The sequence below is a fragment of the Cydia pomonella genome, chromosome 26 (assembly GCF_033807575.1).
Source record: "Cydia pomonella isolate Wapato2018A chromosome 26, ilCydPomo1, whole genome shotgun sequence".
Classification (NCBI taxonomy): domain Eukaryota; kingdom Metazoa; phylum Arthropoda; class Insecta; order Lepidoptera; family Tortricidae; genus Cydia; species Cydia pomonella.
This window is the reverse complement of record NC_084728.1, coordinates 9043790-9115878: the sequence shown is the minus strand read 5'-3', so window position 1 is coordinate 9115878 and position 72089 is coordinate 9043790. Positions and strand designations below refer to the sequence as shown.

Here is a 72089-nt window from a genome sequence, read left to right as displayed (position 1 = left end):
TCCTCATCTCCCACTCACTTCGAACACTCGCTTGTGGTTCAATTATGAAATCTTTCGCTTGCTCGTGTGTTAATATTAACACGAGGAATTAAACAGCAACTTTGCCCCCTTGTAAAACAAAGAACTATTATAAATTGAAACAACATATTTAATTTACAATATACATAATGGATATGTACCTACAGTGGTGTTACTATAGGTATAACTACCGTAAATCTAAAATAGGCCCTTGAGGCATTGTACCAAAGATGCTGGCGGCATTTCTCGTTCTATTGCAATGCTGATACGTTGTGCGAGGAAGCCGCGAGCTCTTGGGTCACCAGGTACAGATTTCTGCAAAAAACTTGCTCTCCCTGGGACCCCATGGTCCTAGAGTTTCAACGCCGAATAGTACAAAATGGTACTATCTACCGAGTCTCTTATATTAATTACGTTTCAAAATTTCGGCGCTTTCCGCCGCTCCATCCGCTTTTACATTGGCCCGTTGGAGGTGTATTGGTGCCAGTGTGCCAAATGAAATAGATGTCATAATTATAGGTACTAAAGAAAAAGTTAACAAAGTATCTTCAGCTTTTTTTTATACTACGTCGGTGGCAAACAAGCATTTTATTTATTTATTTATTTAATCTTTATTGCACAAAAGAAAACAATCTTATAGTACAAAAGGCGGACTTAATGCCACGAGGCATTCTCTACCAGTTAACCTTAAGGCTAAGCAGAGAGATTGAGAGCGGTGCTACAATTACAATAGCAAAACAAATCAAGCAAAAATACATAAAATAACATATACATACAAACATAATACACACATACATATATAAATAAATATTCGGCCTGCCTGATGGTAAGCAGTATCCGTAGCCTATGTACGCCTGCAACTCCAGAGGAGTTACATGCGCGTTGCCGACCCTAACCCCCTCCTACCCTCGTTGAGCTCTGGCAACCCCTTCGCTAAGCTATCGAGGTTACCGCCTTTAGGCTACCCCATCACAATTTCTCGACTATATGGCAACTTAGAAAGACGAAGGCGTCTTTGACCAACTCTAACTATTATTTCATTAATTTAATTAAATAACTATTATTTTGTATCCTCAGAGTGAGCAGCTGATCGACGCTGTATACGCCATCCCGTGGGAGCATATGGACACGAAGAACAGGAGAACTGTGTTGTTTTTCCTGCACAGGATTCAGACCCCAGTCAGTCTGAAGGCCGCCAAGGTCGTACCTGTGGGAGTCAACACTATGTCTGCAGTAAGCATATTTATTTATATTTAAATATCTTCTTCTTTCCATCCTGTTACCCCGTGCTGGGGCGTAAGGCTCTAACTATTTTCTTCCACTGGCTCCGGTCCTGGGCTGCTTGGGTAAACTCCTTCTACCCCATCTCCAATACATCCAAATCTTGCTCCACGGAATGGCGTCAAGTAAATTAAGGGCGACCATGTATGTAAGTATGTATGTATGTATGTATGTATAAACTCTTTATCGTACAAAATACAAAATATAAATATGGCACAGGATAAGCAGTACAAAGGCGAACTTATCCCTTTAAGGGATTTCTTCCAGTTAACCTTTGAGTAGATGAGAGTTGATGAAGAATGGTAGACAAATATAGCACTGAGTACAATAGACTAGAGGAAAGTCAATAAAATTATAAAAAAGGGCGAAAATAAATAAAATTAAATAAAAAAATAGAAGTAATAGTATATCAAATATATAATAATACCTATATTATATACAATAATTATATATTTATAGTCACAAATAAGTTAAATCAGGTCAGATAGCCACGGCTTCTTTAACTGCCCCTTAAGCGATGCTACGGACCGCGATTGCCTTAAGAGGCCTTATTCCTACAGACGAGCGTATTTTGTAAAATGCTTCCTTTTTCATTCAAGATTACGACGTAACTATTAGTATTTATTCAAAAACTGATAACGTACTTAAATAATCGTTTCCTAAACTAGGGGCTTCAACAGTTCAAATTTTCATTTTCTCTTTTAAACCTCTTTTTTAATGAACGTTTTTGGGAGTCTTTTTCAAATTTTGCAGTGAGATGTGGCGTTTCGGTTCTCAATTTTGCTATAAACAAGAATCATTTGGTACATGAATGACTACAATTTGATTCAACATATCTCGTACGAGGGGCTGGAATGATTAACAATCGAAGATTCATTTGAAAAAACTGATAAAATACCTTCCGAGTTTTCTTCATTTTTTTGGCGAAAACAGGGTTTTATTATATCTACAACTCATTCCAAAGCTGAACCGCTCGTACCGCAAAATATTTACCATGCGCACGAGATTTGTGTTGAGGTGTTGCTAGTGCAAGATTGACACTCGATCGAAGGCGATGGCCACTACCGTCTGCCATAAATCTTAAATTTTCCGGGTATATACTGTAGGACAGCGAGCTGCAGTAAAACACTCAAGACACTTTAACAACTTTTATTCACTTAATATCAACCATTGAAAACTGTTAACGGTACATGGATATCAATTAACTTGCAGATACTGTCTTAGTAATCGAACGTCGGTTCACGTCAACGCATACTGCCTCATTGTGAGAACCCCGCCGGCCGACGTTGGTGGACGGTGCATAAAACTATGGCGCCACTGTGACAGTATGTGTTGGCGGGGACTTAAATCTTCATAACAGTTTAACTTCTTAATTCTAAATTATGAACATTATAACGTTACCATATTCATGACAAATCATAATTTAATTAAAATAGTATTTACGTACGGAATTCAGTGTTGGACATCAATGAATTATATCATAAAATGTCCATAATTCTAACAATTCGGCCATCCGCAACATGTACACGTCCCGTGTACAAGCACAAAATCATTACTGTAAGGATCTCATACTACAAAAAGTTAATATCCCGACTTTACTCCAGCCTGATTTTAAGCCACCACAATATGTAAAATTTACATAACACGTATCGCTTCTATCTAAAAATCATAAATAGGTACATTAGAACAAAAGACATCTGAACTTATAAATGCGGTACAAGTCTCTTCTATCTTGAAACCGCAGCAAACTTATCTAACCAAGAAATCAGTGGTACAAGTCGCTACTACCTTGAAACCACCTCAATCATGGCGCAGTCCAAGTCTCGTCTACCTTGAGCCTGCCCCTACTGACTCTATATAATACTTTTAAATGCGGTACAAGTCGCTTCTATCTTGAAACCGCAACAAACTTATCTAACCACAAAATCAGTGGTACAAGTCGCTACTACCTTGAAACCACCTCAATCATGGCGCAGTCCAAGTCTCGTCTACCTTGAGCCTGCCACATACTTTACAACTAGTGACGGTTCAAGTCGCTTCTACCTTGAGCCCGCCACATATATTACAACCAATGACAGTTCAAGTCGCTTCTACCTTGAGCCTGTCAGTCTCTTTATTTGATATCATAACACATTTATAACCATCTTACGACAAGGCATAACAACATGATTTCATACAAAGTCAACCACTAGATCATACTTTTAGCTACAGATCATTACATTCAAGTTATTACTTAAATGACAAGTCAACGCCTGGATACAACAGCACACAAAATAAGAGTTCACACAGAACATGTTATAAAAATAGAAATGACAAATTTAGGAAACACCTAATACGATCAGAGATACAATAGAACTGAAACACATTTGATAAGCAAAACAAAGGTATTACTCACCAGTATTATTTTGTTATTAATCTATGTCAACATTATTATACATTATTATTGTATGTCTGGAACTTGCTACGTGAAATACGATTCGTTATCTTAAGTTGTCCGCTTAGACACACCAAAGATACAATTTATATAAGTTTAACAGTTCTAACAAATCTAGAAACATTGAAACTTATATCACTGTAAGCCAACGAAAATGTGTGTTTGAGTTCTTCAGGCCCGAAATGAACTCATTGTCTTTTATTTTTTAAATTTTTTTTTTTATAATACCATACCGACAAGTCGCCATATTTCCCATAACTGTCATACATGCTACATACGCTGATCTCGATTCCGTTACCATAATATTAATACTTTCTATCTCCGAATCAGGGCTTTGTATAGTGCAACTTAACCAGTCAGGGTACACATATTATAACGTTACTACTACTATGTATATGTGACGTTATCAGTCAAAAGGTACCACATTGTCGGTTTTCGATTAGGTTGATTTAATATTGAAGTTTCATGGAAATAGCGTTTTAATGACAACCGAAAATAAGCAGCAGTTTGGTTGGAAACGCCACATATACTAACTTTGTGGGAATACCGCTAGGTGATGGATTTCTGCTAAACGCGCAGCCATTCTAAGTTTACTTCCTCAATCAGTAGCTGCTCAGCTCTGTAGCCGTACTTAAAAAGATCCACCGCCCAGCGACTCTCGGTACTACGTCGCGTTTGAAAAGGTCTCCCCCAGAGAATTGAAAACTTACACAACCAGTAAATATTCTCAATTCTTTGTAACTAATATTTGGAGCCCATAAGACTTTATGCATGTCTGTACGACAACTGCAAAGTTTCTCACAAAACGTCAAATAAACTACAAAACCCTACAAACTGCCTAATACAGTGTGAATTGTGAGGTTAAGGTAAATCATGTACCCCCTAAACTGCCTATATTTCACAAGCACCCTCTAAGTTAATTCAAATCCAAGATATTCTACACTTCTATTGGAAAAGTAACAGAGTGTTTAACTGTCAGTACCGTTTTTATGATAATTTTAAAACCGATCCTAAATAAGATTGTTATAAATCGGCATTAACATATTACGCATATAAGCTAATTACTATCAATTTATGGTGACATAACATTGACAAGGCACTACCCCTGTTTATATGATTTGCCAAACACTTAGACCTTACGCAGGAAAGTCAAGCACGCGTTAGTGCCCAAACTCAAATTTATCGTTGGGCATCGCCAAATTCCCTCTCGATTAATTACTTATTAATTTCAGTAGAGTCCTATAATTTGTACCACGCCTATAATCATTACCAGTCTTCCTAACGAACGCTATATAAGTCACAGGGAGATGTCGAAAGCTGGATTACATCACAATCTACCAAAAATTGTAGATTAACTATGGAAGGTTTGCGTAGATAGGTAAATCTAGTACCATATGGTAGTTTAATGGTCAAGTAAATGTATCGTTAACTAAATATTCTGCAACAAAGGTTCGCGACGGCTGGACTACATTAACGCACATAAATTTATTTAGCTTATTATTACCAGGCTTGGCCTCTTTTGCGCTCTGCGCCTCTTCAGACCTGGTCAGCGACGATCCTTTACCTCAGTTGCTATAGATAAATATAATTATATATCCATGTGTATATACTGCTCGCGCCTTGGTTAAAACGCTTAATACCATCGAAGTTAAACTTATCCCGTATACTTTGGTTTGTGTTATAATCAATAGTCAACCCATCAAATCTCGTAATAGACGCATAAATTTACTGAATCCTACTATCTACATAATTTTCGAACTACTAGTCAGAAATAACTCCTATCTGGATATCTCTAATTACTGTTTATTATTCCTTTGTACCACGACATTGGTAGTTGTATAAGTAATTCTACCTTGATCGATGTCTCTACGCGCTACCGAAGTCAAGAAAACACTCGCAAGCCATTTTTATTAACGAATATTATTAAATAATTATTGATAAATATTAATGCTCGCTTAAGCATATTAGGTAGCTATGTTAGTATATTGTATCCAAAGTTCGCTACTTTAGATCAGACACTCCTACATACATACTCGGTTATGATGGTTTGCTAGTACTGTCAATGTTATTAATGTTATTTTTCTGACAATTTTCGGTGGGGTGCCCATGACGCATACATGTACTACATTTTATTACAGGTTTAGGACACTGGGATTTATAATGACCGTCTTGTAAACAGTTAAAGCACTTTATCGGTTTATCACTACTATTAGCTGTGCTCTTATTACCTAAATCTGATTTAATTTCGGTCTTAGCGCTGACCTTTTGATTAACATACGAACTATTCTTGGCGCTCTTTAAGAAAGGTAATAACTGATCCGGACTATCGAAACGAGCCGCTTCAGCTCCTAGGCGGACACTACGGTCATCTATTGGGAGCGTGCACGACTGTCACGCAACCTAGTGTCCGCAAGTCTAGGGGAAAACGTCAATTCACTACATCTTATAAAACTACTCCAAAACTAAAAACTACTGAACGGATTTTCATACGAATTTCATCTATCAATAGAGTGATTCTTGAGGAAGGCTTAAGTATATAACTTGTTAAGGTTTTGTGTAAATTGTTTGAAAGATAACGATGTTGTTGGAAAAAATCACGCTGGCTAGGAGCTTTAATCGAAAACGCTGCCTAATCCGTTTGAGCTATATCTAACAACACAATGTATGGTGGGGTTGTTTCTCATTCATAGGTCTACAAAAAAGTCCGCGATGTTAAATGTCTATCTTTTAAGGATAACTTACTATACATATTCGTAACTTCTAGAAAAAGATCACGTAATATGTGGCATTTGCAAAGCTATTTACATGGATACATTATTAACAATTATTAAAATAAATACGTTAGTTATATTAAGCATTTCATACAGATTACCTTGGTCCCTTACACCATACAATTTAAATGAATATTTCAGGAGTAATCGTAACTCGAAGTTTCATTTCGAGCCATATAATTGTACGAAATGTTAAAGACTCTATCCGCAGTTAGTTCAAATTTTTACCACCTTATGCGCTGGGATCGCTTTCTTACCCCCACCATGCACTTCGCACGGTCCCAATCCCGAACACTAAACAATCAACGGCTTTCTTGCCAGTAATACCGCAACGGTTTAGCAACATTATCTTATCATAAAAATATTGTTCTAACGAATCACTAAACCTAGCACGTTTGGCAAGCATTGTCGTAAGTAATTGTCCATGATTATCATTGCTAGAAAATTCTGGCCAGGAAAACATAACAGTTGAGAGGCCAGCGTACCATTTTTGAGCTAGACCTTTAAGTTTTGGTAACGCAAAGTGAACGGTTTGACGATCGTTCCAGTTATATATAACTGCGCATTCGTTCACTTTGTGTATCCACATCGCGATCGTTTGTTCCTTACAAGATGGATCAAATTCCGGTATTGTGTTTTGATTTGACAATTTTCCATTAGAACCCTTATCACTAATGGTACGCAAAGCCTCAACCAGCTGTAACATGGTAACATTATTACTGGGAACAGAGTGGGTATTCAGAGACTCACGTACAAGTCCATGATCGTGTCGCCTTCCCTGTGGTGAGGCCGTCACGGTTGCAGCCCTGCTGTGAGACCGTCGTCTCTCACTGCGCCGCCGCTGACCGCACGAGCGAGACCTGCTTGGACGACCGCGCCCCCGATGGCTGCTCCGCCTGCTGCGCGCCCGGCGCCTGTCGCTGCGAGACCGACGTCTGCTAGCGCGCTCCCGTGCCCGCTGACTGCTCCGGCTGCGCGGCTACCGCGTGCCGCCACGTGGACTTCGCGATCGGTTGCTCCGACTGCGCCTGCGACGACCACCTCGTCCGTCAGCGTGCCTGGTCCTGCTGCGTGACCGGTGCTGACTAGAAGGTGGCGTCGTCAGTACATGCGACCTTCTCTGATCGCCCTCCATTTCCTGAAATGTAAATTTCTAACGCAAATCTCTGTCTTCAAATTAACGCAAATATGAGGGTAGAATGAAGCAATCATCAAAAGATACTGCATGATATTAAACTTAAACAGCATGACCTGGTACTTTTATTTATACTTTCCCCAAATATATGCACCCCATCAAAATATGATTTTGTAACTCAAAACATCAGCTTAGCATAAATAATATCATTAGTGTACAGTCAGGCAGTAATAGAAAGTATTTAGCAAAGTACCATCGATATCATTTTAATACATAGGTATTTACAGTAACCGCAACTTCAGTAATCATCTCCAAATACACCATTTCTATTTTTAATGAACCTTGACGTTTGATACGTATTTAATTTGTTGTATCAGTATTTAATATTAACCAAAATGAATATAACGAAATATGAAGAAAAAAACACCTTCCACCTTCAGCACCTTTACCAAACACCTTCGAATACTTAATATCCTATGTGCACAGTAAGCAATGCTATTATTTATTATTATATTACATTTTATCTCTTTTGTTTATCATAGCCGTAGCAGTTTTGTGCATTTAAGCCCGTATTAAGCATTTACCTTGGCTACTAATTTAATAGCTTCCTTACGCATGAACACCACTGAACACAATTTACGAAAACGAGCAATAATAGTAAAATCAGATCGATACTTACGTTTTTATTATTTGTTCAAACCACTGGTTCGATTCAAGGAGTTGATACTTACAATTCCTTTACATCCCTTACTTCTGAATTTGTAGGACAGCGAGCTGCAGTAAAACACTCAAGACACTTTAACAACTTTTATTCACTTAATATCAACCATTGAAAACTGTTAACGGTACATGGATATCAATTAACTTGCAGATACTGTCTTAGTAATCGAACGTCGGTTCACGTCAACGCATACTGCCTCATTGTGAGAACCCCGCCGGCCGACGTTGGTGGACGGTGCATAAAACTATGGCGCCACTGTGACAGTATGTGTTGGCGGGGACTTAAATCTTCATAACAGTTTAACTTCTTAATTCTAAATTATGAACATTATAACGTTACCATATTCATGACAAATCATAATTTAATTAAAATAGTATTTACGTACGGAATTCAGTGTTGGACATCAATGAATTATATCATAAAATGTCCATAATTCTAACAATACACCGTGTTTTTATTGAATTGCGTTAACTCCGGGGTTTCGGTAAGTACGTTTAAGGAAACTAAATGGCATAGTTAATTTTCAAAAAAAAAAATTTTTTTTGTTTTTTTTTACTATTTTTATTTTTATAAAAAGTAACTAAATGTTGCATATAGCGTTGTTGTAACACGGGCATTACATTGAACTCAACCAAACAATTGAAAACTGTGATATATCAATGTCATTTCTAACATCGATCGTCCGAGATAGTACGTACGTTAGTAGCAAATGTATGAACTCGCACTAAACACTAATCAATAAGTAAACAGGCCCTAAGGCAAGTGTACACGCTCGTAAGGGCCTTATAATATAAAAAAAATATTATTGATTATCTCCTAAATGGAGTTAATTAGAATATCGGTGTCTTTGAGAAAGTTACTTAATTAAAGCTCAGGAATGCACCCTCGAAATTAACGCAAATAAAAAAAAACACGGTGTATATTTATGAAGTGTATGTTTTTGTTTGCCTTCGCCATGTTGCGGGTTTTCAGTGGTACTAATTTATTTTACCGGCAAGGAGACTCTGACAACAGGTGTTGAAATTCATCGAATGTCACTGATGTAAAAGAGTAGGAAAGATTTCTCAATGGGTTGTCGTTGAGATTCAAGATGGTGAAGACGTCTCGAGAAAATATTTTTTTGTTTTGCTCATTTATGTTGTTCAAAGTGTAGTATTGATAGCTTATTATGCAGTGAACTATCGTGGAAGTGTGCAGCTAATGAAAAACTGATCTTGAAACGCGTTTAACCATGTTTTAATCAACATCCGGCAATCCATCGTGGCTTTTAGTAAAGTCCAGCTATCTCTTTACTAAAACAACTACCGAACAACGTCATGCTCTACGAGCACACTTAAAACTTACAATGCAACTTGACATTCGCAAAATCATCATAGATTTGATGGAAGCCATATTTTAAAAGAAGAAGAAGATTTCTCAATTATGAACGATTTTAATTCATTTTTAATACTATAAAACATTTACCTTAGGCTGGCTATAAATGCGCTGGTGGCCTAGCGGTAAGAGCGTGCGACTTGCAATCCGGAGGTCGCGGGTTCAAACCCCGGCTCGTACCAATGAGTTTTTCGGAACTTATGTACGAAATATCATTTGATATTTACCAGTCGCTTTTCGGTGAAGGAAAACATCGTGAGGAAACCGGACTAATCCCAACAAGGTCTAGTTTACCCTCTGGGTTGGAAGGGCAGATGGCAGTCGCTTTCGTAAAAATTAGTGCCTACGCCAAATCTTGGGATTAGTTGTCAAGCGGACCCCAGGCTCCCATGAGCCGTGGAAAAATGCCGGGACAACGCGAGGAAGAAGAAGAAGAAGAAGAAAACATTAACCTTAGGACCCGGGTATGTCTTTAAACTACATCAAAAAGAGAGGCGCTGGGCGCTGCGGATGTCATCTCGCTTTGTGTGGTAGGGCACAGCACAGCGGATGTCATTCCAGATCTAGAGCAGAGCCCAACTGGGGAAGTACCTCCACCTTACATAAAACCGCAGCCAAATAACACTACACCCTACTATTTCTTGACTTTCAATAAACAATTTAGGTTAACGTATTGTTATTTATGGAATGAGCAGTTAAATATCAGAATGGAAATTGTACAACAAATCCATTTCAACCAAATTTTAATCAATTATCGTAAAAAAATGAAAAAAAAAACGTAGAAAACGTACTACGAACTTAAAATGCTCTAGTGCAAAAACGTATCATTTTCTGCACTCAACATAGAACAACAACATCCCACTTTTAGAGCATGAGAAATTAAAGCTAATAATAATAATAACTCTATCAACTCCGTTGCTATCGCTGGTGTGATCGGCCTTCGCATGGATCAGTTTCGCCCCCCGCTGATAGTAAGATTCCTACTGATCTGGAGATCGATACGATAACAATTCGACTCGCTGGCTCCACAGAAAACCAGCGCCGTTGACAACGCTTAGTAGTGCCAACTGCAATGATGAGTGGAGACCATTTCAGCCTCACATCCTTATCTGTTCTGAATTATTCAACTTTCACTGTTTCTTTTTTAATTCTTGTTGTTGTTAATGTATTATCTTCTTTGTAATAATTGATGTGTTGTCTGAATAAAATATTATTCTATTCTATATTATTCAATTTATTGTGATTGGTGCGCAACTCACGCAAGATTTTTCACTTCATTTCGTATGCACCAAATCAATGTGAGCGATCCTCAAGATGGTATCCAAATTAGATCAGGTTTAATTCGTATATTTTTGTTTCAGATACTGAAGACCACGTTCTCGTACTACATGATGCTGAAGGCTTTAGCTGGGGAGCGATAAATCTGATGGGACTGAGCGAAATTCAATAACAATAAAATAAAATAAATAAATAAATATTATAGGACATTATTACACAAATTGACTAAGTCCCACAGTAAGCTCAATAAGGCTTGTGTTGAGGGTACTTAGACAACGATATATACACGGTGCTCACGAGGAACCCGAAAGATTTTAACCACACACTTCTGAGGCCAAAAGAAAGAAAAAATGTTATACGAGTTTCAGTAAATTTCGCCAAATTTTTTTTTTTTTCATTTTGAACGTATTTGTACATAAAAAGTTAATGTTATGGTGAAACTGGCACTGAAAATAATTTTTTGCGATTTTTTTTTTGTAAATACTAGTTCTTGCAAAGGTCGAAATCCAGAAAAGTTTATATGACATTTTAGTCTCTAAATGTGATCAGTAATACACTGTCAAAATCTTTCGGTTTCCTCATGTAGCACCGTGTATAATATATATAAATATTTATAAACACTTAAATACATAGAAAACACTCATGACTCAGGAACAAATATCCATGCTCACCACACGAATAAATGCCCTTACCAGGATTTGAACCCGGGACCATCGGCTTCGTAGGCAGAGTCACTACCCACTAGGCCAGACTAGTCATCAACAAAACAATTCAATAAAAAAAATTCAAACCATGCCATTGTGTTATACAATTTCATAATCCTGTGTTAGTCAAACGGATAATGGCTCCTCTATACGATGGCCCAGCGCTGGACCAGCGAAATCGCCTTACGATGGTTATGGCTCCTCTACACGATGGCCCAGCACTGGAGTAGTGAGATGGCCTCGCGATGGTTGAGAGCACGCACTATGGAATGGGCCACGCCATAGATTAGTGTATATTATTACTGTAAGTATGTACCATCGCTGGCCCACTACCTTTGAAATGAAAAATCGACACCGTGGCTATCCCATCGCCATCCCGCTGCGCCATAAACCATCCAACACTACTACCCTCTCTACGAGCTGGCTTATCTTAGTAGGCCAGTATGATGGCCCATCGTGTAGAGGAGCCATAGTATACTAGGGGCTCTGTGAGCTATAGACCTCGCAATAAGCTTAAAAAAAATGTACTTCGTTATTTTGGCTACTGTAGCGGGCCGATACGACTCACCTAAGTCACCTATGAATGACTCATGTTAGACCACCACCTTACAGAAAGCCGCAGCCAAATAACACTAGACCCTACGCATACCTTGACCTACCAATACCTCCCTCCAATCAACCGTCCAATATAAAATATACATCTCTATCTTATATAAGTAATCTAACCAGTGGCGGATTTGCCCCAAGGACCTGGGGGCGTACCGCGAAAACAGAAATTCGCAAATTGCGAGGATCTTTCTCTTTGACTCTCACTAAGACGTAATTAGAGTGACAGAGAAAAATGCCCGCAATTGACGAACTTCGATTTTCGCGGTTATAGCCCAGTAGGCCCGGGCATAGGGTGGTCTGATTAGGGACGGCACTGGCGGCAGTCTAATGATGGGTGCTGGGATAGGGGCGGCTAGTACTTACGACAGGGCCTGGAGCATGTTGTGGGGTGAACTGACAGAACGGGATAGTATTATTTGTCCTTGTCACAGTCACATTTTCTTATTCCCCGCCGTAAATTTAGTGTGGATAATGTTATGGTAACAAATAACCCGACCAAGTTACGTAGATTGTTTTTGGTATGTTGTCAGGAATGTTAAAAAGTGTTTTTAATTTTGTCGCATTGCTGTTCTGTCCCTCACAGGATGCACGCGGTATGGCACATCTATAGGATCCTACCATATATGTCCTGAGGGCCTACCGCAAACCACGTTCGACGTGTTGCGTCTCTGTCGCACTAGTTAAGGTGGAGCAACCAATACAAGTAACCTTTGTCAGCACTACCCCTAATTAGGTCTTGACGTCAATGCTTACTTGTCAATACTTTATTATAAATAGCTGTTAAGAATTAGATTTAAGTTAATATTGTATTAATTATTATCTTGGACGTTACTCTGTTCGATTAAAATAAATTATTTTTAATAATAAATCCAGTCTCTCCATCTTAATTGGCGCTGAGGACAGGATTCCCGTCGTATCCTGACACGTTCAGAAAGCCGATAAAATCTCGCGACTGTGCCGTGCCGGACAACGTACGTTTCTACGTTTAAACGGGAATTCGAACAAATAAATTTATTAAGAGGAAGCTGAGTCAAGTTCCTGTGAAGCTGAGCAGCCGAGCAGCGACAGACCTGGACTGGACCCGAGAACAAGTATTTTCAAGATCTACAATATTCCGGAAGGACATGGAAGCTGCGGGACTGTGAGTACACCTTTTCACCATTCCCTCGCTTACTTCCGTTATCTACTAGTAATATTTATACGTACCTTTACGGATTAGACATTGCCTTAATCGTATAGTATAAATAGTAAAGCTAATTGAGAATAAAATTCTTTTCAAATAGCGTGTAGCAGTAAGTAAACACTAGAATATTAGTTAATTTCGAGGTATTTTTTTTTCTTTTCTCTCACTTCCCTTTAATTCACTTTGCAATAATAATGGAGAACGTTAATAGGGTACCTGCAGAAATAATTAAGGTAATCCCAGTATTCGATGGAGAAACAAGAGCATTACCATTATTTCTTAAAAAATGTGAATATGTTTTACAATCTTTCCCGGGAAGTATCGCACAAAACTTATATTTGCTTCACATTATAACCAGTAGACTTTCTGGGAATGCCGCTAATTTAATAGGAGAAAGGGACTCCATACATACATGGCAAGAGTTAAAACAGCTTTTGAGCCAACATTTTGGTGACCCTAGGTCCGAGGAATGTTTGGCAATGGAATTAGAATCACTAAAACGTAATAAAAACGAAAGTTATTTGGATTTTTGCCACAAAGTCCAACAATTAAGAAGTAGTTTGTTTGCAAAAATAAGTGAAACAATAGAAGACGAAAATTTACGAGCAGCTAAACACCATATCTATAATAACACTTCACTGAATGTTTTTCTTTTTAATTTGCCAGCTTATTTAGTTAGGCTAGTGCGTTTGCGAAATGTCACAACTTTGGAGGATGCTTTAAAAATCGTTTTAGAGGAACAAAACTTTCAAACTATATACGACGCTAGGAATCCGAGGGTGAATTCAAACCGAAACCAGATTAATAGCAACACTCCAAAATTTGACAATACGCAAAGGCAATCAAACACACCTGTACTTAATAGGACATTTGGTTCAACAAGTACATTCACGCCATATAGCACCAATGTTTCAAACGGCCAAAATAATTCATTCCAATATAGAAATAATCGTCAACAAACTTCATATTCTAATAATAGATTTAGCGACAATAATCCACAACACGTGCCCCGCGTAAGTAGGTCACCGCCAATGCAGGCGCCGGCGCAGACGCCCCGTCAGCAATCTGCTACGGACAATAGGTATCGTACAGGCTATGATGCACAACAACCGGTAGCATCGGGTTCGAATACCGATGTCACTATGCGAACAGTTAATTCGAAGCGTGTTAATTACACAGAGAATAATTACGATACTCAACAGTATAATGACGGTCAAAATTCTGTCTCGTACTGCGAACCAGTAGAAAATTTTTACGTGGAAGCCTCAATTGTAGGGAGAAAATAATTTTAAACTATAATAAGCATAAAAATCTGCCATACATTCATATACCAGAGTTAGACGCCGTTTTTATGATAGATACGGGCAGTACTCGATCATTTTTAAGTCCACAAATAGCTAACAAATATTACGGAAACTCAAAACGATTTGAACCATTCGAAGTAGTTAGCACACACGCCATAAGCACACATAATGAGACAGCTTACATTAATCTACCAAAAACTTTTAACACTAACGAAAAGCATAAATTTTATATTTATACGGTGGACGAAAGATACGACGGTCTAATAGGCAGTGATTTATTAGATCAATTAGGAGCCGATGTTAATTATAAAACAAGGATGTTAGTCACAAACACCACGCAAATACCAATGACATATAAATCATTTCGAAAAGAAACCTTCAATGTACCGCCGCGAACTGAGGTTAGAGTTAAATTACCAGTTAACTTGTTACATGGGGAAGGAATTTTAAATTTTACCCAGTTCACTAACGGGGTAAGAATGCCAGCCGCTATAGTAAAATGCACTAACGGTTACGCTGCAACTGTAATTCAAAATACAACTGATTTACACCAAAAAATAACAGTGACAGCCCCATTTCGTGTAGAGTTATTTAATCAACAAGCACTTAACATAAATTCAATCAATTCAAATCAACTGGAAATTTCACAAGATGTGGATGAATTATTAGTAAACAACTTAAATAAACTTAGATTAGACCATATGAACGAGGAAGAAAAAACAATAATAGGCAACTTATGTAGAGAGTACAAGGATATATTCTATTGCGAAAATATTCCATTAACCTTCAGTAATCAAGTTAAGCATAAAATTAGGACTAAAAATGAAGATCCCATTAACTTAAAAGCTCATAGGTTACCTCAAACTCAAACTCAGGAAATAAAGAAACAAGTTAGTAAAATGTTACGCGATAATATAATTCAAGAATCACACTCACCATGGAGTGCCCCAGTTCACCTCGTACCAAAAAAATTGGACGCTTCGGGGGAACAAAAATGGAGAATGGTCGTAGATTACAGGCGGCTAAATGACAGAACTACTGATGATAAATACCCTTTACCAAACATCAATGACCTTTTTGATATGTTAGGTAAAAGTATGTACTTCACTACGCTAGACCTTGCGAGTGGGTACCATCAGATAGAAGTAGAATCAGAGGATAAACCTAAAACGGCTTTCAGCACACCCTTTGGTCATTACGAATTCCATCGAATGCCGTTCGGGTTAAAAACAGCCCCGGCTACCTTCCAAAGAGCAATGGACAACGTGCTCAGAGGGTTGCAAGGAATACACTGTTTGGTCTATCTAGATGACGTAATAATATTTTCAAAAAGCTTATCAGAACATGTAGATAAATTAAAGGCCGTGTTTGAAAGATTTCGTCAAACTAACCTTAAAATTCAGTTAGATAAGTCTCATTTCCTTAGAAAAGAAGTCCTTTACTTAGGACATACAATAACCAATGAAGGCCTTAAGCCAAATAATGATAAAATAGATGCCGTATTAAAATATCCAATTCCTAAGACAGCAACGGAAATCAAAAGCTTTCTTGGTCTTATAGGATACTACAGAAAGTTCATTAAAGATTTCGCGAAGATTACGAGACCTCTTACCGTCTGTCTAAAGAAAGGAAAAAAGATAGTCTTAGATGAGGAATATGTTAACAGTTTTGAAACATGTAAGAAATTGCTAACTAACGCACCACTTCTTCAGTTTCCTGACTTCGACAAACCATTCCTTCTAACCACTGATGCATCCAACTTTGCAGTAGGTGCGGTCCTATCACAAGGACCAATCGGGTCAGATAAACCTGTAGCATATGCTAGTAGATCTCTAAGTGATACCGAGAGTAGGTATAGTACCATCGAGAAGGAACTCCTAGCCGTAATCTGGGCCGTGAAGTACTTTAGACCATATCTTTACGGTAAAAAGTTTACTATCTACACAGATCACAGACCATTAGCATGGCTGTACTCACTAAAAGAGCCGAATAGTAAGCTCACACGTTGGCGATTGAGACTCGAAGAATACGATTTCGAGATTAAGTACAAAAAAGGACAGCAAAATACGAATGCTGACGCCCTTTCTAGAATTAGGATTAATGCCATAGATGATGATTTAGACTCTATAATAGCAAACATAGATGAAAACGAAGATCGCGTAGCTGAAGTTAGGAGAGAGTTAGAACAATTAGAGGAAAACATACAACAAAATCGTTCATCGCAACTGGAGACGATAGAAATTTCAGACTCCGAAAGCGAACAGTCATCCGAAATGATAAAAATCTCAGATTCAGATGACAATGCTACAGCGAATTCCGTTTCAAATAGAGAACACGAGGGTATACCAATATTAAAAGAAGCCATAGATAGCAAACCAAAACAAATCTTGGTTCACACGTGGTTTAAAGACAAAATATGCGTAAATGATAGATCTAACAAAAAACAACGTATCACAGAAGTATTTATGCCCATTAATAATGAAAACTTGGTAAAGGAATTTCTTAAAGAATATGTAGATACAAAATACAAATATTTTATTTACTTTGAAGCCCCCGAGTTTAGGAAAACTTTCTCAACAGTAATTACAAAACTCTACAAAAAGGGAACATTAAAATTAATAGAATGTACAGAGCGCATAGTTAATTTGACAGACTCAGAAGTTGATCAACGCGATTTTATCATAAAATATCATGAAGGGAAAACGTGCCACAGGGGAATTAACGAAACATTAATAAAGCTAAAACGTTACTACTGGTGGCCAAATATGAAAGACACCGTTACTGCCATCATAAATACATGCGAACAGTGTAAGAAAATGAAGTACGAAAGGAAACCAATCAAACCCTGTATACAATTAACGCAAACCCAAAACTCACCATTTCAAGAAGTCTTTATGGATTTACTTTACATCGATAGTAAATATTATCTAACAATAGTAGACACGTTTAGTAAATTAGGACAGGCTATTAATATACCAAATCGTAGCACACCAGAGGTAGTACAAGCGCTTATCAAATATTTTAGTATGTACGGACTTGTCAAGAAAATCAATTGTGACTCAGGTACCGAGTTTAATAACGAACTTATAAAAGAGCTGCTAAAACTTTATAAAATCGAGCTACACATAGGTACTCCAAATAGCCCCAGCTCAATGGCAGTGGTCGAACGATTTCACTCGACGGTTATCGAAATCTATCGTCTAGCTAAATATGAAAGAAGTGATTCAGATGCCGCTTCCGTAATGACCTATGCAATCATGGCATACAATAACTCCATCCATTCGGCTACTGGTTTTACACCCTTCGAAATGGTCTTTGGTAATACGGATTCGAATAATGTATTCGATATCGATAGAGAACGAAATCTCACGCAAAAACTCTTACAGGACCATAGGAAGAGGTTAAAGGTTTTATACGAATACGTGGCGGAAAAACTTCATAAAGATAAAGTTAAAGTTAGGGAAAAGAGGGGAGGTGAAGAACCACCGAAAATCAAAGAAGGTGATGATATTTTCATGAAAAATACTAGGACTAGAAAGGCTAAAGATTTACCACGCTTCGAAAAGGCTAAGGTAATAGGTGAACCAAGTAGAAATATTATTCCAGTTCAATTAAAACAAAGGAAAACTAAGGTAGCTATTAAGAATGTTAAACGTCCTCCACAGGTTAAGAATCGCAATCCTGACACTGATCGGCTCGACCTACAGCCTGGAACTTCAAAGCCTGAAAACAAATCCGGGAATAGCACCGATCAAACTGGGCACAGCAGTGATGAGGATTAATTCATGGACTATTTTTAAGACATTAGACTTAGAATTACTTATAAATGAAGTAGATGTTAACTTTCAACAGTATAGTAAATTAAACATAACTATTTCAAGCAACGTAGAATATAAAAACCAATTAGGTAATTTGTGTAAACAAATAGAATCATTTGAATCTAAAATAAGACATAGGATTAATCAGATTTTACCTTTTTCTAGATCTAAACGAGCATTATTTAGTCCTTTAGGTTCAGTAATTAAGTCAATTTCAGGAAATCTAGATGAAACAGACGCAATACGCTATGACCTCGAGATAAGGCAACTTAAAAATGCAGAAAATTCAGTAGAACGTAAAGTATCTTTGATGGTGAATAGCCTAGATAAATTTGCCAATCTTGCAGAAATTACAAATTCAAACATTAATATATTAAGTAATAAAACTATTGAATTAGAGTCATTGTTAGAAAGAGAATCCAAAAGAGATATCACCTTGTCACTTATGAATAACCTGTTTCAAATATCCAACAACTTTCACATTATATACGATTTTATTCAAGAAACAGAGACAGCAATAGCTTTCAGCAAATTACATGTCCTACATCAGTCTATAATAAATTCTACAGAACTTATTCACATCCTTTCAGAAATAACGAAACATGCTCACTTAATTTACCCAGTAGATAGAATAAACTTAATTAAAATAGAACGTAACATTATTCTTAAATCCTATATAGTTAGTAATAAATTAGTTTTTGTATTAGAAGTTCCATTGATAGAACCAAGTACGTATAATTATTACAAGGTAATCCCTATCCCTATTCATAATCATAAAACCCTAAAAACGACCACAATTATCCCCAAACACCCCTACCTAGTGGTGAACAGGTTGAAATACAGGCCCGTAGCAAACCCATGTGAAGAGATCGAGGACAACAAGTTCCTGTGTTCGAGTGATGACCTCGTACCCTACGCCACTGAGACCTGCATAGAACAAATTATGATGCTGAAGGAGAACTACACGAAATGCCACCAGAACGTCATACAAATAGAAAAGGAAAAAATCCAAAGGATCACCGAAAACTACTGGCTGATATATACCGAAAATAACCTAATAGTTACAGAATACTGCAACGAAGAAGTTAACAAACATACCATACAAGGAACCTTCTTTCTACAACCGAAGAAACAATGCAGAACAGAAGTAGGAGACATATTCATTCCAACACCCACAAACACCTCAATGAACGACCTGCAAACGCCGTTCGTACCATTACCAGAATTACGACAGCCCATTAGAGAAGAAGAAAGACGACTAGACCTACAAAATGTGGACTTCAGCGACATCAGGGACGTCATCAACAGTGCCAAGTTCAGCGTGAGCGAAAGCAACACGGACGACTTCATTTACGTGGTGAAAAATATTAGTGTCTGGACCATTTTACTATATGTTGTCATTCTTTTAATCATTGTTTTTACTTTATATAAATTTAAACCTTATACAAAGTGTATAGGACGAAATTCTCTGAACCCAACTGTGTCGTCTTCAGATAATTTCTCTCTTGAGGAGGGAGGAGTTAAGGTGGAGCAACCAATACAAGTAACCTTTGTCAGCACTACCCCTAATTAGGTCTTGACGTCAATGCTTACTTGTCAATACTTTATTATAAATAGCTGTTAAGAATTAGATTTAAGTTAATATTGTATTAATTATTATCTTGGACGTTACTCTGTTCGATTAAAATAAATTATTTTTAATAATAAATCCAGTCTCTCCATCTTAATTCACTCGTAAATTCGTACGTAAGTAAGTGTGACAGGGAGGCAACACGTCGAACGTGGTTCGCGGTAGCCCCTCTGGAGCCTAAGGTGGCCAACACTGCAAGTCCGCCACTGTATACCTGTCTACATTGTCTACCTCTTGTATACCTTTAACCTATGTAAATGTAATTAAATCCGTAAGAAAAATGTATATGTGTCATTAGTGTTATTAACCTATGTTAGTAATAAACTCTTTTTTATTCATGAAGTTTTGTTTATTTTGTTTATTATGTTATTTTATAATATTGGATATAAAAATAAAACACAAAAACACGTACAAAAACAATACAAAATACTTATATACAAAATATATTATAAAATATATTTTTTGTATGACTGTATTTTGTGAAAGTTTTAGTATTAAATTTGATCTATGAATTATATTCATTAGTATTATATATGGAATAATATTTACAACATCAATAAATTGCTCTGATAATTAGATTAAGATAATTATATGTAATACTGTCTTACTATTCATAAGTGCTTGTTGCTAGGCCTACATGAATAAAGTATATTTGAATTGAATTGAAAAAAAAAACCTAATCTATAATGTGCCGCCAGCAGCGGGGCAAATCCCAAGATGCCGGTGGCCTGGTGGTCACGGCTGCAGACTACAGAGGAACGGCCGGACTATCCGCTCCGTGTCCAAGACTACCGCCTTCTGCATCTGACAGATTCTGACCTTTGATCCAGCCACCTATCGAAAGTCTCTTAAGACGTTGGTTGAGACTCTTCTCTATGAGAACGTTCGCTGAAACGATTATCGGGACAATGATCGTCAAATCAACATCCCACAGGGCGGTATCTCGTGAGCCGAGTCTATAAACTTAACTAGGCTTGTCCTTGTCGGCTTTCATGAGATTCTCATCATGGGGGATGGTGATGTCGACGAGCACGTCCCGGCATTGCGATTGATCTATAAGATCTATTATCACAATGTCAGGCTTATTGGCTACAATAGTCCTGTCAGTGATAATAGATCGATCCTAAAAGAGCGTGGCACGACCATTTTCGAGAACTAGTGCAGGTGAGTACTTGTAGTACGGTACTTCGTGGTCCACAGGGCCGTTGCTCAGCAAGCAAGCTAGTTGCTGGTGAATAATCCTGGTTGTGCAAGTACTCGCCGTTAACAAGATGAGACCAACCAGAAATGATATATCTGAGGCGGCGGCATTTCTGACAAATGTTGACCGTACCGTCCTTCAGGATAGATTTCCGGTAGCTGTTCATCATCATAACTTCGTCCGCAATTGCACAGACAAAACCCGCGGTTTCTCCAAAGAGGTCCCCGAATTGTACCCAGGTCACCGACGCGAGCAGGTCCACGTCGGGTCCCGTGAGGGCCTTGTAGAACCGCCCGTGTAGCACCTTACTCTCCCATGCGCTTGCTTGCCATCTGCAGTACTCAGTACCACAGTGCCAGTTCTCGTTTGCCAAGGAGAGCGACGGGAGGTTCCTGTCTACTGCCACCACATCACTACGCATCCCAGACTCAATACTGGGCTTTGGGATAAAAAACCGGACGCCTGCCTAGTAGAACGGTATGCAATTTTATTTCCGGCAGACGGTAACTCACCCTCACAAGATGGGCCCCCACAAAAAGCGACATCTAGAATGGCTCAAGGGCAACACCGCTGTGAGCGGCTCAGGGGTGTTTATAGGTGTGCACTACTTTCTACCCAGTGGCTGTTGACAGCCACTGTACCAACTTTTTTTTTAATACTTCGTCGATAGCAAACAAGCATACGGCCCGCCTGATGGCAAGTAGTCTCCGTAGCCTATGTACGCCTTTAACTCCAGAAGAGTTACATGCGCGTTGCCGACCCTAACAACCCTCCCTCCCCTCGTTGAGCTCTGGCAACCTTACTCATCGGCAGGAACACAACACTATGAATAGGGTCTAGTGTTATTTGGCTGCGGTTTACTGTAAGGTGAAGGTACTTCCCCAGTTGGGTTCTGCTCTAGATCTGGAATGACATCCGCTGTGCTGTGCCCTACCACACAAAGTGAGATGACATTCACAATGCCCATACCTCTCTGGTATTTTTTAAGAACTTGTTAAGTTTCAAGTTTTGTTCCTATACACCCCAGCCATCCCAATTCACCCCCCGGTTGACGGTATTGCTGCGGTTCCATTGACGACATCTTCCATTAATATCTTCTCTGGTAGGTTGTTTTTAGTATGTTTCATGAATTTTAAAACGTGTTTTTAATTTTATCGCATTGCTTTCTGGCCCACGCGTCTAGCACATCTATAGCGCGTGTAAACAAGCCTTTATTTTCCATAGCACGTTTTATGTCCTGGCAACATTACTGGGTGACCACATATAAATTTACCGTGGAATACGGGTAATGTTGTATCTAACAATTTGTCAAATATCACATTACTTACTTTTAAAACATTGTATCGTATTATCGTATTATACATTACGGAGCCTGAATATGACTATTAAAACCCAAAATTATATTTTAAAACTATTTAATTGACGATTAACGTCATTAACGTCTTACATGGTAGTTACAAAAAAGTGCAGGGACGGGTACAGATACAAAATAGCGGTGCAGTTAGCGCCTATTCAATGTTCAATGTTGACGGTAAAATCACTCGCGCGCACTTCATCTAACAACAAACTCAGCAGCGGTCTGAACAAGCATTATTAAAAATATTTAACGCTCAAAGCTCGATTTTTCTCAATATTATTTTCACCAATCACTATTCTTATTCCTTGACTAATTTTCTGGACATAGTACGAAAAATTATACAGTAACCTTTTCATGGAGTTTATAAATAAGTCTGGCAATTTTATCTACACGTCAAAACGTCAAAACTAAATCTACACGTCAACGCGTGTAAATTAAATAAAACTTACTGTTTTTTTGTAATATAACTCGTTTAAAACGTGAATCTAATTAAAGTATGGTCCATACAACCATGGATGAATCCTTGTTTGTAAGTATTACACTTATTTAACTATAAAAACAGTCACAAATGGTCTTATGTGGTACGAGGTATGTCGGCGTAATTGTTGCATGCATGTTTTTATGAAATTGTTTGTATTTCAATATTTAGTTATAATTTTAACACGAATTATCTAAAATCGTCCTCTATGCTTCAAACTGATCAATATTTCCTAAGAATCTTGTAAAAAAGTCCACTATGAATTCTATAATTTTATCAATTTATATTGACTTAAGTATTGCCTTTGCCTCTAATTTGTCAGTAAAACTCATGAACGATCCAAGTTCCAAATTCATACAGAAACAGCAATCTGCAAGTTCACAACAAATATAAAAATTCTAAAACATTCTCGTACATTCCAGGAACCTACTCTGTACATTGTAAAGGGCATGTGTATCTTGGATAATGAGGGAAACAGAATACTCGCCAAGTACTATGACAAGAACATATTGCCAACAGCCAAGGAGCAGAAAGCTTTCGAGAAGAACCTATTTAACAAAACACACAGGTACTTAAACATACTTTACAGTACATATGGTGCTACTTTACCGCACTAGTGCGAAAATTAGCGTATTACGTTACTGTGTCGAATATTTAAAGGGCCATATGTACTGTAAAACGTTGTACGATACATGTGCAAATAGGTAATTCGCAACTCATGTCGATTTAAAACACTCCCTTCGGTCGTGCTTTAATTTATCGCCACTCGTTTCGAATTTCCTATTTTTCGCACTTGTATCGTAATGTACTATTTTAATTAAGAGTCTGCAGCAAGCTCGGTTTTCATACAAACTTAGTTACACTCTCATTTAAAAACGACTACGTTATCGCCAAAAAAAAATTACAAATTGAGAGTTTACTTTAAAACTTTAATGTCTGTCAGTACGTACAGTACTGACCATTAATATATCACCTTTGTGTTTGTATGAACTTGTATACTGTAAACAATATAGGTTAGTTTGTAGATTTCATATTTTACTAGTCATTTTGTACAACTATATGATGAATAGTGAATTGAAATACTGTGAATTATAATAGGAGACTCAGCATATTACTAAAAAACCTATAATAAAAGAATAGTTGACCATACATTAAAATATAAAACCTCTATATCCTCTATCCTATATATAAACCTCTATCCAGAGCGAGCATATGTGCGATTTCCTCGCATACAAATGGCCAGTATAGACGTGCCTCGGCCGAAGCGGCACTCTCGGGCGATGAAAACGCATTATATGAGACCAATTTTTCTCATTGCTCGTACAAAGGAACTTCTAGACTACCCAAAGCACATAATAAGTAATAGTACTACCGTACAGAAATGACACTTCCTATAAAACCGAAGTTTGACAGTGATTCAGGGATGAATCGTGCTGTCCCTTTCTTATGTATGGCACTGTCCCTTTCGGCTATTTAGCGTTGTCAAAATTCAAGTCATTATCTTGCCTGTGGTTGTGCACGCATAGGGACGTCAAGTTGTGCCAACCCTAATAGCTGCTTGGAGCAATACTGAGCTGAATAAAGCCTAGACACCCGAAAGGGGGAATGTCGTCCCATTGCCTAAAGTAGTGAGGTGGAAGTTACTCACAAACTTAAAAAAAAAAGGTATAGTGTAAAAACATGAAGGTAAAAAATATTGGCTGGTACTGTATGTCTAAACCAAGTCAGAGTGACAGCATCACAGCTAAAAAGGCGTTTTTCACTGTTATAACAGAAACAAATTTTCATTATCTCTACAACAAAATTAATTTCAGGAAACTTTGTATGACATTTTAGTATCTAAATGCAGGCAAGAATACACCTTTGAAAATCTATTGGGTTCAATTGGCCCACAGTGTATAATTAAAAGCCGGGCTAAAACTTGGAAGATGATGATAGGAAACAAAACACAGTGGCAGGGCATGTCCAAAATTTTGTGTGGGCAAGGTACATTTAGCAAGGCTCTCTGGTGGTGCAAAAAATAACGAACATTTTCACGTTGTGTCCGAGATATAGGTACTTATTTGAAGCACGAGGCCCCTCGGACTGTAGGCGGTGGCCAACGTCGCCCACACCTAACGCCCCCTCTAACAAAACAGCCCTATTCAGATGGCCAATGGCCTATGCCTAGCAGTGGGACTGGTAGAAATGATGTTACTGTACATGTTTCAGAGCCAACGCTGAAATCATAATGCTGGAAGGCCTCACCTGCGTGTATAAGAGTAATGTGGACCTGTTCTTCTATGTAATGGGCAGCTCACATGAAAATGAGGTAATTATCTATAAATTGCATATACAGATGTCAATCACAATGAAAAAGAAAAACAAAACTGGTAATGCCTTGGACCGGCTCGAGTCGCACGTTGGTCAGAGTTGAGCATCATAGTTTTTTTTTCATTGGACATCTGTATATGCAGTTTATAAATTGTAATGTGATATGTTCCACAATAAAAAAAGAAAAAATATTTACATTTATGAGGTAATTATCATTTATTTTTATCACAAATAAATAAATATCATGTGACAAACTTACATAAATTGACAAAGAACACTTAATATTTCACAAAGTGTTCATGAAAAATATCTGATCACACTATTTTCTTTTTTTAAACTACGTCGGTTGCAAACAAGCATACGGCCCGCCTGATGGTAAGCAATCTCCGTAGATCCGCTACGAATACAATATGGTATTTCTGAGAGCTTCCTAAGATGCTTAAAAAACTGTTTAAATAGATAGTCTTCTATAACTTAAAATAATTTTATAACTATGTGAACCTAAATGTATATTAAAATTTAGTCTAAAATAAAATTACGTCCCACCCTTCTGGTGTTGCCGGTGTCCAAGGGCGGCGGTAATCGGTTACCATCATGATACACGTCGGAGCTACGCGACAGAGATACGATATGGCGAAATGATACAAGTGTGGACCCATCTTTAGACTGCACGATTGGCTCAAATTCGTGTGCGTGACACCGCATTTCTAACCCCATTCTTATTGCCCGTAAAGCCCGTCCTTATATATCAATACATTTATTATTTTTACACATATATTCACTTATACCATTTCTCATTTCAGCTGATTCTGCTATCAGTATTGAACGCCCTGTACGAGTCTGTAAGCATCCTTTTACGTCGAAACGTCGAGAGGCGAGTACTCCTCGATAATCTGGACGCCGTCATGTTGGCTTTCGACGAGATTTGTGATGGCGGGTAAGTGTACGACAGCTTTACTATCAGCTCCTGTGTAATATTTTGACAGTAGTTATATTAAACCAATTGATAGGTAGGATAGATTCCTTAGGTTGCTTCAGATCCCCGAAGAGCAAACTGTCTAGAAATAGGAGCCCCACATTGGACTCTGGGAACGAGACAATGGTTTTTACGTATCACTATATGCCTAGATATTACACGACGTAATGTTTATTTTGTAATTTACGGGGTGAATATATAGGTCATACAGAGCAATTTTCACTATGGGACCAACCCCGAAATCACGAAAAAATGTTTACTCTCAGACAGCCAAAATGTATGAAACAGCCAATTATTAGTAAAAGTTGCTCGGTATGATCTATATACTCGTATTTAGCCCGTAAATTACCTATTATAGATGACTAGATAAACATTCTGTATATAAAAAAAAAAAAAATGCTAAATTTTATAAAAAAATTACATGTTTCTAGCTTTGTTTCCCGGTCTATAATGTACTATTATTTGGTTCACGACACAATAGTACATTACGATACAAGTGCGAAAAATAGGAAATTCGAAACGAGTGGCGATAAATTAAAACACGACCGAAGGGAGTGTTTTAAATCGACACGAGTTGCGAATTACCTATTCGCACATGTATCGTACAACGTTTTACAGTACATATGGCCCTTTAAATGTTCGACACAGTAACATAATATGCTACTTCTCGCACTAGTGCTATAAAGTAGCCCCATATGTACTGTAATAGTACATTGTGCAACGAGGGGGGTAAGTGAAATTTTGCAACAGTACGAAATTTACAGCCGCTGGAGTGCATTAAAGCTTTGAGTTTGCAATATTCTTACCCCCGGAGTTTCACACAATGTTTTTCATCAGCCACAATTGAAAATTCTTTAAAAATATTTTGAACGGCTATTAAATTAATTAAACAGATTTTTTTTACATAAACAATAAAAATTTATTATAAACGTCAGTATTTTAAAAGTAAAACTCATTTATACCTACTTGGTTCGTATGAATTAATAACACAATTTAAAAAAACACAAGCCATAACTCCCGTGGGAATAATACATGCTTTTTTATACTCATCGACTGTAACGGTTGAATTAAGATCGTATACCAAACTGTAATTAGGTACTTTTCATGTATGGGCTCCCAACTCAACTATAATATTCATTTCGAAACGGTTTAGTCATCTATAATGAAATTGATCAATCACTGTTCCCCGCGGTCAAGAGGACGAAACAAAACGATAGCTCAAATTAATTATTTATTTTTAGGTTGTATAGTAGAACCAATTGCTTCATAAGTCATAAACGCACATGTGACACCCTTAATATAGCAACATCCATACACTACGAAAACCGCTTACCATTGCTACTCTCCATAGGCTACGGTGGCCAAAATTGAGAAAAAACTGTCCAAAAATTTAACTTAGCAAGTAGCAAGCACCAGGGCCTCATGAGTTACGAGAAGGTGTCGTTGCCCACCCCGCCGGCCCCGGCGGCCGGGGCGCGTACGAGTATGAAGGTATCGCGGCTGCTCGCGTATCTTAAATAGCTATACTTTTGGCTTGTTTACCTGTCTGTATGATTTTATTAAAGTATTATTTTTAATGACTCCTAGAAAAAGTATTGTATACAATAGTGATATAACCAAGCTTTTCAATCTTGTAACTCACTTTGGCAACTCGGCATTGCCAAAACATGCTACTCGATTGTATAATAGTATTTTATGCAACAGTTGTATAAGAAGGGTCAAAAAAGGCGAGTGGCGTGAGTTACAATGTGAGCCAGAGCCGAAGGCGTAGTCGAACATGGTAAAAGAATACGCCACGAGCATTTTTTGACCTACTTATACAACGTTGCATACAATATTTTTTCTACGAGTCAACAAAAATAAATCTTAATTTAGGTAAACAAAGCAAAAGTACCCAAGACGCGCGAGCATACCTTGTGACGCGACCGGCCCGCCCCGGGCCGCGGCCGGCCGGTCGGCGACACCTCCTCGTAACTCATGAGGCCCTGGTACTTGCTACTTGCTAAATTAAATTTTTGGACAGTTTTTTCTCAATTTTGGCCACCGTAGCCTACGGAGACTAACAAGCAACGCTAAGCGGTCTTCGTAGTCTATGGGTGTTGCTATATTACGGGTGTCACATGCGAGTTTCTGACTTATGAATTAATTATTTTTACTATGCAACCAAATGAATATTTTGTAAGTTGGCAGCAATGAATGAATGAATGAATGAATGAATGAAATTTATTCCAGAAAATCATTTCCATATACATTATACATTTACACATTACAAAAAGAATTAAATTAAATTAAAATTAAATTAAATCAAATTAAATAACATCCTAAAATTTAGGAGTTATTTAATTTGATTTAGCAATGCACTTAGTTTAAAACTGTATTCGTTTTGGTTTTGTTAGGTTGGTAGCCATTAATCGCAGTAACGTTATAGCGATTAAAAGCACAAGAGCTTTTATGAGGAATAGACAATATAGACTTTTCTTGAAACCTTTTATGTATGTTCTTATATTCGTGTTCATGAATGCATAAATGACAGATAACAGTAGAGGAGTACTACGCCTTCGGCTCCGGCTCACATTGTAACTCACGCCACTCGCCTTTTTTGACCCTTCTTATACAACTGTTGCATAATAGTACATTACGATACAAGTGCGAAAAATAGGAAATTCGAAACGAGTGGCGATAAATTAAAACACGACCGAAGGGAGTGTTTTAAATCGACACGAGTTGCGAATTACCTATTCGCACATGTATCGTACAACGTTTTACAGTACATATGGCCCTTTAAATGTTCGACACAGTAACGTAATATGCTACTTCTCGCACTAGTGCTATAAAGTAGCCCCATATGTACTGTAAAATACTATTTTCGTTCAGTATACCTGTATGAAATAAGATCATTTTCGAGCAAGTGTGATGAGAAAGCGTTTTCCAATATTGTAGTGTAATCCTGGACGCGGACCCCACGTCCATCGTGGGCCGCGCGGCGCTGCGCAGCGAGGACGTGCCGCTCGGCGAGCAGACCGTCGCGCAGGTAAGCAGCAGGGTCAACACGCTCTTCTGGTGACACTCTACTTTCCTCTTCATATTTCCTGTCTCGTATAGTTCAACTTTCTGACCGTCTAGCACTTGAGAAGTTATATTGTGACCAATAACATTGTTATATAATATTTAAGACGTATAAAATGTGATTTTTAAGGCTCAACTCAAAATACACTATCTGTCCCTCCCTCAAACTCGTTAATCATTCGATTCAGTCTCTTTGATTCTGTGATGTGTATATATATATATATATATATATATATATATATATATATATACATGTGCTGTTTTATTTTTTCCTCTGTCCTGGTTCTCCATTTATATCTGCTACCGTTATACATATTTCTTCCTTACGGTAATTTCTACTACCTGAAGGTTGTCTGGAAGAGATCGCTTTTTAGCGATAAGACCGCCTGTTGTTTCTTAGTTTTTTTATGTTAATTGCTGTATTCTATATATATGTATGTAACCCTTTTTTCCCGAAATAGAAATTTCATCAAAAATTTACGTACCTTCGGTTAGGATTCTTCAATCAATCAATCATTTATGACGACGACCGGTTTGGCCTAGTGGGTAGTGACCCTGCCTACGAAGCTGATGGTCCCAGGTTCAAATCCTGGTAAGGGCATGTATTCGTGTGATGAGCATGGATATTTGTTCCTGAATCATGGGTGTTTTCTATGTATTTAAGTATTTATAAATATTTATATATTATATATATCTCGTTGTCTAAGTACCCTCAACACAAGCCTTATTGAGCTTACTGTGAGACTTACTCAATTTGTGTAATAATGTCCTATAATATTTATAAAAAAAAAAAAATATTATTTCGTCATCATAGGTGTAAAATACATTTAGTACAGGTGATAGGGTGTTTTACATGTAGCAGCTATGATGTACCCTCCCTCCCCCCCCCCTCTTTCCTCCCAATAGTCCCCGGCAAGCTCGCCCAAATGTCACCTTCCCATACCGACGGAATTTCGTTCTCATTTTAAAACTACGTGTTGGACTGTAATGAAACTTTGCACATGCTTTGACATGACTTTGGGCTAGCGTGGGGACTATAGCCCGAGCCCTCTCGCGTATGAGAGGAGGCCTGTGCCCAGCAGTGGGACGTATATAGGCTGAATTATTATTATTATTATATAAACTGAAGCTATATAAACCAATTATAGGACTAGATATACCTCATGTAATTATATGTGCAAAGTTTCATTACAATCCAACACGTAGTTTTAAAATGAGAAGGAAACTTCGTTTGTATGGGAAGGTGACATTCGGCCGAGCTTGGGGACTTAAACATTAGAAACCAGTCATTGTTCACAAGATACTTAATTTCTGCTAGACGGTCAGCTTAAAAAGTATCAATTATAAATGGGCTATTTTATTCAAAGATGTACAGTCAGCAAAAACTCTACTTTTCATTTCGAATGAAAGAAAAGTAAAATAAATGTGTATTAAAAAAACATAACTAAGTGTAAACTTTTATAGTATTTCTTGAGGGTACTTGCAATTAACCATTCGGGTCAAAAAGTATCATGATTCATGGAATGGGGAGTTAAATATTAGAATGGAAATTGTACAACAAATCCATTTAATATTAAATTTCAATTATTCATCGTAATCTACGAAACGTGCTGGGAAAGTAAAATGCTCTAGTGCAAAAACGTATTATTTCTGCACCCTTTAGAAGTCACACAACATCTTCCTACTCGTACTTTCAGAGCATGAAACATGTAAAAAAACTTACTACTTATCTGTATTTAAACATCTTTAGATTAATTCTAGTAAACTTCTATTTATTAGTACATTACGATACAAGTGCGAAAAATACGTAATTCGTAACGAGTGGAGATAAATTAGAACACGACCGAAGGGAGTGTTTTAAATCGACACGAGTTGCGAATTACCTATTCGCACATGTATCGTACAACGTTTTACAGTATACATATGACCCTTTAAATTGTCGACATAGTTACGTAATGTGCTAATTATCGCACTAGTGCGGTAACGTAGCACAAGATGTACTGTAAAAATAGTTATGTACTAACTACTTTAACACATTCACTGCCGGGAACCCACCTGGTGGGCGCTCGTGAACTTTGTACAGATGCCATTAAACCCGCTGGGCGGGTTGTTTTGTACGCAGCTATAGACCACCGGTTTCTGGGGTAGTGCGCCGTTTTTTGTCTGGCAGTGAATGTGTTAATATCATGTTAATGCTCTATAAAATACTTCTATTGCTTTCAACTTAATCTTTGCATGCATATACTTACTAATATTGGTATTATGTTAGAAACTAGAATAGCTTCATACGTTCACCTCCTAAGGCCCAAGGTCCTACCTATAGTACTTCTTCAGTTAGATGAAATTTAAATCATATTCAATTGGAACAGAGTTGCATTTGTTTTGTTTCGTTCAATTTTCAAACAAAATAAAATCTAGTTGATTTCCGGTTCGAGCGCCATCTTGATTAGCGTTGAAAAAACCGTGAAACATACGGGAAAATTTCCACTCGTTTTTTCAAGTTTCGTTCGAAAAAAACAATGCAAAAAAACGACTAAAGCCGAAAAAAACAAGTTTTTTTTTTAACTTCTGTATTTTTTTATATGAATTTTATTGGGAATATAACAGGAAGGTTAAGGTTGCACGTCTAATGTGTTAGTTTCTGGCATTTTATATAGAGTGCGTGCATGAACTGTAGGAGGCAGCACAGAAGCCGTCAGATTTTTGGCGCGAGGCGTAAATGTGATGTTTTTTGTACTGATGTAGCCCACAAGATGGCAGAACCTACTATGTACAAGAAAACACGTGACGTGTACATGTAAATGTTTATGGTTCCGATTCAGGCCACAAGATGGCAGACCCTCCAACGCGCACGGTCCCTATATTTGACACTGTCATCACTCATCAGTGGCATTGTGTATGACGTATTTAATTTTTCTGAATAAAACAGGAAAAAAACGAAATTTGGTAAAATTCCCGAAAAAACGATTGATTTTTTCCGGGAATTTTTTATCCCTAATCTTGATGGATAGCCTCGTGATGAATTCCTCTGTTTTTTCCCATGAATATGGTTTAAAGTGTAATATCGGTAGCTTATTATACAGTAAACTAATGTGGTAGTGTGCAGTGAATGGAGAATCAATCTTGAAACGCGTTTAACCACCATTTTGGAGTCAACGGCCGGTAGTCCACGTGCTACTTGTGAAGTCCAGCTATTGCTTTACAAGACCTAATAAAACCACCGTACACTGTCTTGTACTAACCGTACAATTTTAGTCGTATTTAAAGCTCCTAATACCTTGATACTGGAGAAATTGTCTCACTGGACTGAAGCCATAATTTTAAAAGAATGAAAATGAACTGTATTCCCTGCAATATAGGTTCAAATTTCACTAAAAATTTTGGATTTTTAGGGTTCCGTAGCCAAATGGCAAAAAACGGAACCCTTATAGATTCGTCATGTCCGTCTGTCTGTCAGATTATGTCAAAGCCACTTTTTTCCGAAACTATAAGAGCTATACTGTTATAACTTGGTAAGTAGATGTATTCTATGAACCGCATTAAGATTTTTACACAAAAATAGAAAAAAAAAAAACAATAACTTTTGGGGGTTCCCCATACTTAGAACTGAAACTCAAAAAATCTTTTTTCATCAAACCCATACGTGTGGGGTATATATGGAGAGGTCTTCAAAAATGATATTTAGGTTGCTAATATCATTTTTTTCCAAACTGAATAGTTTGCGCGAGAGACACTTCCAAAGTGAAAAAATGTGTCCCCCCCCCCTCCCTGTAACTTCTAAAATAACAGAATGAAAAATCTAAAAAAAATATATGATAAACATTGCCATGCAAACTTCCTCCGAAAATTGGTTTGAACGAGATCTAGTAAGTAGTTTTTTTTTTAATACCGTCATAAATGGTACGGAACCCTTCATGGGCGAGTCCGACTCGCACTTGGCCGCTTTTTAATTTCTATGGGACTTAGGAGGCTAATATAATTTTGATTTGACGATAATTTATATAACTTGAGTTTATTTAGCGGTCGCAATAAAGGTGATTTTAAGCTTAGAAAAAAATTAGAAGTGGAAAAATTACTATAGTTATTGGCCACTACATATTTAGTAATTAGCCACTCCTAGCAAATCAGAAACAAGCCAATTGAAGCCTTATTGTTAAGAGTACCCGGAACCAGACCCATGTCCTTAAACTACGTCCAAAAGAGAAGTAAGGGCATACGTTTGTGTGGTAGGGCACAGCACAGCGGATGTCATTCCAGATCTAGAGCAGAGCCCAACTGGGGAAGTACCTCCACCTTACAGAAAACCGCAGCCAAATAACACTAGACCCTACTCATAGTGTTGTGTTCCTGCCGGTGAGTAAGATTGTCAGAGCTCAACGAGGGTGTGGAGTGTTAGGGTCGGCAACGCGCATGTAACTCCTCTGGAGTTGCAGGCATCCATAGGCTACGGAGACTGCTTACCATCAGGCGGGCGTGCGATGTACTTAGTATAAAAAAATGGCATATTACTATGTAGTGTCCAATAACTGTAGCAGCCACCCTAGCGCCATCTACCTGTCGAATTCGAAGCATGTTTTCTTAGGTACGATTGATAACTCCTTTGTTCTATTTAATTTTGTCAAACCCTATTATGTAAGGGTACATTATTTTACTAACTCGCTAATAATAATGTTTATTTTATATACTCGGTCAAGCAAATCTTGTCAGTAGCAAAAAGCGGCAAATTTGAAAAATCGCGGGTTAGCAACACTGTTTTCGAATAATTCCAAAATCGTGTGTCATCTGTGTTTTATCTGTGGAATGTGGATAGTGAATGACAGCCATCTTGTTTGTTTACATTCTGAATCGTGGCAATTTCAAGAGAAATTTCTGCTGTCTCCATTAAATACCAATATATGAAATAAGCTTGTGCATGAACTTTAGCAAAGTCAAGGAGCCTACAATATACAATCACGGTCGTTGAGCGAAAATAATTGTAAAATTTGAGGTTATGATATTTACCTATTTTTGGTGCGATGTACATTGCTGCTTTTCTTAGCGTATTACCAACTCAATACTGCTTTTTGAGTGTTGCCCTACTTTACTTTGCTGTACATTGCGACTGACATATTTTGCTTGACAGACTATAATATTTATATTTTATTATATTACAAATGCTTTATATTGCCCGTTTCAGATACTCTACAAGATAATGAATGATAACTAATAAGCACAACGGATTGGATATAATAATTATGTATTGTTATATACTTTATATTTAAATATAGATTCTGTTAACTTTAATATTTATTTTATTTTCTGACTTGAAAGTGATTACTAAATGCAAGTGTTTATTTTGCAAAAGATTTTAATCCCTTTCTTGACGATGTATCAAATGTGATACATATTTTATTTATGCCCTTTTCCGATTTTAAATACCGAATTATCTTTGCTTTATTAAACTTAGTAAGATAACGCACGAGATTTATTTGTCAAAAATTAATTGAAATGACTGACAGTTGGGAAAATTAAAGAAAATGTCAAGAAATCGCCATATCATTTCTATAGCTTCTTTGAAGAATTATTTACCTTGCATTTTCAATTCGCTTTTAAGTTTATTTACTTATTACTTACCCTGCTTTCTTTGGGCGTTAATTTCAACCCGAACGTATAGTCTGTATCTTTAGGTATTTAAAAGAATGTAAACCACAATTAGATATTTTATTGGGCAAGAAAATTCCGCAAGTTAATTAACTTGATGTGGCAAAACTTACAGAAGTTTTACTACGATAGATTACTTAGCGTAACAACGAAGCTGCAATATTTTGTAATTAGGAATATATCGGGATGATTTGATTAATCAATAGTAATTTAGTTTTGTAATATATGCTATTACTTCGAACCTAGAACAAGATCGAATCGAATATTTAGCCATTTGAGGATAGATGAAAACATTATACGATTAAATGAAATAGGTTATAGACAGAACGATGAGGATCAGATCCAGGTAGTTTTCTAATTTGGTTAGTTAACTGATAAATGTTTCAAGTGCCCGAAAATGTTAAAACACGTTGTTTACATTTATTTAACTACCTAAAGATACAAACTATAGTCAGGCACACAGATATAGGTATGACTAGAGACAGTCTAAGCTAACTTCGCATCAACTTGAACAGGACAAAGTGAGGGAGTAAACATATAAGTCATATTTTCATAGCAACTTGAAATTAATGATGACATGGCCTCACTTTGTCTTCGCAAATGCAAAGCAGTTAACTTGGTCCGACTCTGTTTTTCTAATAATCATTCATTATAATTTGATGCGAGCCAAAGACAATCAGTAAGAATGAAAAACAAAAAACTTTAGGTACTATCAATTAAAAAATGACCATTTATGTAATTATAATGACATTCTTCCTGATACTGTCTGTTTAATCCGCAAGTATGCCAGTTTTTTTAGAGAAACCTAGATGTAAAAACAATCTTACCTACATGAGGAAATCAGAATAAATTCAATTTGTAGCCGTGCCATAATTTTATAAGTCCCTCGAAAAATATTCTAGACCGAGCTGCAAAGTTGCATGGAGACATTATGAATTAATTCATTCATAAAGTGGCCATGTAATTTTGCGCCTCGGTGTAGGTACTTACAAATTTTTGCTTAGTGGCCAGTAGGTACCTATAGTAATGGAAGTTTTATTTTGGTAATAACCCATTACTGTCGCTTACGAATGCTACTGTTTTTAAATCATGGAATATTATCACACTAAAAATAATTCAAATAAGTATTAAAAGTGTAGCGTTCTGTAGTGACACTGGTGGAATGGCCTTTATCATTAACACATATCTAACAAGTTTTATGGTATATAATATCAATATCTTTACATCTTAAGGCATGAAGATAAGAAATACGGATCGATAAAACGCTATAGATCCATTTAAAAAGCATAGTAATATTTATTGTATGCGTCTTAATGTCGCCAACACCAAAATTGATATATTTTTATATGACAAGAATTAAATAAATAATTTTGTGTTATACTTGAGCAGAACGAAATTCAAAATTTAAATACAAATCTAATTTGCACAGCTGAGAGCTGTTGTGCTGTGCAATTCGTTTTTAGGTTAGGTTAGTATTTTTTTCAGGTCGTTTAAATACTATGCAGTAAATATTGCGATAGCCAATTATTTACAAGTATATTTTATCAGTATTGCCAACTTTTAGATACCTGCAGCGGTGATCTGAAATATACAGGCATCGGAAACCGGTATTTTTTGTATGGGAACGAAAACGGTATTTTTTCTTTTTTTGTTAATTATTACATTTCTAATTGGCCAATCTAATAATACGCAGTCGTTATCTAAAAACAACCGAGTCCTATATTTGGAGTATAAAATAAACCGAAATATATGTTTATTTCAAAGTTTTTCCAAAAAACCGGTTCCGATCCCTGGAAATATATGTCATATACGAAAGATAAATGACCAAGGCCTCCTCATATTGCCCAGGGCTGGAATCGAACCAGCGTCCTCTGCATTCGCAACAGATGCCTAAACCGCTCGGCCACGAATGGGTTTTTTTCTTTCGTTATATATCCATTTCAGTTTATAATATACTTGAAATAATTTATATTGTTTGCAATACAAATTAAATTTGTTTTCTATTAGAATGGTTAATATTATATTTATTTCAGGTCTTACAATCAGCGAAGGAGCAGCTCAAATGGTCGCTGCTGAAATGAAAAACAAGACACATAGTATAACTTTATTTGATCTATGTAAGTTCCATAATATTATTAATTAAATAAAACATATTTACAAACAGCCTTGTTTCCTATTTACGTATTTATTTATATTTTCAAATATAATACCATTACCATACCAAAAAACTCTAAAAATATATAATAAGTACAAGTAACATAATACTAAGGCATATATAATATATTACTTCAGACGATAATTATAATATTTTGTCAAAATCACACAAAATAAATGCAGCATTCTATATATAAATACAAAACCTGAGTTACTGTCACATTTTTTTGTGACTGGCTTATTTTTCTTTTCTAACAGAAACACACTTAACTGAATAATAACCTATGATTCACATTATAACTTATGTGTGTTGGATTATTGATTTTGATTGGTTGATGGGCTTGCCGGAACAGCGATGACCTTCGGTTCAGCATTATGCTGAGGCGAGCCCATTTCGTGGTAATCAATGTCTATGTTTTAATCTTTTTTTTAATATATATTTATCTGAATGTATTTTAAGTTTTACCACGAAGCTAAATGATTTATGGTTTCTAACTAAACAATTTCGTACTTTGTCACCGTAGCAATCAATATGAAAGAGGCGCCAGTGCTCTCATATTATTGTCACCAAAGGGGCATGACACACTGCGTCTGATTCACACGTGCTAGTGGGATGTCGCTATAATACGTAGAGCGTTGTCTCGCTCAAACTTCGGAGCGACATGCGAATCAGACGCAGTTTGCCATGCCCCAAAGAGAAACGATTGTAATAAAGAGGTGTAGTCTAAGAAAAAAACTTTGACATCCAAAACAGATGGCGCTGTACTGCGTTATATGTTTTGCGGTCACCGAATTGTCAAACGTCAACTTTTGACAGTTGGAGTTACTGCAAAATGTATGTAGCTGTACAGTGCCATGTCGTTTAAGACGAAAGAGGGCCACCCGTGCGAAATCACCTTTTCTTACAAACATAGTCCTCATTTTCCACTCTTGACATTAACATTGAAAATATTTTGACACAATTTGTTGTATCTCAACCACAGCTATGCCCTACGTTTTTTTTTAATTTTTAATAATATAAGAGTTACGATCATTTCAAAATTTGTATGAAATCTGTTTTTCGCTCCTAATTTTTACAATAATCAAAAAATCTAAAAAAAAGGAAAGTCGTCAGTCATATACATCAAATTGTGTAGAAATATTTTCTATAATATCATTATCCAGAGACGAAATGGGAACTACGTTTGTATGTAGAAACGGTCATCCCCTTTCCTCTTAAGTGCCTGTCAAATTCGAAGCACGGAATTGACTTAGATGTTAAGATGTTACTTAATCAACGTAACTTTGTTATACAACTTATTAATGTAATTTATTTTCCAAAGTTTGCGCGCCAAATTCGTCCGGAGTAGGTGCAACATTAAGTTTGGATATTTGTTTAAAAGCCGGATTATTTTTGTCCTTCAATAGCTTAAATAGTACGTTTTCTGAAGTTCCGACGAAGCAGCCGATGGTTTGAAGACGCTGGAAAAAAACGTTATTTAACTAATTTGTAATTTATTATACTGAAGTTTGTGATTATAATTTGTAGTAAGGTCAAGGAGACGAAGACAATAAATAAATAAATATTATAGGACATTATTACACAAATTGACTAAGTCCCACGGTAAGCTCAATAAGGCGTGTGTTGAGGGTACTTAGACAACGATATATATAATATATAAATATTTATAAATACTTAAATACATAGAAAACACCCATGACCATAAATGCCCTTACCAGGATTTGAACCCGGGACCATCAGCTTCGTAGGCAGGGTCACTACCCACTAGGCCAAACCGGTCGTCAAACAATGGTCGCATACTGAGCGGTTTAAGAGGAATTTCCTCCCGCGGACGCTTCGGCTGTCCTACCGAGGTTTTCTTGAGGGACTACAGTATAATAAAAGGTCGGCAACGCGCATGTATTATCTCTGGTGTTGCAGGCGTCCATAGGCTGCAGTGACTGCTTACAATCAGACGGGCCGTAGGCTTGATTGCCACCGACGTGGTATAAAAAAAGCTCCTTCATCGCTTTCAAACGGTCGCAGAGCAGACGGAGTGAAGCTCTTTCTATCTGATAAATATTAGATGAGAGTTCTTGTCCTAATGACTGTCTTCTCAATGTATTTTATATCCGGTCTTTTCCACATTGATAAATAATTTTATTTGTTCCCTACTTAAATTAGCTATGACAATGTATGAACAAAAATTAGGTCCATGTATCACATATGATACATGCATAGCTACCTAGTTTCTACAGTTTCGACATCGTATATCCAAGCGTATCCACCGTAGGTTCTTTATTCAACTTAGAAATGTGTTTGAAGGCGGGGTGGTTTTTGTCCTTCATCAATTTGAAGAGGACGTTTTCTGAGGTGGTTATGAAGGTGCCTATGGATTGCATGCGCTGAAAGTAAAAGGTGTGTTAGTAGGCAAAAAAAGAAGAAAGATAAGTGAGGAAATTGGAAAACAGAAATGGTTAATTGTGATACTATAATCTGCTATGTTATAGAACTTTTATGTAAGTCTCTAAATTAAGACACATACATGTTAAGCATGAACCTATGAAATATGACGTGAAATGAGTGATTCTGTATGTTCAGCCGATCATGGATTACCATGTACTGTGTATCATATATGATACATGGATATACCAATTTCTTTATTCATTTATATGTATTAATGTAACAAGACGTAGAAGACATTCCATCCATTCGCAGACCTATAGAAATTTTGTGTCTATAGAGACGTTTATGTACCTACGAATCATACTGGTATGCAAATAAAGATCTCTCTCTATCTCTAATTCAACAGGTCCATGGCCGTCTGCACTGTGTTTCATATTTGATGCATGCGTTTTTATTTATTTATATGAGTTTAAATTACGTTCTATTCACTTGTAAAGATCCGCGGTCCATCAAAGACCTGGAAGACACTCCATCGGCCTCATTCAGTAGGTTGATGACCGTCTGCTCGATGCATCAAATATCATACATAACCTACCAAGTTCTGTGTATCACATATGATACATGATCTACAAAGTTCTGTGTATCATATGTGATACATGACCTACCAAGTTTTGATCCATATTATATTTACCTGCAAAGCCAATCCACGGTCCATCAAAGACCTAGACGACACTCCATCAGCCAAGACATGGACAGAGATGTTCTCATTCAGTAGGTCGATGACTGTCTGCTCAATGCATACATGGGCCTGGAAATAGTAAGTTTATAATTATTACTCCTTTAATTATTTGTTTTACATGAGGGATATATTATATGGCTATGGAGAGTATTCAAGACAAAAAAACTAAATACATATAAACTGACTGACAGGTGTGGCCTAGTGGACCCTGCCTATGAAACCAACAGTTCGATTCCTAATAAGGGTATATATAATTGTGTGATGATCACAGAGCACAGATCCTGATCCTGAGTAATGGGTATTTTCTATGTATTTAAGTTTTTCACATTATTTATTTATTTGTTTGGCGACCCGTTTGGCCTAGTGGGTAGTGACCCTGCCTACGAAGCTGATGGTTCCGGGTTCAAATCCTGGTAAGGGCATGTATTCGTGTGATGAGCATGGATAGTTGTTCCTGAGTCATGGGCGTTTTCTATGTATTTAAGTATTTATAAACATTTATATATTATATATATCGTTGTCTAAGTACCCTCAACACAAGCCTTATTGAGCTTACTGTGGGACTGAGGGCTGGTTCAGACGGACTGCAACTCGACTGCAACTTGTATGGGAACTGCACGTCGACGTTGCAGTTGGCATGCAGTTCCCATACAAGTTGCAGTCGAGTTGCAGTCCGTCTGAACCGGCCCTTAGTGAATTTGTGTAATAATGTCCTATAATATTTATTTATTTATTTGTTGTTTGAGTATGCAACTACTCACAACACAAGCCTTCCTTGAGCTTACTATGGGGTAAGAATGTCTAATATACACGGTGTAATAAGGGGAACTCGAAAGATTTTAATGAAGCATTTCTGAGACAAAAAGAAGAAAAAATGTGAATTTCGGCAAATAAAATGGTTTTCGTTACATTTAAATTTCTTGAATGTTAAATAAATGTTATTGGTAAAAATGGCACTTAAAATGATATTTTAAATTTGTTTCGTAAAAACTACTTTTTGCAAAGTGTAGTGTAGTTTTTTGACATCTATGAATAAGATAATTTAGATTACGCCCCTTAATGGCGTCATCACCACCAAAAAGTCGTTTTGCACTATAAGTAACAATATGAAGTTTTTTTTTTTTTAAATTGGTATAAACACTGAAACTTTCAGTTCAGTTCCAGAAAAAAATGTAATTTTAGTCTTGAAATGTGATCGCACGCTGTTAAAATGTTATTGGTTCCTTGTGTTACACCTTGAATATTTATTTTTATAAACATAAAATTTAGACATACAATAAACATTTATTGTTTGTCTACTTTAATATATTGATGAACAACATTTATCATACCCAAAATTGTATTCACAGAACTCCTTTAATTCAGTCATGTCTGTCTATCTGCTTGTCCGTAAATCATAAACATTTTTTTAACTAACCTCAATCCCAAATAAGACCACAGTCTCCAACGATGGCACATCTTTCTTTAGTCTCTCTTGCAGCTCTGGAGTGTACATTGAAAACTTAGTTTTTTCATACACAAGGGCCGCGTTACACACGTCAATGTCCTTAGTTGTGTGTCCGAGCCCTTTGGGGTATTGCTCTGAGACGTAAACCGGGATTTTGAAGTGTTTCGCAGCTTCCATCTGAAATATGGGAAGAAAATTTATTTATTTAAATCCTTTTGTTTATTTATGGATGAGAACAATCTCACACCTGAGGATGCCGAAGACCGGGCAAAGTGAAGAAGAATAAGTAGGATAGCAGACCCTGGCGCTAGGCCGGGAAAACGCTAGGTTGAAGAAGCAGAGACAAATTATGCCTTTTTATTGTGGCACCCAAATGCTGTCTATTTGCTTGTTTCTTCTTTGATTTCTTGTTAAATGTTTTGGGTGCCCGTATGCCAGTCTGCATAGGCCTCCAGTCTTCTCCATTTGTTCCTGTCTCTGGCAGCAGGCAGGAGAAGGGAAAAAAATAGGAGTAAGTATTTAAAGAGGTTATCTACGTTTTTATATTATAGCTTATATAAAGGTAGGTTCTTATGTACAGTCAGCAATACTATTCGCTTAGCACCTTTGCTCACTAACTTATATGCAGGGAGGTCACTTTTCTCTGCAGCTGACTGTATGCAGATGTTATTGGGATTAGTTCGGTTTCCTTGCGATGTTTTCCTTCACCGAAAAGTGACTGGTAAATATCAAATGACAACATCTAGTTACCCTCAGGGTTGGAAGATCAGATGGCAGTCGCTCTCGTAAAAACTAGTGCCTAAACCAATTCTTGGGATTAGTTGCCAGGCGGACCCGAGGCTCTAATGAGCCGTGGCGAAAAGCCGGGATAACGCGAGGAAGATGATAATGAAGTAACATATTAGTAAACAAGTCTGACAGTTTTACAAAATATAAAATCAAAAACTTGATTTCATTAAAAATATGACAGAAAAAAGGACAGGTAAATAAAAAAATACTGTTGTCAATACAATATTATTATATGGTGTTGTTGGTGGTGTTGTTGTAGCTTTTCGGTGAAGGAAAACATCGTGAGGAAACCTGCATACATCTGCGAAAAAATTCAAAGGTGTATGTGAAGTCCCGAGCCCTCTCGCACATGAGAGGAGGCCTGTGCCCTGCAGTGGGACGTATATAGGCTGAATTATTATTATTTTTGTTGTCAATTACGTAACTATCACTTCTTATCAATACATACCATTTTATTAGCCACTTTAACAACTTCGCCAAAATGTTTTACATGAGGCCTGAATGTCTCCTGGATATCACACAGGAGGAATGCTGTTCTCTGAGCTTCTAAAGCACCTAGTTTTACAATATTACGGGCCATTATGTATGAATTTAGTGTTTAAACCGGCAAATACGTAAAATAAACACTGAACTGAACCAACTCAACCAACTAGAAAGAAAAGCAACGTTTGGACAGTTGCTAATGTTGCCATTGTGAAGAAAGTTGTTTGATTTCTTACTCATAACTAGTCTTTAAAACCCACTTTTTAGAGTTTATTTTCGTAAAACATTAGTAGAAACATAAATAAAAAAATTGTGTAATTTGTAACTAACTTAACGTGAACTTTTAAGCTGTCAATGTCATTTCCATAATATTCCTGTCATAGGTTCCATATACTAATGACAATGAGACATCAGAACAACGGCTATAACCGCGAAAATCGAGGTTCGTAAACGACCAACTACTTATCTCTATTACTCTAATAAAAAAAATATATAAATAAAATTAATCTAATGTATACTACATTATATTCAATTTAATAACTATGTAACAATTATAAATCATATACGATTGAAAAATAAAACATTAAAAAAGAAAGATGATCAAATAAATATGAAAATGTCGATTTCCGCGGTAGTCCCTAAATTTTGAGACGGTTCATACAAATGGTTTGTGACAAGTGCTGACAACACTGATTTTTTTTCACACTTTTTTCCAATTAAAATCGATAATTCGGGATTCTGAGTAGAAATAACCCACACATTGATACTTTTTGAAAAAAGTACCTAAATATACTTTCATCTGAGAATGCTCTCTCTCTTAACTCTCTCCTATGAAAATATGATGTTTATAAGGGCTCCTTCACATATCTTGCCTCTAGCAACTTAGAGCCAGAGAGCATAGAGAAATAAATAAGTAAGCAGTTTCTTACTTATTTTTTTATGTTTAGAGGGACTCTCTCGATCCCTAGAAAAGCGCCTGAATGAAATACAAATGCAATATTTTCACTCACATAGTTTGTTTTGCCATGAGAAGACTATCAGGCGTTTGCTGAAGATATTCATTTGCATTTCAAAAAAAATATTATTTGGTATAGTCTACTGTGGGATTTAATCAATATTGGTAATGGATATCTCCCGGTAAGTATAGCAATACTTGTGTTAGGAGGTACCGCTCCTTCCAATCGGAGTTTATCGGGCTTATCTCACGTACATTATTATTTTATAAGGTACATTTTGATATTGTATCTATATCTATAGCTAATCTATACATTTCATAAACGCTTTAGCCAATAGGGATGGAATTTGTTGAAATGAGATACTTTCACTCTAACAACAGTTGCATCTCTATTCGTTTTTAAAATTAAATTAATATATGTGCGTGAATTTTTTTGGTATGTAACTTAATCGTAAGAAATGGCAGACGCAGTAGTTTCTATTTAATTACTTAGGTACTGTTAATTTAATATTAATCGACCGAGCGAAAGAGAAGGTGTCCGATTCGGCTTGGGCAAAAATGTTTTCGTAATATGTCCGCCTGTTTTCTACAAGTCGCATTTTTAGGGTTCCGTAGCCAAATGGCAAAAAACGGAACCCTTATAGATTCGTCATATCCGTCCGTCTGTCCGATTATGTCACAGCCACTTTTTTCCGAAACTATAAGAGCTATACTGTTCAAACTTAGTAAGTGGATGTATTCTATGAACCGCATTAAGATGTTCACACAATAGAAAAAAAAAACAATAAATTTTGGGGACTCCCCATACTTAGAACTGAAACTCAATAAATGTTTTTTCATCAAACCCATACGTGTGGGGTATCTATTGGATAGGTCTTCAAAAATGATATTGAGGTTTCTAATATCATTTTTTTCTAAAATGAATAGTTTGCGCGAGAGACACTTCCAAAGTGGTAAAACGTGTCCGTCCCCCCCCCCCCCCCCCGTGAATTCTAAAATAACAGAATGAAAAAACTAAAAAATATATATGATATACATTGTCATGCAAACTTCCACCGAAAATTGGTTTGAACGAGATCTAGTAAGTAGTTTTTTTTTATACGTCATAAAATTAAAAAAAAAAATTTTTTCATCAAACCCATACGTGTGGGGTATCTATGGATATTTGTATATAAAAATGATATTTAGGTTCCTAATATCATTTTTTTCTAAACTGAATAGTTTGCGCGAGAGACACTACCAAAGTGGTAAAATGTGTGTCCAAAGTGGTAAAATGTTGAACAAGATCTAGCAAGTAGATTTTTTTTAATACGTCTTAAATGGTACGGAACCCTTCATGCGCGAGTCCGACTCGCACTTGGCCGCTTTTGTGAAACTGTGTGAACATGTTCTATAGTGAATTTTTTTTGACGTTTCGTGTTTTGAAAAATGTTTACAATGGCGGCAATTGGCTTATAGGATTTAAGCACCAAATAGGGTATCTGGCGCTTGAGATTAATGTAAATCCTAATTAATATAAATCAGCGTAATATTTGTGGCGACATCTAGTGTCCAGTAGTAATAACCATTCCAATAAGAATTAGTAGAATTTCCCAACACTAAGAAACCTATAATTAATAATAATTAATTAAAAACCCTAAACCTAAATTAAAATAAAAATTCACCCCTCAACAAGGTACTTAGACGCTGGCAGCATTACCCCGCTGAAATCTTATACCTTTAAACGAGCAATTCTTGTATATATATAAATATATATATTTCTGTGATCTCGGAAACGGCTCTAACGATTTCGCTGAAATTTGGTATATGGGGGTTTTTGGGGGTATACAATCTATCTAGATTAGTCTTATGTTTGGGAAAACGCGTGTTTTCGAGTTTTCATGCGTTTTTCTTTCGACGCAGAATATGGTCGCTAATTTCGTATTGCTGGCCACTGTCCGTCTGGTCCAGCGGGTTAAGTAAGACGCGGACTGCGAAACGAGTGTTACGGGTTCGAATCTCGCCCGGTGACTAACTTTTGTTTTTTTTTTACATGTTCAAGTTTATATATAAATTTTTAATTTTTATTGTTTTAGACAAGTTTAATTTAGTAAAAAAATGTAGTTAAGATTATCACCTATACACCACCATATTACAATAAATAGTTATAACCGAGCAAAGCTCGGTCGCCCAGGTACTGAAATAATAATGCGCTGTGCGAGGAAATAGCCTGCCACGGTCCTCAGTCGCATCAACATGCCTCTTTGATAAAGCCCCAACAAATTTCAGGGCACCAGGGCTACCGGGAAACTCGAAGTTCGTCAATTGCGGGCATTTTTCTCTGTCATTCTAATTACGTCTTAGTGAGAGTAAAAGAGAAAGAACCCCGCAATCGACGAAATTCGGTTTTCGCGGTAGGCCTCCTGGACTCCACGGGCCGAGTGTTTCCACACCAAACGGGGTAAAATTGTATTCTTGGCCGATACGGCTGTACGTTTTAGGGTTTTTTTTTCAAATTATTATTAATTAACCATATTATTCTCTCTCTCTATCATATCATATTATTGTCTGGAAGAGATCGCTTTTTAGCGATAAGACCGCCTGTTGTTACCTGGTTCTATTTTCCTTTAAAATTCATTTGTAGTTGTGTATTCATGTATGTAAAATGTATAATTGTTGGTGCAATAAAGAATATTTACTTACTTACTTACTTACCTATTCTAAATATTATGATTCTACGTCTAGGAGAGTCGAAAATGACCTGAACTGCTCCGAGAAAAGGATGGTACAGACGTGCCACTTGTAGAATGGAATATCTATATTTAGGAGTAGAAAAACATTTTCTCTTTTTGTATGGACTATCACGTTATATGTACTTATTTTACCACAAAACAGTAGATATTGTGCCACCTACATAGCGTCTAACTATTTCAGCTGTTGATTTCTTACGAGTATTACAATCAAAGTCTTTTGTTCTTATCGGAACCGCAAAAAAGTTCCTGAATTGTGTTGATTTTCTCGTTTTCATGAAGCAAACGACATAACCTACAAACCAACATTAAAAAACGGAGAGTTTTTCTAAGAAAGGGTTAACTTATTTCAAAGGTGAGTGCGAAAGAGGCAGACTGCAAATGAAAAAAGCGGCCAAGTGCGAGTCGGACTCGCCCATGAAGGGTTCCGTACCATTTATGACGTATTAAAAAAAACTACTTACTAGATCTCGTTCGAACCAATTTTCAGTGGAAGTTTGCATTGCAATGTATATCATATATTTTTTTTAGATTTTTCATTCTGTTATTTTAGAAGTTACGGGGGGGACCCACTTTTTACCACTTTTGAAGTGTCTCTCGCGCAAACTATTCAGTTTAGAAAGAAATGATATTAGAAACCTCAATATCATTTTTAAAGACCTATCCATAGATACCCCACACGTATGGGTTTGATGAAAAAATATTTTTTGAGTTTCAGTTCTAAGTATGGGGAACCCCCAAAATTTATTGTTTTTTTTTTCTATTTTTGTGTAAACATCATAATGCGGTTCATAGAATACATCTACTTACCAAGTTTGAACAGTATAGCTTTTATAGTTTCGGAAAAAAGTGGCTGTGACAGAATCGGACAGACAGACGGACATGACGAATCTATAAGGGTTCCGTTTTTTGCCATTTGGCTACGGAACCCTAAAAACGTGACCACATTTTGAGCATATCGGCTGCTAGCGGCCGCTTGAATGTACCAAAACATATGGTTAGCGGACTGGAAAATATGAAAAGCTGTATTCAGGGGATACGGAAGGCGATGACTATATCTTGGAATTATACTGTTGTAATTGTAAATATGTACAAAAGCAAATATTTACGCAATCACCTATTATTTTATTGAATTCAATACGATTTTGGTCATTCAAACAACTTTGTCAGTAGAAAAAGGCGCGAAATTTTCTCTGAGATGATCCTTCGCATCTACATTATTTTATGGTATGGATATATAAATCAATAAATCCGACAAAGTCGTACAATAAAATCTAAAAATTTAATTTTTTTTAGGGTACCCCCCTACACGTAAAGTGGGGGTGATTTTTTTTTTTGGTTCAAGCCTACAGTGTGGGATATCGTTGGAAAGGTTTTTTAAAACTAATAGAGGTCTTCTACAAAGATTTTTTGATAAAGTGAATATATTCGGAGATAATCGATCCGAAAGAAAAATAAAATGTGTCCCCCCCCCCCTCTAACTTTTGAACCATAGGTCCAAAAAATATATAAAAAAATCGTGAAAGTAGAGCTTAAGAAAGACATTAAATGAAAACTATAGCGGATATGATCAGTTTAGCTGTTTTTGAGTTATCGCTAAAAGTTTCCCCTTCATAGTAAAAACTCCTACATCCACAGTTCATCCCTTGGTAAACAATCTACTATACTTTAAGCTCCAGTTTAGCTTATTGTGACGGAAGAGTACCTAACGGAACCCTACTCTGAGCATGGCCCGACATGCTCTTGGCCGATTTTTTATGTGAAATAACGTTTTAAATAAATCAGAGGGTCGCGAAAATCAATGCCTCTGTATTTTTGATTTTAGGACTGTGACCGTACACTTATGTCCCTAAGCTGGGGGCCTACAGCGAAAACCGAGACTCGCAAATTGCGAGGATCTTTCTCTTTTACTCTCACTAAAACGTAATTAGAGTGACAGAGAAAAATTACCGCAATAGGGTTGTTTCCAATTTTTTGAAACGCCTGTATTACGTTCTATATTATCTAAAAGTTGCCCTAAAATTCAACTTTTATACTAAAAACGGCTTTAAATATTAACAAAATATATTTTGATGGATGCTTTCGCGTCCAAAACGCTGTTTGAAAATTGTGTGACGTCACAGTTTACGGTTTGACACATAACTACATACACACGTAGAACTACATACGAACTGTCAACTGACATTTGTCATTTCTTGTTTATCGCCTAACTGTCAACAGTGTCAATCCGAGAGTTGTGACGTCATCAGAATCTTCAATGACGTTTCGAGTTTGGTCACGTGACGTGTGCCGAAAGATATTTTAAATTAAATATTTACAAAAATATGGTAATTACAGGTCCCCTAAAAGTAGTTTAACATGTTCTTATAATCCAAAAGAATTTATTGGGATACAATTCTGCCCTAAGATTTGTAGATGGAAACAACCCTATTGACGAACTTATGTTTTCGCGGTTATAGCCCAGATCTTTACCACATTTAAAAACAAATGCTACTAGCCTTCAATTTTATCAATCACCCTTATTTAATCAGCAACAAATGTAATAAGCACAACCAGTAAAAAGGTGTTTTAGTGCTTAAACTATCCTTAAAACAATAATATAACCGACGGCGCCGTAGGCGTGGCACACTATAAAACCCAATGTCAGTGGCGCCTCTCTCTGACGTTTTTTTTTTTTTTTTAAGCGACGCCCCGGGGCCAAGGCGTTAGAGCATTTCGGCCGGATAATTTAATTAATAGATTGTGACATGGATTTTGGCGCGTCGCCATTTTGCGTTGGTCATTCAAGGTTTTCGGCAATTATAAGCTCGTTTGAGTTAATGATTTGATGATTTGTTTAGGTTGTGATACTAATGTTAAATCAACACGGTTTTTATTTTATCGGGATAATGATTTTATCCGTAAAATAACAGTTATAATTTCTTCGGTATGGTAGAAAAAATTACATGATTTTTTTATGTTTATTTAAGTGTAACAAGTACTTCAGTTGTAAAAACTGTCTAATCTTCATTTTTTTTATACTACGTCGGTGGCAAACAAGCAAACGACCCGCCTGATGGTAAGCAGTCTCCGTAGCCTATGTACGCCTGCAACTCCAGAGGAGTTACATGCGCGTTGCCGACCCTAAACCCGCCCCCCCCCCCTCGTTGAGCTCTAATCGAGAACTGTCAAATTAAGATTTGGGAATATGTGTTTTAAAATAGTCATACAATATTATGTTCTTTGAACTCATTGCTTTATTTAGATCAATATTTTGCATTAAGCCAGACAGTTTTCATAATTAAAACATAATATTTCGAAGTATTCATTTAAAAAAAACCGCAGCCATAACTACCCGAACTTAAAAAAAAAACAGACAAATGACAACAAGGACGAAAGACATTCTGACATTTTTTTTTAATGAAATACGAATCACTCGAAACACATCTTTCGAAATGAGAATTAAGCATTTACTTCAATGATTTCACTATGTTTATTATTTCTTACTGGCCAGTAATTAATGCGCCCTCTGGGATACGTAAAACGTTGATTACGGTTTTTAAAAGTTTAAAAATGGAACATAACGTCAAAGGCACCGCTTTGCCGCGGGAAACGACCACTGGTCTAAGTATTAGCAGTTTTCGTGAGCTAATTTTTGGATGAGTTTTTAATTCTTATTGCTAATTTTTAAATGAAAGTTTTATTTAAAATCTATCTAAGCATTTAAAATCTTTATTGTTATTATAATGTCTTTAAAATCTATAGAAAAAAAAAAAAAGAGTTTAAAGAGATGACAATTCTATGTGTCAGATTGGCATGACCATAAAGGCCTGTGCATACCGGATGCGTGTGTGTAGACGTACATGAATCAAATAAATATTATAGGACATTATCACACAAATTAACTAAGTCTCACAGTAAACTCAAGGCTTGTGTTGTAGGTACTTAGACAACGATACATGTAATATATAAATACTTAAGTACATAGAAAACGCCCATGACACAGAAACAAATATTGTGCTCATCACACAAATAAATGCCCTTATCAGAATTTGAACTCGGGACCATCGGCTTCATGGGCCAGGTCACTACCCACTAGGCCAGACAGTCGTCAAAACACCATGCGTATGTATACACCTGCATTATATAGATAAGACACTAATAAAATATTTCATTTCATAGTTGTTTCAAGGTCCCCGTTACCGATTCACCAACAGTCTTAAAACTATATGACATATTTAACTGACTTGTTTTCAACCGTATTGATTATGAAATAAATTCTACGTGCGTAGCGTGTATTAAGGTTATGACATTCTCAGTAGGTACAGTCAGCATTATGATTAGTAGTATAAAAACATATATTTGTACGCCACTTTTGGCAGGTCATGGTGAGACTACGAAATCTATATAACATCAAACACTGCTGTGTTTTCACAAATAAAGAATCTCTCTCACTCTCTCTTTTCTTTCTCTCTCTCTCTCTAATAGAAGATAAAATACCTAACTCTGACAATACCGATTGTCAAATGTGTGGCGAAGAGGCAGAGACAGCTATGTGAATGTCACGCCCTCGCCAGACAAGAATGACAGACTTGGAGCAGGCTATCAGGAACCAAAGGAATCCAAAATGCTACCCACGAGATCATCCCGCCCATGGAGATGGTCGAAAAAGCTCTCGAGTAGTTGAAGGATATTCCTATGGGGGTAATTACACAAAAGATCCCTATAGGTCGAAGTGTATGTGCAAGGGCCCCCGAAAATCATAAGATAAGATATATGCTAGCTGTACTTAAGTATAAAGTATAGTTTACATTGTATATTAGTGTCATGACATACATAAATCATAAACCGGCATGCCAAGCGTGTTTATTGCTCTACGGCTCTTGTTTATGGTACTAAAAGTTCAGATATTCTAAGATTACGTAAAACAGACTGATTTATATGTACATACTTAACGATATAAACACAATAGATACCTATCGCTCTTATCTATATTATACTCAGTACGTCTAGCGTATGGAAGGTAGAGGCAAGGAATAGAATCTCCATAGGCAGAACTGTTGCAAGTGTCCAGCTGTCACTTTCAGTTATAAATAATAGTTCCAAATCTCTCCAGAGTAGCGCTAGAGTAGTTAAGAACCTAGGCGTTATTGACGGAGTGAAGTGCGCTGTCTATATGATTAGATTTTTTTCTCAAGTATTCTAGGTGGGAGATTTCCGAGGATAGGGACACGTGGAAGAATAAGAGGGAGGCCTTTGCCCAGCAGTGGGACAGTATGGGCTCATAATAATAATAATAATTCTAGGTATTGTAGCGCCACCTATTTATGATTTTTTTGGACAATTCTTAATTATTCGCTAGCGTGTGCGTAACTTACTTTCTATGCATCTCGCACGTATTAGTGCGAGCGAGCTGTATAGAAAGTAAGTTACGCAGAGGTTAGCGAATATGTCACTTGCTGGAAACTGTTGAGGCATAAGGCTACAGGATCAGGATCCACTTAAGAGGCATTTACTCTTAAGTGGAAAAACATGCACCCAAGATTAAAACGGGTCATAATTATAAGATTTTGTACATATAATTCCATTTTGAATGCTCTCGAGTGTGTTTATTAATGGAAAATTATGCGAAAAATCGCATTGTACCATTGTACCCTATCTAATGAAATCTGATTCAAAGTCAGTATATCAATTAAAACTATTTGAAAACATTAGATGGCGACTGTAAGTTTCTCATAATTTACTGCATGAAAATTGTAGGTTGTATTTGGAATAATATATTTAAGTAAGTATTTATTATATTAACTACTAACAACTGACGCCTGCTTAGATAAAACAGATAAAATCTGCGTGGAAAGAGAAGAGTCGTGAAATCTAAGGGAACCCATGCTTTATACGACTCTTCTCTTTCCGCACAGACCCTAAGATCATTCGTGTTCGTTTTTGTTTCAAGCATGTGTACATTTATGTAAATGTCTTCCCTATTTTCGTTTCCAAAATTCGCTCAAAATTATTTTATAATAGCTCTCCGACTAACAATAAAAAAGGCCCATTCTCAAACCCGCAGACGTATTATTATACAACAGCACGCAATTTCTCCTAAAAAATCTCCCAAATCTTTAATTTGCCAAAAAACTGTATCATTCAGACCTTTTTTCAACTTTTTTTCGTTTTCGAACGCGTGACTTTTGACTGACTGTTTAGCCCGGGGCCGTAGCCTATCCCGAACTCCCAACTTTTAAAAAAATAAACAAAACATGGCGCCGGCTCGCGTGCGCGCCGGCGCGGGCTTTTAGAAAAAACTAAAACCATAGACTTTTACCTGTGACGCGGCTAAAGACAAAGTAGAATTTAATTTTAATAATTTAATTGAGGAAATGGGCATTAGAAAATGTCAGGATAGAAAGTGGTTTGACATGCGAGCAGGTAAGTAATGATATAGTGCAGATTGTCGATCTTTTGCGATGACCGAGAAAATTGTATGTGGTGGGTCTGGTGGTCACAGGTGTCTATCATTATTAAAGTCTGTCAAGCCATTTCCGTCAATAGAAAAAAGCGGCAAAGAATCTTGTCCCAAATTCTAAGGTATTTGGGCCCCACTTGTACAATATGTTCACGCATGCTAGTGGGTAGAATATGATGTGTACATCAATAATATAAAGGTTTTTATCTTTTATTGTATGTGCAAGGAACCGTAAAATGAAACTTAAAGTTATACTCTAATATGAGTTACACTATGAGTTTAGTTTTGAAATCTCTATTTGAATGTGTCTTCTTGCGGCCAGAGCACCTCCTCGTGGTTGATGGTGGTAACAGACAATACATTTTTTGTTTGGCTAAGACTCTGGGCGTGTGTTATGCCATCATGGCAAGAAGAATTCAAGGATGCGATTTAAATGCCTCTGGAGTCCGTCCTGGAGGGGAAGATATGCGAGCGGCGGATGTACCTGAGGGAGCTAGCCAGCCTTCGGTACGGGGTCACCTCGAAAGGGTTACTGGCTTGAATAAAAATATCCGCTGCTGTTCTTGTGACGCCGCTCTCATGCGGCAGAGAAAATTATTGCGATACCATTTATTATCAGAGAGCTCAGATAGCGGAAAAGCCTTTTTATATTTCCAAAATGAAGCTACATTACAAAATAAACGTCTTATATTGAAGGATGATCGTGTTTGCCACAAATGTTGGGTTCGGTTTCTACGACATCAGAAAGCAGAATCTGATAATTCATCGCATCAGAAAGATGAAATACCTAAAGAAACTTGTACAATACAGCTTGACATGGGAAGAGCATCTAGTAGTAAAAAAAAAAGTGTTTTTGGATGTGAATCTGGAAGATTCCGTATTGCTGATGAAACAAGAGCTCAAGTGCTACAAGATTTTAAATTCTATATTCCGGATGAATCAAGAGTTTGGGCTAATCACAACAAGGTTCACTGGGACGAAATCCCGAATGAAACCAGCAAGGAATTTAATTCGAAACAAGTCAATGATATGATAAACTTATTTCGAGGATTAGTGAGTAAAGAAAGGACAACTGTTGTCAACTTTGATTTCTTTGAGAACCTAAATGAAGCAGCCGTCAATCATTATACAGGTCTGAAAAAAAATCAGTTTGAACAATTGTTGCAACAGCTTCCTACTCTGAAAAGTACCGAAAAACGTCATCCAGAGACCGCGCTTGCAATTTACTTGTGCAAATTAAAAACTGGGTACACGGATGAACATTTAGCACACGTATTTGTCAATGGTTCGAGACATATTCTCACTGATCTTCTCAATAAAGCAAGATATGCTCTTGAGAAAGACTTTACACCTCATCATTTAGGAATTGAACATATCTCAAGAGAAGAAATGGCTTCAAAACGAACCCCTTTGTCTTGCAATCTTCTATTAGAGAAGGACTCATCATCTCTCATTACTATTTGGGATTGTACTTATATTTACATCCATAAGAGCAAAAATAACATTTTTCAGCGCAAAAGCTACAGCATGCACAAGTTGCGGTCACTCATAAAACCGATGGTTTGTGTTTGCACCTAATGGTTATATAATTGATATTTTCGGACCGTTTCCAGCAACTCAGAATGATGCTAGTATTTTGTTAGCAATTCTAGAAAAGATGCCTCAAGTAAAATGCAAGTTCAAACCAGGAGACGTTTTCGTAGTTGACAAAGGTTTTCGTGATGCAGTTAATTATCTACAAGACAAAGGATTCATTGCTAAACTACCTGATTCGATACCAGCAGGAGAAAGTCAGCTGACTGACTTAAGTGCAAATCATTCACGTATTGTAACGAAAATCAGATATGTTGTAGAAACTATTAATGGTCACCTGAAAACATGTTTTAAATATTTTGATAACGTCTGGCATACTCCTTCCTTGCCTCATCTAATGACTGATTTACGAAACGCAGCTGCTATACATAACGTTTGTCATGCTGATATTATTTCCGATGTAATGCATGCTGATGAAATTGCACAGCTGATGAAATCAAAGCTCAATCAAAAGAACACACTTGGGCAGATTGTAAAAGAATTTAATCTCAATCGCAAAAGAAGTCGATTTCATAACATCAATGAAAATGATAAGCAAGTACAAGATTTTCCAATTCTAACAGAGCAAGACCTGTATCTAATAGCTTTAGGACATTATCAACTGAATCAAGCAAGATGCTATTATGGGGAGCATATTTCTACCGACGGTAAGTTTACAATCGAGCTATGTTTAGACATAACCCACATTGACTTTACATCATATGAACTGCACATCACTGATCCATTATTTCTGAAGGCTAGAATCCAGTCACGACACATAAATAAAACAAAATATTACATTTATATATTGGTTGATAAAAATGTGGAAGGAAGAGATTCGATCAAAGCATACTATTGCACATGTAAAAATGGTGCCCGTACAGTTGGATGCTGTGTACACATTCTAACGGTTATTTGGTACCTAGGATATGCAAAACACCAAGAACAACGTCCCAAGCCACCAAGCGAACAGGTAGAAAACATTTTTGTAATGTTTGACAGCTCCGATGAAGAGTTAGTTTCTGACGAGCTTTAATTAACTATATCTTTCTTCGCACACACTTTCGTACGTTAAAAAATTAATGTCATAGTTTTACTCGGATAGTACTTCATACTGCAACATAAATCATTCGTGTACACCAGGGGCCCAGTTTGGGACAAGGTTCTTTCAGCTTTCTAGCACTAACGACCACGGAGAAAAGCCTCGGACAGACAGACGGACATGGCGAAACTATAAGGGTTCCTAGTTGACTACGGAACCCTAAAAAGGGAACAACAGGCGGAATTAAAATCGCTATAGGCATTCTCTAACAGTCAACCATAAGGTAAACCAGTAAAGCGTCAAGGCGGGGTGCAGTGAGAAATAAACAACGTAACTTTTTTTTTTATACTACGTCGGTGGCAAACAAGCCGCCTGATGGTAAGCAGTATCCGTAGCCTATGTACGCCTGCAACTCCAGAGGTGTTACATGCGCGTTGCCGACCCTAACCCCCTCCCGCCCCTCGTTGAGCTCTGGTAACCTTACTCACCGGCAGTGAGTGCAGGACACTATGAGTAGGGTCTAGTGTTATTTGGCTGCGGTTTTCTGTAGGGTACTTCCCCAGTTGGGCTCTGCTCTAGATCTGGAATGACATCCCCTGTGCTGTGCCCTACCACATCTCTAAAGAATTTTAGTATTTTATGTTTTTTTTTTTATCATAGTTTTTTTTGTGTAATTTGACATTTAGAGACAGTATACATCTCTAATAAAGTATTTATTATTTCATCGATTCCATATTTGTAATTTTTTTTTATTGTTTGTAAAAATGGACATGTAAAAGTGCCCCTGTGGCCTATTTGCTAAATAAATGTTTGATATTTGATTCACAATGCCCATACCTCTCTTGTGGACGTAGTTTAAGGACATACCCGGGTCCAGGTGGAAACTTATGAGCGAAGTAAAATTTCTACATAAATACTATCTTATGTTTCATTATACCTTACGTCTATTAATACACTACATTTATACATAATTTATTGTCTATCAACTGATCATTGAAATGTATTTTGACCATAGACCATATTTTGTTCTGAAATAAACAGCCCATACAATAGTTACAGATCATGGATCATAATCAGATCTCGTAGACATTTCGATTTCGATATGAATATTGTAGTGGTGTCACTTACGTGTTACTACAAATAAATAATTATTCCAGGATACTAATCTCTTCGGACGAAGCACCTCGTATAATTATGATAGAACTTCACTTACAGGTAAATTCGTTTAATCATTAATTATCCCGGGGGATTTATTGAGTACGATACAGTGGCGACGAGTCAATTAAATAGGAGATCTCTCGACGGACAATAAAATTAACACTGAAGTTCGATATGTCGATCGGAAAGTTGAGTGTGTTCGACGTTAAGTGCGGGGTGTGGTCGTCATACGTGGATCGGCTCAATATGTACTTGAAGGTTAATAAAGTTAACACTTCGATTCTCGCGTTTCGCGGTTCATCTGTAAACAAACAGCATTGATGCATCAATGTCATAGCGAAGACTTCTCAAAACTGTTTAAGGCATAGTACGTATAAGTTACTCTATGGTTTATAATATGTGCAAGTGCTGCTCTCTGGCGGCAGATATTGCAGTAATATTTCCTATTGAAGATTCGTCTGCGAGGGCTGTCACTACAGAATATTGCCAATAATAGGGTTGTTTCCATCTACAAATCTTAGGGCAGAATTGTATCACAATAAATTCTTTTGGATTATAAGAACATGTTAAACTACTTTTCCTGTAATGACCATATTTTTGTAAATATTGAATTTAAAATATCTTTGGGCACACGTCACGTGACCAAACTCGAAACGTCATTGAAGATTCTGATGACGTCACAACTCTCGGATTGACACTGTTGACAGTTAGGCGATAAACAACAAATGACAAATGTCAGTTGACAGTTCGTATTTTCTACGTATGCATGTAATTATGTGTCAAACCGTAAACTGTGACGTCACACAATTTTCAAAAATATATTTTATTAATTTAACATATTTAAATCCATTTTTAGTATAAAAGTTGAATTTTAGTGCAACTTTTAGTTAATATAGAAAGTAATACAAGCATTTCAGTAAAATGGAAACAACCCTATTATGTGACACCTCTGGCTGAAGTTCTAATTTCCTGTTGACTACGATTTCTCCTGGCGCTTGTTAGCCACCATCGTAAATGAAAATGCTGCAACTTGACACCAACACGCTATAAAATTCCTCAAAACAAGAATTACCATTGACTAGAAGCATTGCCAAAGACAAATAAAGAATAATAACGGTTCATTTCAATCTATAAGATGGAGGTCCCGGGTTTAAATCCCAGTAAGGGCATTATATGAGTGTTCATCACAAATATTTGTTCCTGAGTTGTGGCTGTTTTCTATGTATTTAAGTATTTATATATACTGGGTGATTTTGGGGTCGTGATCCGTATTTTTAAATCTGTTAATTTAAATTTAAGGGTAGAAGTACATCAGTCAGAACTAAGAAATAATGTCTAAGTTTGGAGATTATCAGAATGTGTCGCAGAAAGCAGACCGGGACTGGAACCTCAGGTGGCAGGAGCTTTCTCTGGCAAAAATGTGGGAGTTCGTGCCGCTCACGCATCGGCCTCCACAGTCACCAAACCCGTTGTCTAAACAGCAATGCATAAATCTTCTGCAACAGACGCAAAGGCATGTGTGAGGCATAAGAGTAAAAGCTTTATGCCATGTTTTTATAATTCTCGAAAAGATTACTAGATGGCGTTGCACTTCTATTTTTCTAATCTGAAAACCAAAAAGATTTTTCTACAGTCTAACTTCCTGTTTAAGACCAAAGCAATGTTCGTAAAATTCTTATCGAATAAAGAAAAATGTAAGGCATAATGCGACTTTGTTTAGAGCAAACGATGCTGTATTGATAAAGATTAACTACCTTTACTTTGTTCTTGTCTCTAAGAATGAGTACAACTCATGTACCTACTAAATTATCATACAATTGGTTCATGCATAATTAAGAATTTATGTTAAAAGTCGTAAGAGCTATATTATATCCTTGAAATGTAGACCATAAACCGTGAGACCCAAGGTTTATTATAGAATAAGCTATATCTTCCATAAGGCATTAATCGTTTTCATAACTTTATAGAGATCCGTAGGCAATACATTTAATTTTATCCGGCTAGTAACAACAACAAAGTATGTAATAATTTGGTTTGTTTCCAAGATATTTATTTCCATAATACCAGACTTTGACGACCGGTTTGGACTATGCCTACGAAGCTGATGGTCCCGGGTTCAAATCCTGGTAAGCATTTATTCGTGTGATGAGCATGGATATTTGTTCCTGAGTCATGGGTGTTTTCTACGTATTTAAGTATTTATAAATATTTATATATTATATATATCGTTGTCTAAGTACCCTCAACACAAGCCTTATTGAGCTTACTGTGGGACTTAGTCAATTTGTGTAATAATGTCCTATAATATTTATTTATTATTTATTTATAATAGATATATACAGTGATTACAGTGGTATTACTATAAATAGCTTAAATTTAAAATAGGCCCTTAAGGCATTGTAACAACTGAAACTGATGCTGGCGGCATTTCCTCGTTGTATCGCAATGCTGCGAACGTTACAATCGTTAACGCTCCGTAGACATCTCTCTCTATCACTCTTCCATATTAGTGCGACTGTGACAGTTGCGTTTCGTTCGCCACGGAACGTGAACGATATGCACGTTGGCTACGCGGGCGTTACATCAACCAGATGCTTCGGGATTTCTGCAATTTGTTTCCTAGTTTTGAGTACAGATTTTTACACTTATTTTCGATTATTATTTGCTCATAAAGTATTTCAACTAGTGACGGTCCATGTGGCGAAGGGATTCAAACTTTAAAATACTTACGTCACATATGAGGTCTATATACGATATGGATCGGATATGTCAGTGTGAAATAAGTTTTTTGTAAAAAAATTGGTACAAGCTTTTATCGCTGACTGTACTTTTCTTTCCACAAGTAACTAATACTCATCGAGACAATTCTAAAAACCCCAAACACAATTAGGTTACGTTGTTTTGTTCCTATGGCCACGTCCTGTCATCAACATCATCTCGATGGTACCCTCAGATCATAGAAAGTACTAGATGGCTGACGGAGGCGTGGCGCGTGTCGCCGCGACATGGCCACATCGTGGCCATACCGGCTCGCCGTAAGACAGTAGCAAATTAGCTGTCATTGAACAATGTGCGCGTCAATTTTATTGAAATGCCGAATTATAGCCTTATTTTGTGTCGAAATAGTAGTGCATCCAAAAACTATACATTACATACCACATGTGAGTACATTTTTTTTCACGTATTAGTCAATAAAACCACACATTTTAACAAATAAATCCAGTGAAATATGATTTTTCTGAGTCAGACCATGTTGTCATACAAACGCGTGGCAATTTGTCTATGCATCCTACATTGACGCTTTGGCATGGAAAACTATTTGTAGTGTCCTTAGCAACGGCGCAATGCATTAAACCGCTAACAATATTCACAGGGGCATTATTGTTTCTTGGTACGACCGCCAACCGCTCCCTTCATTGACGCCGCGAAGTAGAGTGGTGCTCGTGCATATAATTGATCTTTGAGCGTTATCGATAAAAATGTTTGTATATAGTGTGTATGAAAGTAATTATTTTTCAAGTAAAATTTTACAATAATTTTATATGCACCTAATGTTTAATTTAATACTTATTAATTTGGATTGAAAATCGAATAGGTAAGTCAAAAAATAAACTGATTTAATTAAGTACAATTTATTCATAACATTATAGTTTATACCTATAAGTATATATATATATATATATTATTCAGGCTCTTAGCAACGTTTCGAATAACTGCACTAGGTATAATCAAATATGTTCATGATTGCAATTTTTTTCAGTTTCCCGAAAAATCCCAGTATTAAATAAAAATGGATAAATGCTACAGGTAGAGGGCCCTAACTGGTTTACGAGCGAGAAAAGTGTTATTTGTTCGGATCATTTTCAAGAAAAATGTTTCCAGTTACACTTCGCCCCGTTTATATAACGATAGAATATAAATATGTTTAAAATAATAGTATATTGTATACTTAGTCGATCCAAAAGTTCTGTCAGAAAGGTTTTTACTGATAATTATGATTAATAATATTATTTCTATGTCCCTTACAAATTCTCGGGATCATGGGGTCCCGGGCATTTTGAAGGCGTGCGTGGGGCCGAAGCCAACACGTAGAGGCCCCTTGTAATAAGACAAGTTACTCTAAAAGTAATGTGACACCAACCGACGATTATCCCTGTTCACACTATAGCAGTGCACCCAAGGACAAGCCCCGGTTAGTGTAGGACTATTGTAAGAAAAAGGTACAAAAAGAAACCGGGCTATTGGGTTGGGTTGCTAGTGGACTGGTAACCGAGACTATGGAGGTGACTATTGCACCTGCCCTGATCATATGTTATAAAAACACGAAAAAATGGACAGAGGGTGACTCGCCAACTCACATTATGGGTCCTCGAAAACGGCCGCTCGCACAGAGCGACAAGGGGACAACATTGCGTGAGCGGCTCAGGGTGTGGAGAGGTGTGCGCCGCTTTCTACCCAGTGGCTGTCAGCAGCCACTGTGCCAACTCACGTCTTATGCATATTTCACTTCCACCCTGCGAGCATATAGCTCTGACACCCCACTCTGGACGGCCGGTAAAGGCAAGCCAGAGGTGAGAGTCCTGCGGCCCCTGCTCAGTGTTCACTCCAGCCAGCCAATCAAGGCAAGCCGGAGAGAGGGGCCTGTCCGACTCTCGGGGGCATGGGACCCAAGGATTATTATTATTATTATTAAAGCTCTTTATTCCAAACGTTTTACAGTATGATTACTCTTTCCTTATTATTCGTACATATGATTTAAAAGCTTATTTAATGGTGCATTATACTTACAATATAATTTACTATAACTTGCTTTCGCAGTTCTTCATAACTCTATGTAACATGCTGGAATTGCTTTCAATTGGTGACGAAATATGCTATAATAAACTGAAACTATTTTTTTTATTGAAGCGCTCGCGTCTAACGACAATCCCAAAGTAAACAATTTAAACAAACATTACATCAAATAATGACTAAAATTTAAACCAATTTGATTAGTTAAGCATAAACAAGCTTTCGCATCATGGTACATAAATTAAAGGAATATAAATTAAATCTATGGCAATTATTACTTAAAACAAAAATGTCAAAACTCTAAGGTCATGTTTCGAACATGTAAAATATCGATAGCTCTATCGAATTGTCCTCACTCTAGTGCCGCCGCTCTAGGCTCCTACACCGCGCGGTTTGGCCAATCACAGCGCGTGAGTTGGTTGTCTGGCCACGCCTTTAATGATGTGGTGGGGGACAGTTGGAGACAGCGAGACTCGTTGAAATTATGCTTCGTTATAAATCTCCTTACTTCTTATATCTATGATGGTACCATAATATTGCATTGTCACGCGACTTACATATGTATACAAATTTTCAGCTTTATCGGAAACCGGGAAGTGGGTCAAATTTAACTTGCAAGATTTGATTACAAACAGACAACGGTCAGGTGAAAGTAAATAAAAGCTTGAAATAAAAAGACTTCTTTGTTTGAAGATAAAACGATAATGCGCGTGGTTCGCGAAGCCCTCTCTTCTCTCACTTGCCACCGTAGTCTAAACAGCACTCTGCAGTAGGCTTGAGTCGGTCAGGACCGAAGAACTAAAAGGAATGAAATCCCACAACAGACCGAAAGGAACTAGTTCATCTTAAGCGCTCTTAATCGGTCTCGGTCCTTTAGTTCAGTAGTCGGTATGTCAGCGGGCCTACCGCGAACCACGTTCGACGGGTTGCCTCCCTGTCACACTTACGTACGAATTTACAAGTGCGACAGAGAGGCAACACGTCGAACGTGGTTCGCGGTAGGCCCTCAGTACCAAGTAACAAATCGGTCGGGAGCGAAGGAGCGAATGATCGGAATGAGTCAAGGTCAAGAAATTCGCTCTCTCACGTCTCGCTCTGTTTATTTGCGAGCGAGAGCAAGATATAACCTAGTCATCCTCATTCAGATCTCGAGATTTGCTCCTGAACTAAAGGAACTAAAGGACCTAAAAGAGCCAACTAGTTCGTTTGACCGATTGACCGAGATCGGAGCGCTCTTTTTAAAGACCGAGCGGGCACAACTCTACTCTGCAGAACCCAAGCTCCGCGCCGATTCACTCTTGACCGGTTTTTTCTCGCAAAGAAGAAGCTACCGATTGTCCATTGTGCTATCGATTTTCCTTCAATTAACATCGCAATAAACAATAGGAAATGATTCTGTCCGATTATTGAATCATCTGCGCTTTGACAGCTCTTAATAAATGGCGGCTTGCGTTTCAAAGAGTCTGTTATGAAGTGTGGAATAGGGTTGTTTCCAATTTTTTGAAATGCTTGTATTACGTTCTATATTAACTAAAAGTTGCTATATTAAGTAAAAATTCAATTTTTATACTAAAAACGGCTTTAAATATGTTAAATAAACAAAATATATTTTGACAGATGCTTTCGCGCCCAAAACGCTCTTTGAAAATTGTGTGACGTCACAGCTCACGGTTTGACACATAACTACATACACACGTAGAAGATACGAACTGTCAACTGACATTTGTCATTTGTTGTTTATCGCCTAACTGTCAACAGTGTCAATCCGAGAGTTGTGACGTCATCAGAATCTTCAATGACGTTTCGAGTTTGGTCACGTGACATGTGCAAAAAAATATTTTAAATTCAATATTTACGAAAATATGGTCATTACAGGTCCCCTAAAAGTAGTTTAACATGTTCTTATAATTCAAAAGAATTTATTGGGATACAATTCTGCTCTAAGATTTGTAGATGGAAACAACCCTATTAAGAGGAGTGACATCTCCTATGGTAGAACTGTTGCAAAAGTGTATAGCTGTTAGCTATAAATAATAGTTCCAAATCTCTCCAGAGTAGCGCTAGAGTAGCTAAGAACCTAGGCGCTATTGACGAAGTGAAGTGCGCTGTCTATGATATGATTTTTTTGTTCAAGTATTATAGGTATTGTAGCGCCACCTATTTAAGGTTTTTTGATGACACTTTTTGGTACATGGAGATTTATTTCCTTACCTCCACCTTCCGTATAATCTGTCTTCCTGGGGGCCTAGCCAAGATGACAGCTGTACATATAGTTTGACCAAGGACAGTCTCATTTCAACATAGACAGAGATAATCATACTGCCTTTGTCTTACGCTAGCACTACATATCACCCAAAAGAAAGGGATGAGTATAGTTTTTCTGGTTCTTTACCTTCTTACTGACTGACAATTTGTGTTTGCCAGACTGTTATATTTTGACGACTGGTTTTTGGCCTAGTGGGTGGTGACCCTGCCTATGAAGCCGATGGTCCTGGGTTCGAATCCCGGTAACGGCATTTATTTGCGTGATAAATAGACACAGATATCAAATATCAAACATTTATACATATTTGTTCCTGAGTCATGGATGTTTTCTATGTATTTGTATATTATATATATCGTTGTCTGAGTACCCACAACACAAGCCTTCTTGGGACTTAGTCAATTTGTGTAAGAATGTCCCTATAATATTAAATATTTAATTATTAATAGACGCGAAGGATCATACTTTACACGTTTATATATTATACATATTTTGAATTTTGCGCCTTTTTCTACTGACAAAGTTGCGGCACCAATCATGGGACATTTAAGAGAAAAATTGGAGTATTTTTGATATTTCACCGACATCTGTAAAATGTCTACCGCTTTATGCTTTAAAACTAGAATGTCCATTTCGTCCTCTATGTTTTCTATGTTATTTAATGAAAGCTACTGCAATTGGTTCCAATATTATTAAACAATTAAAACTTTGGTTTTTTGCTCCAGTCATGAGATGTATGGCGTTATTAATTTTCAAACTAACAAATATCAATGAAATATTAAACTTAAGGAGCTCTTTGGCTCTTGTTTATGGTAAAATGTTGTCAGCGATTAAAAACTGATCATAAATACTTATTTTACAGGATTTGTCCATACCATACCTACCATATATACCATTACAGGTGCCTGTTCCATTATAGGGGTGTTTAGTATATACTCTATTGCACGCGTGACAATAAAGTTGGCCAGCTGCGTTGAACGTGTACACGTAGGAGGGCTTAGGTCTCTCTTTCCGTAACTGGCGTTTTATTTCTAGGCTAGTGAGGCGGTTATCTTCGAATGTTTTGACACCGTTATGGATGGTAGAACGCCAAGAAGACCTCCTTCCAGCAAGCTCCTCCCAACGCTCAGGGTCGATGGCGCAAGCGCTCAGATGCCGTTTGAGCACGTCCTTGTAGCGCAGGTGCTGACCACCGTGCTTCCGCTTACCCACCGCCAACTCAGAGTAGAGCACAGCTTTAGGCAAGCGGTGGTCATCCATTCGAAGGACGTGCCCGCACCATCTGAGCTGCCGCTGCATTAGTAAGGCCTCCATGCCATACATTCCGGAACGACGCAGGACCTCAGAGTTGGGAACATGGTCCTGCCACTTGATCCTGAGTATAGACCGCAGACACCTCAGGTGTCAGGTGGTGGTGGTGGTGGTAAGTGTCAGGTGGTAAGACCAAGTTCGGCCTGGCCAGCCACATTAGGGCTCACGCTAGACAACGTCCATAATGTGTTTATTTGGGGTCGCCGTCATCGAAAACGATGAGGAGGACTATATGTTTAGTATATATTTATTTATTTTAACTTGATTGCAAAAAATACAAATAAAAAACAAACGTAGGTATACTGCCCTACGAAACTTATAAAAGTTATAATACCATCTGTACGACATGTTCTTTGTTGTATTGTTGAAATACTAAATAAATTCGCGTAGAAATGTTAATATTCGAAATATTCTCGGCGGCACAGCAAAGGCCGAATGCCGCGCGGTCAACGACAGATCTCACTCGCCTTGTAGAAAAAAAAGTTGAGCGGTGTTGCCAGTATATCCATTTCATGGTTCTTACAGTTTGTTATAAGTTTTTTTTATTAATCTTAAATTAAATAAATCAAAACACAGAGGGAAAACTAATGAGCCAGATTAATAGATACGGAGGCTTGTTTGAACCTTGGAAATGTTCATAATCAAGGGAACTGTTATCAATTTATTATTTAAGTATATTAGACAGTGTGATTATTAGACTGAATACGACATCAATTATTTCTTGTGAATTTTCAATTGATACGAGAATTTAAGGAATTAATAAATTTCAGACGAAAGTCTATCGGGGTTAGCTTCATTAAAGTTAATATTATTGAAAACTAAATAATACAATATAACTAAATAAATAGAATAAAACAAAATTAACTTAGCCTATGACCCGTTACATAAGGAACTGGCGCATGCAAACAAAGCCAATGTCTCATATTAGGGGGCTGTCCCACGTTTCTGAAGCAACGAAGCTTCTATTGGTTCTGTCCCGTATCCTGCTCAAGGTTGAAACCATAGAAATAGGATAGTATAGAACGACTGTCAAACTTGGAAAGTGTGACCAAAAATGAAATGCAAGTGTGTGCGTAAATTGTCTATGTGCGAACAAAAATAGTGATGTCATGTTACAACATATTAATAATCTATCGATGTTTAACTGCTTTATCGACTACTTTTTCAAATGTGTTTGAAAAAGTTGAAAATGATAAAGTTGAAGTTGTTTGAAAATGTGTTCGCAAAGAGTTGACTTACCAAAAAAAAATTGAATTTCGCGCCTTTTCCTGCTGACAACTTGGGTTGGATGTGTATACGCTGTGTACAAGTATACGCTGTCTTGTGTTTCCTTGTGTTGGCGGCAAAGCCGTGGAAAAGTGGTTAAAATGTAAGTACTGTGTTGGGAAGTGAAGTTTAAATTTATCACTAAACATGTACACGTTCAAAAAAGGTTTTATAACAATCGTTATTATTTTAAGTCGGTTATAAAGGTAATATCTTAATGATGTCTTGTGAACAACTAATTCCATACCTACTAATATACCGACAAGTTATCGATACAGTCATATGAACATTTTGTCAAGCCCTAGCGTAAAGTAACAGTTTAGGTTTTTACACAAAATATTCTAAATTATTGACTAATATGATGAAATATTAACACACAATTGAAGAAAAACGTATAATGAACTGTTATAATTGGTTTTTTACACTTTTTATGCTGTTAATTTGATAAAATATCGTTACGAAAATTTCGCTAGGAATATCATAATTACCTGTGAAATGAGTATTTTCCTGGGTTTTTTGGCCCTAAAACACTACAACCTGGCACACAACATGACACCATCGTCACTAAATTACTTAATGTATAATTTTCTTTTTGATTCGCTTATATTTTTCACGTTAAAAAATACGGCAATATGATTTTGGCCGCCTCGGCCGCCTTCGAACTCAAAATTGGTTACGTTTTCTCATACGTAGTCTGCCTCTTTTGCACTTATGGCTTGTTCATATACGTCATGGCTTCCCTTTCGCACACTTCATCTGTCTGTCAAGCGAAGCGACTGACATGTCTCTGGTTGAAACACACCTCTTTCGCATGATGGCATGGAATCTATCTATTCCAAAAACCAAATCATTAAATAACCAATGAATAACCAGAATCGTAAACGTTCTGTTCAAACATTTTAAACACGCATTAATGTCCACAGTTTGGCGAAAAAATATGTATACCTACCACTTAAGTTTTCTCTTGAAATAAAATAATAATAAAAAATAAAAATAAAAAATATAATATAATTTATAGAATATCATGTTGGATTTAGACACGATGACAATTTACATGTAGTAGCATGTAAAAAATAATTTGATATTCAGAAAAATATTTAGAAATGGTAGGAGGATATTAACGACAGGGTTGAGTGTCGAGTGGAGAAAACGAGGGGAGGCGAGCCCTCTGCCCAGCAGTGGGACACTAAGTTAACCTAATAAAAATACAATTCCGACCGGCAATTTGACAACCGGTCTGGCCTAGTGGGTAGCGACCCTGCCTATGAAGCCGATGGTCCCGGGTTCAAATCCTGATAAGGGCATTTATTCGTGTGATGAGCACAGATATTTGTTCCTGAGTAATGGGTGTTTTCTATGTATTTAAGTATTTATAAATATTTATATATTATATATATCGTTGTCTAAGTACCCACAACACAAGCCTTCTTGAGCTTACTGTGGGACTTATTTATTTAATTCAGAAAATTTTATTTTGAACCTAGCAACCCAGCGCATTGCCGCGCAAACGTCACACACGGCGCAACCAAAATGGCGAATTAAAAAGTAATTAATCGTCTAAGCTTTTGTTTTATTGCGTGTGAAAGCTTAATATTTAATAAATCATTTCATTATGACTTCCGTTTGATAAATGATTGTGTGCGAGAAAGTTATGCATTGTTTATTTTTATTGTGGACGTTAGATTTTATAGTTGTGGTTGTATACATGAACTCTGAGAATTGTAATCTCTCTAAACTGATTTAGGTATAAGAAATCTAAAATACTCCACATGTCTCCTAAAATACCAAGGACTTTCATATGGTTAGGTACTACTTAAGGCTTGTTCAGACGTTGCAACAAAAGGTATGCGATTTTAGATAATTGATGGCTAAGTATGCTCTGGAAAACACACTTTGTTAGTAGAAAAAGGCCTTTTGCACCTTTTTTACTGACGGAAATGGCTCGTCAAAGAGCACCGAATTCGATCAACCAACTCACACACACCACAATAAAACACATAAATCTGTCAGATCAATTTGTCAGAAGAAACTGACTATTAGTACTGTTAGAACATGCGATCTAGCTTCGTTACGTCTTCGTTACAACTGTTTCTTACAAGTTACACAGATTGTGCACAATATATCATTGCTTACAGATATAGATACAATTACATCGGTAATAAATCCTTCTCTAGACATCACGATAGTTAACGATTCACAAAAAACTGTAATCTACAAGAATACAATTCACAGGGAATAGACAATTTGTCAGACGGTTTTCTTCTATTCTCTTTATGATGTTGTCTAGAACAAACAGGTGAGTTAGATAAACTATAGGGAGCGTGCATGAACTGTAGGAGGCAGCACAGGAGCTGTCAGATTTTTGAAGGCGTAAATGTGATGTTTATTGTTCCGATGTAGCCCACAAGATGGCGGAACCTATTATGAACAAGAAAACACGTGACGTGTAAATGTACATGTTTCTGGTTCTGATTCAGGCCACAAGATGGCAGATCCTCCAACGCGCACGTTCCTATAGTTTATGAACAGATTAGCCCATATCTACATATAATTTGTCAAATAACTTTGTCAGTACGAAATTCAAATTTTCTATGGGACGATAAACCTTCGCGCCTACATTTAGGCGCGAAAAATTAAATCTCACGTCGTTTTCTACTGACAGTCTTGTTTGACCGGCTATATTTTAAAATTTAAGCGGGATATGAGCTGATCTGTTTCAGTAGTCTATTTAAAAAAATATAGGACTCACGGCGTTTAAGCAACACAAAGGTCAGAAATGAGAGTTAAAGTCTGACGCGCGCACTCGACGACTGAAACGCCTCGCCCTGTAACAATATGATACTGTAATGTGACATCACATTACATTAGTATGTTCTAAATGTATGGAACATCAAGAAAATTGCTATATTGACCCCGAAATATTGCGTTTATGTATATAGTTGTCGTACAATTTATTTTTCAATAAAATTTAAGGAATCGAATAGTACTATTATCTTTTTTCTTATTCAAAGCATTAAAAAAAAAATTGAGAGACTTTGGAGCCCTGTATTATTTTATAATCTCAATATGTCGTTTTAAATTCCACATTTTTTATAAGGGAAGGCTCGTTTTCTATCTATTTAGTTAAATTTTGTTATAATATTCAAGATGTGTCAAGTACCCAATTGTGTAGCGTGGACGTAAAAATTACATTGAAGGATAGCTCGCCGATCCAAATTGATTAGATTATGAATGACCGATCAAATATAACATAACCTAATCCCCACTACGATGCAGCTACCAAAGCCTGCTCAAAACTGGTATTAAACACGAATATACAGGATATTTTTTTGTCACCTACAATAATTTGCGTGGTGAATATATAGGGCCGACTGAGAAACTTTTAGTATGGGACCAATACCGATAACGCGAAAAAATTAACTTTCCCATATAAAAGTTGCTCAGTTCAGTATGACCCATATATTCTCTCCGTCAATTATCGGGATCTGGTCGCCACTTTCCCGAATGAAGGTTGAGGGAGGCGATGGCTGAGATACGCGTCATACTCGTGAACGGGTGCTGTTTGTGGAGACTGGTCTGTTTAAGCTAACTTTATTTTTGAGTATAATTTCAGTGAGACACCTCATTCGGTTTTTTTTATACTACGCCGGTGGCAAACAAGCATACGGCCCGCCTGATGGTAAGCAGTCTCCGTAGCCTATGTACGCCTGCAACTCCAGAGGAGTCACATGCCTCCTCTCACCTCATTCCTCATTCCTCTTACCTCATTCGGTTCTCGTATGTTGTTTTTATCTTAATGAATGTTTTGATTATACAGAATTTTGACTCTTAGAGACTCTATACATCTCTAAGGATAATGTGATAAAAATCATTTAGTTCCGACATTTAGAGATCCAACACCTCTAAACACAACAACTCACACCTCACAAAAACCTCCAAATAAATTTTGGATTTTTTTTGTATCTGTTTGTGTTTTTTTATTATAATTATTTTAGTTTTTTTTTGTAATTCGACATTTAGAGACTTTATACATCTCTAATTAATAATAATACTTTACTTACTTTTACTTCAAAATATTAATGCAAACTAAAGTATTATTTACTTTAGTTTGCATTAATATTTTCAATGAATTGTATTTTATAATTGTTGATGTGCTTGTTTTTGCTTGTATGTAAATTCCATCTTGACGTGTAAAAGTGCCCTTGTGGCCTATTTGCTGAATAAATGTTGAAGTTGAAGTTGAAATACCTATATAATCCAAACACCAAACTCTTACTTTGTTCATCTGTCTGTCCGTTTATAACATTTATATCCTAAACTAAACACATTAACTCGCTTAGCAGTAAAGCGGTTTATGACTAAGTCCAAGTTCAATTCCGGGAACGGCGTATCAAACGGCAATGGCTTGATGGAGTTGTAATAATGTTAACTTTGTATGTTCATATTTATATGTGTGTGCTCCTCCAAAGATGCCCAGAACAGAGCAAACTGGGCATCTTTGGAGGAGGCCTTCACCTGCGGAGGGTTTCTTGCACTTTAAGTACCATTAAAGTCTAAAAAAAAAACAAGTAAAGTATTAATCATAATTTAGATTTAGTGTTTTAGCTATGTGCAAATATATAGTCTTAGTTTGCAGGCAATAAAAGGCTTTATTTATTTATTTATTTTATATATGTATTTTTTTAGTGTTTAGTTTTTTTTTTTTAATTTTATTTATATGTGTATGGTTAACTTATGAGAATTTGGCTCCTCTATACGATGGCCCAGCGTAGGCCAGTCCAAGGGACGCATTTATGCGTTAGAGGGAGCAAGTGATATTGCTATCTCATTCCACTGCATAGCTGCGTCCCTTAGACTGGCGTACGATGGGCCATCGTGTAGAGGAGCCCTTTAGTTGGTGAGCATTTTGTTTAATTCTACCTACACAATTATTATTATTTAGTTATTGTTTAGTTTTAATATTCGATTCTTAGTTTTAATATTCGACGACCGGTCTGGCCTAGTGGTTAGTGACTCTGCCTATGAAGCTGATGGTTCTGGGTTCAAATCCCAGTAAGGGCATTTATTTGTGTGATGAGCATGGACAAATATCCTTTTCTTATATTCCCTGATTATAAATCTGACTTTAGATTGGTCCCTTAGTAATAAATGTAAAAGTGGTTAGTAGTGATTGTAGTACGGTTAATGAATTGCATTAACAGGAGCGAGTCATGATGACTAGCACTTTATGTAGGCGCCGGCGCATGCAGTGGCGGACACTTGAAGGTACAG

General features: G+C 36.9%; 3 protein-coding genes across 5 annotated transcripts in view; 2 read left to right on the top strand and 1 right to left on the bottom strand.

Annotated features, from left to right (window-relative positions):
• The window catches only part of LOC133531823 (putative odorant receptor 59c), a 21092-nt gene extending 9908 nt beyond the window's left edge, over positions 1-11184 (top strand). Inside the window, exons 7-8 of the mRNA XM_061870215.1 lie at positions 1096-1251; positions 11096-11184. Coding sequence (XP_061726199.1) covers positions 1096-1251; positions 11096-11155 — 216 coding nt within the window. The 3' untranslated portion in view covers positions 11156-11184. The remainder of the gene's footprint in view (positions 1-1095; positions 1252-11095) is intronic.
• Positions 11185-23188: 12004 nt separating this feature from the next.
• Positions 23189-37454, top strand: LOC133532125 (coatomer subunit zeta-1). Of its 2 annotated transcripts, none has more exons than XM_061870656.1 (6): positions 23189-23347; positions 23719-23864; positions 25508-25607; positions 26413-26546; positions 29526-29616; positions 37325-37454. In XM_061870656.1, the coding sequence occupies exons 1-6, from the start codon at positions 23315-23317 to the stop codon at positions 37370-37372; spliced, it is 552 nt and encodes a 183-aa protein (XP_061726640.1). In that variant the 5' UTR covers positions 23189-23314; the 3' UTR covers positions 37373-37454. The 2 variants fall into 2 exon arrangements, with proteins under 2 accessions (XP_061726640.1, XP_061726641.1); XM_061870657.1 differs by lacking the exon at positions 37325-37454 and adding an exon at positions 34828-34934.
• A 1285-nt stretch (positions 37455-38739) lies between these two features.
• On the bottom strand, positions 38740-43470 carry LOC133532124 (isochorismatase domain-containing protein 1-like). Of its 2 annotated transcripts, XM_061870655.1 has the most exons (5): positions 43255-43470; positions 41988-42194; positions 40523-40639; positions 39671-39830; positions 38740-38906 (listed from the first exon to the last, which is right to left on the bottom strand). In XM_061870655.1, exons 1-4 carry the CDS (start codon positions 43384-43386, stop codon positions 39678-39680), a joined length of 609 nt encoding a protein of 202 aa, XP_061726639.1. In that variant the 5' UTR covers positions 43387-43470; the 3' UTR covers positions 38740-38906; positions 39671-39677. The 2 variants fall into 2 exon arrangements, with proteins under 2 accessions (XP_061726639.1, XP_061726638.1); XM_061870654.1 differs by lacking the exon at positions 39671-39830 and having other exon boundaries at positions 43255-43469.
• Between the last annotated feature and the right edge of the window lie 28619 nt (positions 43471-72089).

What these genes read in the sequence shown, in the direction of transcription:
- LOC133532124 (XM_061870654.1), bottom strand. Translation starts at nt 43,386, where the DNA reads ATGGCCCGTAATATTGTAAAACTAGGTGCTTTAGAAGCTCAGAGAACA. An exon ending in TGGTCTTATTTGGGATTGAG is followed by an intron (nt 40,640 to 41,987) that starts GTTAGTTAAAAA and finishes TACTATTTCCAG; the next exon opens with GCCCATGTATGCATTGAGCA. An exon ending in ACCGTGGATTGGCTTTGCAG is followed by an intron (nt 38,907 to 40,522) that starts GTAAATATAATA and finishes GTTTTTTTCCAG; the next exon opens with CGTCTTCAAACCATCGGCTG.
- LOC133532125 (XM_061870656.1), top strand. Translation starts at nt 23,315, where the DNA reads ATGGTCCATACAACCATGGATGAATCCTTGTTT. An exon ending in GACGAGATTTGTGATGGCGG is followed by an intron (nt 26,547 to 29,525) that starts GTAAGTGTACGA and finishes CCAATATTGTAG; the next exon opens with TGTAATCCTGGACGCGGACC. An exon ending in GCGAGCAGACCGTCGCGCAG is followed by an intron (nt 29,617 to 37,324) that starts GTAAGCAGCAGG and finishes TATTTATTTCAG; the next exon opens with GTCTTACAATCAGCGAAGGA.